Genomic DNA, 72,089 nt, shown 5'->3' with positions numbered 1-72,089 from the left:
GGAAGGACAGCGTAGCCTTCCTGGGCCACGTAATAACCAAAGAAGGAATTAAGGTGGACCCCGCCAAAGTCCATGCCGTTAAGGAATGGACCACATCGAGTTCACTTTCAGAGGTCCGAAGCTTCCTGGGCTTGGCTGGCTACTACAGGAGGGTTGTACCCGACTTTACCAAGATAGCTCAACCTCTCATCAGACTCATGAAAAAGGAGACCCCCTTCCGATGGGACAACAACTGCGCCACAGCCTTTCAGGAATTGAAGGATAATCTAACCACGACACCCGTACTGGCCATCCCCTCAGGGTGGAAGGGTTCGAGGTCTTCAGTGACGCGTCCAAAAAGGGGTTGGGGTGCGTACTAATGCAAGAAGGCAAGGTGATAGCGTACGCATCTAGGCAACTCAAAACCCACGAAGAAAATTACCCCACCCACGACCTCGAGCTAGCCGCTATCGTATTCGCACTGAAAATTTGGAGGCATTATCTATACGGAGTACAATGCAAGATTTACACAGACCATAAAAGCCTAAAGTACATCTTCACCCAGAAAGACCTAAACAAGAGGCAACGAAGGTGGCTAGAGCTCATAAAAGACTACGACCTAGACATCCAGTACCACGAGGGAAAACCTAACATCGTGGCATACGCCCTAAGCAGGAAGACTAACCACTCCCTCAACACCACCTGGATCCTACCAGACCAGCTGTACAGAGACTTCCAGAAGCTAAACTTGGAAATAATAGAGCAAGATCAAACCCACCCCGAGATCCACCTATTCAACACCCAAATCATACCCACACTCTTCGAAGAAATCAAAATGGGACAACAGCAGGATCCGGAACTAGATAAAATTCGTCTAGACCTAACCCAGGGAAAGGAAGGACCCTTCAAAATACACGAAGATGGCAGTCTCCGCTACCAAGGTAGGTGGTGCGTGCCCACAACGCATCCCCACTTAAAACAACAAATCTTGGAGGAGGGACACAACTCCCCATACTCAGTTCACCCATGGGGTGACAAACTATACCAAGATGTGAAAAACTCGTTTTGGTGGCCCAATATGAAAAAGGAAATTTCGAATTTCATGGCCAAATGCCTGAACTGTCAAAGGGTGAAGGCCGAACGATGCAAGCCCAAGGGACTCGTACAACCCCTTGAGATACCACAAGGAAAGTGGGATTCCATATCCATGGACTTCGTTGGGGGGTTACCCCCAACAAAAACCGGCAAGGATAAAATTTGGGTCACAGTAGACCGGCTAACCAAAACAGCACGATTCATTGCCATGAAGGAAACATGGACAATGACACAACTGGCCCAAGCCTACCTGAACCGGGTGGTGAAATACCACGGAATTCCCCGAAACATTGTGTCCTATAGAGACTCCAGGTTCCTCTCACAGTTTTGGAAAGTCTAGAGGGGGGGCGGGGGGTGAAAGTCTAGAGGTAAGGTGAAAGTCTAGAGGGGGGGGGGGGGGTGAATAGACTTTCAAAATTTTTCGCACAGCACAACAATTCCTAAGACAGAGATAAACCAAAACTCTTAACTAGATTGTTAGAGTATGGTGCACAGCGGAAATAAATAAACATAAAGTGTGTGTGAGATTGTGTGAGCAGTATATCTTCGTGAGAGCGAATATGTAAAGAGCGGTATGTAAAGAAAGCAGTAAAGAACACAAGACAATTATAGTGGTTCGCGAGGTGGTGTAATCCTCCTACTCCACTTGCTCTTTTCTCCAAGAGCCAATTCACTATATCTACCACTCCTTGGTTCCAAGATACAATGAATATCCGTGATCTAGTGCTTTGATCACAAAGCCCGCACTAATCACGCCCAGTGACACCACACTGCTGCTTCGGGTTTCATGTCGCCGCGCTACTATCCCAGGATTTCACGACTCCGCGTTACTTTCCCCCCGTCTTCCACACCCCGGTAGAAACGTATCCCGTGATCTGGTGCTTTGATCACCAAGCCCACACCAATCATGCCCAGTGCCTCTGACACTGCTGCTTCGGATCTCACAGCTCCGTGTGACAATCCAGGATTTCACAGCTCCGTGCTACTTTCCTCCCTTCTCTTGTTTTGCTCCAAAACAAGTGTTGTCTTGCTTCCAACTTCTGAGACTCTGTAGATGATCTTCAATGATGCGCAGGTCTCTTTGATGAAGATAAACACTCTGGAATGATTTCTCTTGATAGCTCTGAGTGTTTTCTCTCTTTGAATATATCAAGTAAAGCACTTGATATTTATGCTCTGTTTTGCTCTGTTTAAGAACTCTCAGAATATTTCTCTTTTGAAGCTCTCTGAGTTCTTTTTCTTTTCTCACTTCTCACTTGAAGATTTTTGGTATGCTCTGTACCAAATGAGATTTTTGCTCTATGCTCTTTCAAGCTTAATTGCTCTATTCGATCCCTTTGATGGATTCGAATTTTCTGCTCTCTTGTTCGTGAGTTCCCCTTTTTCCCTGATCTTCAAGTCTTCATATCTTCATCATTTTATAGCTGGTAATGAGAATCTGTCCGTTGGAAAGAGACGCTCTCATTTTTGAAATCTTGTATCTTTTTGTCAGAGATCTTATCTTATCTTCTGCAAAAATGTCAGAAAGAGATAAGCTAGCCGTTGATGGAGTTTTATCTCCATGTAAATGAGCTCCCAAACTTCATCTGATATTCCTCTGGTTTTACGTTGAGTGGGAATATCTGGGTCTCAGTTTTGGTGTAGAATGGCTTCTCTGATCAGCTTCGAAGTGGTCTTTGTATCTTTGGGATTTAAAAATATTCATCAATTTAATCCCATACTAGTTATACTAGTATTTTTCCTTGTGAGAATATTTTCACTGTAAGTTCATCCATCTTCATCTTCTTCATTCTCACGTCTGGGTGTTCTCAGACTTCAAACTGGCTTTGAACTTCCACCCAATTTGAATTTCTCCTTTGTAATTGACACCCAATTTCAATTGGCTTGTAATTGGCACCCAATTTGAATTTCTCCATTGTAATTGGCTCCCAATTGACTTTGACTTCCAATTGGCTCCCACCTGGTGCTTTCAATTGCTTCCCAATTTGAATTGTTGACTTTGACTTTGAAATTGGCTCCCAGACTTCTTCTAGTATTTGAATTTCATCTTAATTCAATCTCCATGTCTTCTTTGAATCGGTCCCCAACTTTGAAATTGCATCCCATATGGCTCCCAGACTTCTCCTAGTATTTGAATTTCATCTTAATTCAATCTCCATGTCTTCTTTGAATCGGTCCCCAACTTTGAAATTGCATCCCATATGGCTCCCAATTTCAATTGATTTCTCTGAAATTGGCTCCCAGACTTCTTCTAGTATTTGAATTTCATCTTAATTCAATTTGATCTCCATGTCTTCTTTGAATCGGTCCCCAACTTTGAAATTGCATCCCATACTACAACCTCAATTGGCTCTCCCAATTTCAATTGATTTTGATTTCTCTGAAACTGGCTCCCAATTTCAATTGGTTTTGATTTCTCTGAAACTGGCTCCCAATTTCAATTGGTTTTGATTTCTCTGAGCCCAACTCCATCAGATTAATTTAATTTGACTTCTCAAATTTTACCTTGTAAAATTGTTGATAGTGAGTTTTAAACTTGAGCCATTTCGAATAATATATCAAGCATCATCCACTTCGTCCGTACAACTTTTGATTAAATCTCCAATCACTTTTGATGTACTTCTTTCTTTCCATAGATGCTTGATCTCCAAGTCAATTTCATGCATTCTTCCAATATTAATTTTCTTCACGAAAATTCTTCTGGGATATCTTCTTTGAGTAGCATTGACGTGAATATTGTATCATTCATCTTCTTCTTCAATTTGTCATTTTCTCTAGACAAATTCTTGATTTTCGGCTTTATATCTTCTTCTTCTATTTTCATCCATCTTCCTCTGTTTTTCTCTTTTCATAATTAAATAATTTCCCGATCATGGTCTAAGACACTACTAGACCTATGAAATAAAATTGGGGGATCTACAAATACAAATTTGGCATATCAAAACCATTACACTTTATTCCTAACAATTTCCCCCCTTTTGATAATGCCAAAACCTATACTCAGTCATTGGCTTTAAGTCTTTGAAAAATAATCTTTTTGCTCAATTTTATTTGACAAAGCCAAGATGAGTTTAACAAATGGTTTTCTAGACACAATCAAAAGAAACTTGTGAATTAAATTTTTAGACAAGCTCCTAAACGCATCTTGAATTATTTTTATTTTGATCATCATCAATTTTTAATTTTGTCGTGCGTTTGACATATTTCTTGTCTTTTAATTCACGAAAGTCTAATTAAATTAAACAAAAAAAATTAAAGACTCAAAATAGACCATGGGAAATTATTATTGATATATTTCGAATTTATAGAGAAAAACGCAACAGAGGTTCGAAAATAGAAAATATCAGCTTAAGAGAATTTTCAGATTACCTTCTGGGTTTCTTCACACCAAAGTCTTTCTTCAAAATTTCTTTGGCATGTTCTCTGATCTTGAAGAAATCATCTTTGAACTTTGCATTCTGAAATTTCTTTGTAAGCTTTCCGACCATGTAATGTCCAAAAACTTCTTTGATATTGTTACCGGGAAGAACTCCGTTTTCCCACCATAAGACACATTCTTCGAAGCTTCTTTCTTCTCCAAGATTCATGCCCATATTTCCGGTGAAATCTCTTAGTTCATACCACATCTCGGTTGTTTTCCTTTTGCCTTCTTCTTCTTTATTCTTCTCCGAGATCCATTGGGCTTGATCGGCTGCAGGCCATTTCTTGATCATGCTTGGTAAATTTTCTTTGGTCCATATTGTTGTCTGAGTGGCGGTACCCTTAGAGCATTCAAACCAGCCACGTTGTTCAGCAACCTTCGATGTACTCGTACCAAGACTAGGATTCGCGAACTGAGCAAAACCAATCTGAGATGGTCCTTGTGAGGATTGTCCGCGGCTTCGGCCTCTACCTTGGGTAGACATTACTGGCTGTTGTTGACTTCCAAGAATAAATTCTTGTTGTTGCAAAGCCATGTGACTGAGGATTTCTTCCCCCCTTTTGGCGTTATCAACCAAAAATGCAAGGGTCTTAAAATCTCGGTCTTGGTTTGCCTTCACAGTTTCAACACTGTTGTGCGTTTCAATGGAAACGGTTTGCACGTTGTCCAGCTTGTTTGTTGTAACTGCGAGTTCAGCTTCAAGTTTGTTGATTCGGCTTTCTTGGTCTTGAATTGCTTTGATCTGTCTCAAGTGACGTTCGTTGTTAATCTTTTCAGCTGCTTCACGTTCCTTCTTCATGAGCTGAAGCACTTCAAGTAAGCCTTTTGTCAATTCTCCTTTCAGAATTCTTTCTGCTTTGTCAATCTGGGTCTTCAAAATATTTTGATGCTCCATTAACTCCTTCAGATTGACTCGTACATCCGTGTGTTGTTGATCTAGCTTTTGGTTTTGTTCAACCAATTTTTCTCCAATTGTTTGACAGACAACATCACTGGATTCGGCTACTTTGGCAAATAAGGATGAAAATATGTCATCTTCTTGTTCATCCATCTGCACAAAATTTTGAGGGGATCCGAATGGACTTTTATTCGGATATGTGAGAACAACTGTATCAATAAGTTGCATCCCTTCTTCTTCAGGTGATTCGGCTTCTTGATTTAGATCACCAATTTCTTCTTCTAAGACCTCTGTTCTCGTGTAGTTATCTGTAAATAAATCTTCATTTTCTAGAACAGGGTCCATGGTAAGCATGATAGACTCAATATGGTCTACCGGCAATACACTGGATAAATCCTCTGTGATTTGCAGTCTACTCTCAGTAGCAACTTCTACTGCAACTTCCACTGGTATATCTCTTCTTCTTTCTTCTGACACTTGTTCTTCATTGGCTCCCACAAGTTGTTCATTGCACTCCAGATTCACATTAATTGGTGTGGGGGTCAAATCAGATATCAATAAAGAAGCATCATGGACTTTCACAGGTATGTCCATATGATTTTCAGTGCTTATGATTGGTACATCAATGAGTGCCGTCCCATCAGTTCTTTCATCAAAAACTTCATTATCCACAAGAGATGTGTTACCTGGATAATGATGTGTGTCATACACTGACCTTTGTAGAGCTAACTGAAGTGAAATTTCATTCTGTCTCTCTTGTTCGGCTAAACGGTCTTGAGCCGTACTGCCTCCTTTTATTGGTGCTTTTCCTTTTTGTCTGGCTGCCTTCTCGTGTAGCTTCATGTGATACACTTGATTTAAATCCATGTTGAGTGCATCTAGCATCACGTTCGTTCCACACCATTCCAAGGAAAAATCTTCACTCCGTATCAAATCTGGGGTGATTTTTGACATGAAAGAATGATATCTTTCAAGTTTCCATTCTTTCCAAGTTTGCACCATTATCAATTCTTTCAACAGCTCCGGATCATCTTGAATGAGCGCTGAGTCAAAAACTATAGGTCCTGCACTTCCTTCGGCTGCAGATTGACTCGAGAGCCTTCTTTGTAGATCATTCGAAATTTGCACATCAACTCCTGCAAATTCCATTCTTGTTGTATCTCAACTCCTTCGGCCAACAAGTTTGGTTCGGCATATTTTGATTGGAACAACTGCCATAGCCGTACTGATGGCTTCTTGATCTCTTCCTGATCGATTGCTTGATCCCATTTGATTACTTGAGGTTGAGATTGCTTTGCTGTTTCTCGGTCTGGAACTCTGAGGTGTTTTTGAACTTGTAGAACTCCCACCTTTTTGTCCTCTTCTCTGGCTTGACCTTTTTCCAAAATTAGGACTGAATTTTCTGAAGAGAGCTCTGTAAATTCCAATATTTTTGTGTTTTCTCATTGGAATTGTCTTCTTCCTTAGCAGTTCTCCAATGATGAGACCATATCTAACATTTTGATAGAATCGGTCCACTACAGCAGGTTTCTTCATTGGTTTGGCAGCATGAACAAAAATAACCATCTTCCTGTAGATAAATTTTGCCCATTTGAATTTTATTCCTTTCATGATTCCGTCCATCAGGCACACTTCGCGGTCAAATCTTCAGTACTTCCCAGTTTGTGTTCAAGAATCTTGTAAATCATGTCCACCAACATCTCGTATTCAAACTTCAATACATTCTTATGAGCGAATACATCAGAGAAAATTGGAGCCGTAGGACCACGAATCTCATTCCAAAAATTTTGAACAACATAGCTGTGAGATTCTGGCATTATCTGAGATTCAGGAAAGTTGAAGCACTTGTGTATGTCATCTTCAGTGATCGAAACTTCTGATCCTCCAACTCTAGATTTTATCGAGTCCTTTTCAACGACTGCATGTAGATAAAATTCGGCTACATCTTCTTCAAAGGTTCCAAAGTAGTTGTAGGTGAAGAAATCAAACAGTCCACAGTCTTTTAAAGCTTGAAGAATTTTGTCGGCCGTGTCCTTGTTGGTAGAACCTAGTCTGAAAAACTCAGGATTGAGAACCATCCCATTCGTCACTTGTTGCGAGAGGGCAAAAATAGGATCAATTTGCTTTCTTCCAGATTGGGCCATGATGATCAGATCGATTGATCGAGGAGAGATAATTTGAGAGAGTTTTCTGATATTCTGAAGGTCTTGAAAGAGTTTTTGAGATATAGGAGAGGGGTTTATATGAGGAGGATGACTCGAAGGGGTTTTTCGAATTTAAGAGAGAGAGATGAGACTTCTCAATTGTACCCTTTGGTTGAGGTGTGTTGATTGGGTGAGTTTAGGGTAGATGAGTCATCTGATAGAGAGTGTTACGAGGAAAGAGAAAATGTCATCATGAGCAGACAAGAGCATTTAATGCTCACACCTCTTTAGAAATACCCAATGCACGTAAGGTGTAGAGGGTGGAGATTTGAAGAGACACTTAGGAAGGATTTGGGTTCTGATCTCCTTGAGATTTGTTTGTGAGGATCGATTAAGAGTGTAGATTTCTGACAGGCGAGATGGGGGTGTCGATTTGAGAAAGAGAGGGTAAATCTGTTTGGAAAGATTTGATTTAGAAGAGGATTATGGGGGGAGGTTTAGGTTGGGTGGAGTTTTAGAAAGTGTAGGAGTTTATGGGTGGAGGTTTGATGCCCAATTAAACTCTAATTTTCCTCCTTTATCTCCTGATTTCCTTCTCAAATTCGTGTACCACAAACACACTCAAACATCTCGTTAGTAGCAAAAATTTCTCCACAAATAATTAATCACACATACCAAAATATTAAACACATATACACGGCATTCCTAATTAAAATACATATAATTTGGAAATTAACTCAATTAACACACATATTCCTAATTTATAATTAGAAACAACTTTATATAAAATTTTACATCCTAAAAACAGATTTTAGAAACGAAAAATATTAACTTAAAGCATTTTAACACATTATATCATATATATGCACGAAACACATATAAAACACAGTAAATCACATTAGGCACATATATAATTCAATAAACATGGTAAATCATTTTTTAGAGCAAATTGTTCATGCAAACAAGTTAGTTAATTTACAGAAACATGAACACATACTCAAAAACTGATTAACACATTAAAACATGCAAATTTATACAAATTATCAAATAAATCACGAATTGCACATTTTATCAAATTAATTTGCATGGCATATGATCTCACGTTAAATAATACATGCAAATACACAAATAAATTCCTAACACATATTGCAATTTTATCACATAAATATTTCGAATAAAAACATGCATAGAAACACATAAAACAATTTATCCACGTAAAACAATTAATTTTGAGCACAAGTATCAATTTAAATAGAGAGATTAAGTCCAGTGATACTTAGCTCATTTCGATCATTCCCAACTCGTGCCTTAAGGTAGAAAATCTCGTTTCGCATAAAGGTTTCGTGAGAATATCAGCAACTTGGTTTTCCGTAGGGATATATTCGATCTTCAGAATTTTCTTTTCAACGTGATCCCTTATGAAGTGATGTCGAATGTCGATATGTTTGGTTCTTGAGTGAAGCACCGGATTGTGAGTGATAGCGATTGCATTAGTATTATCACAATAAATACTAACGTCATCACAATTAACTCCGTAATCCTTCAATTGTTGCTTCATCCACAAAATGTGCGCACAACAACTTCCTGCAGCAATATATTCGGCCTCGGCGGTACTAGTTGCGATGGAATTTTGCTTTTTGCTGAACCAAGAAACAAGCCTTCCCCCCAAGAACTGGCATGTCCCGGAAGTGCTTTTTCTGTCTATTTTGCAACCTGCAAAATCCGCATATGAAAAACCTGTTAGAGTAAAATCTGTACCTTTTGGATACCATAATCCAACATTGATTGTGCCTTTCAGATATCGTATGATCTTCTTTGTTGCGGTGAGGTAGCTTTCTTTTGGATTTGCTTGGAATCTTGCACACACTCCCACAGCATAAGAAATGTCCGGCCTGCTAGCAGTAAGATATAGAAGTGAACCAATCATTCCTCTATATTTTGTTTGATCGACATCCTTTCCATCTTCATCTTTGTCTAGCCTTATTGATGTGCTCATTGGAATTTTGATTGATGATTTTCCATCAAGGCCAAACTTCTTTATCAAGTCGCGGGTGTACTTTGCTTGATTGATGAATACTCCTTCTTTCAGTTGTTTGACTTGTAAGCCCAAGAAGTAATTCAATTCACCCATCATGCTCATTTCGAATTTATTCTGCATAAGCTTTGAAAATTTCTCACACAAAGAATTGTTAGTGCTTCCAAAAATAATATCATCAACATATATTTGCACTAATAAAATATGATCACCATCTTGAATTCTAAATAGAGTTTTGTCAACAAGGCCTTTGGTGAATCCACAGCTTATCAAGAACATTGACAAAGTATCATACCAAGCTCGAGGTGCTTGTTTCAACCCATACAATGCCTTTTTAAGTTTGTAGACTTTATCACCTTCGCCTTTTACCTCAAAACCTGGGGGTTGTTCGACATAAACTTCTTCTTCGAGTAGACCATTCAAGAATGCGCTTTTCACGTCCATTTGATAAATGGTGAAATCTTTGTGTGCGGCGTAGGCTAGGAAAATTCTGATTGCTTCAAGTCGAGCCACCGGTGCAAAAGTTTCATCAAAATCAATTCCTTCTTCTTGAGAGTATCCTTTTGCAACGAGCCTTGCTTTATTCCTAACAATCACGCCTTCTTCGTTTGCTTTGTTCCGGAAGACCCATTTGGTTCCTACAACATTGTGGTTCGGCGGTCTTGGAACAAGTTCCCAAACATCATTTCTTTTGAATTGATCGAGCTCCTCTTGCATAGCATTTATCCAATCCGGATCATTGAGAGCTTCGTCAATTTCTTTTGGTTCAATCTGAGATAGATAACACGTGAACAATGCTTCCATGGTAGATGATCTTGTTTTCACGCCTTCATGGATATTCCCAATAATTAATTCTGGAGGGTGATTTTTGAGCCATCTTAAATCTGGTTGAAATGGGTGTATGGTACTGGGTGGATCCATTTGTTGTGAATTTGCAGTGTTGGTTCGAATTTCATCAATTAAATTGTCTTGAAATTGATTACCAACATCACATGCAATTTGATCATTAATTGGATCACCAACTTGTACTGCATCTCCATTCTCACGTGAGACATCACTCCCAAAATTACTATTAAAAGAATTTCCAACTTCTTCTAGATGAGGGATGAGATTTTCTAGAGAATTAATTTCCAACTCATCCATTCCCTGCAAAACATCATCTTCACACGTATCATTAGTATCACAAAAATCAATATGACACTTGTTACCATTTTGAGCAATTTCTTCGTCCAGAGCGCCATTTTTGATTTGTGATTTTTCATCAAATACCACGTGTATGGATTCTTCAACCACCATTGATCTTTTATTCAGAACTCTGTACGCCTTGCTAGTAGCTGAATATCCTAGAAAAATTCCTTCATCTGCACGCTCATCAAAAGCTTTTAGATGCAATTTATCATTAATATGAATAAAGCATTTGCATCCAAAAATATGAAAATAACCAATATTTGGTTTTCTCCCTTTATATAGCTCATATGGCGTCTTCTTGTACTGCTTATGGATCATGCTTCGATTTTGCGTGTAACAAGCAGTGTTGATAGCTTCCGCCCAATATCGTTTCGGGAGACCGGCAGCACTAATCATCACTCGTGCGGCTTCTTTGAGCGTCCGGTTTCTTCTTTCGGCAACACCGTTTTGTTGCGGTGTTCTTGCGACAGATAATTGATGAGAAATTCCATGTGAATTGCAAAAAGCTTGTATAACTCCATTCACGAACTCGGTTCCGCGATCCGTTCGTATTTTTGATATTTGCAATTCTTTCTCATTTTGTAGTTGCTTCAACAGCTTCGGTAGAACTTGCTCAACTTCATTTTTCTTCTTGAAAAACACGGTCCAAGTGTACCTGGAAAAATCATCAACAACAACGAGAGTATATTTCTTACCACTTACAGTTATTGGATCAACCGGTCCAAATAAGTCCATATGTAGTAAGCTTAGCGGCCTTGACGTTGACTCGTGCGTCTTTGATTTGAATGATGATTTGATTTGCTTTCCGCGTTGGCATGCATCACACACTTGGTCCTTCTTGAAGATAATATCTGGCAAGCCTTCTACTAGATTCTTCTTTGCAAGCTGATTGATGGTCTTGAAGTTTAAGTGGTTGAGCTTTCTGTGCCATTCCCAATTAGCTTCATTCGAATTTCTGGCCATTAAGCACACTGAATCTTTGCTTGTGCTCCAATCCACAATATACATGTTCTTTCACCGTTTTCCAGATAAAACAATCTCATTTGTGAGCTCATTTTTTATTAGGAAATTATCTTTAGAAAATTCTACAAGATAGCCTTTATCACAAAATTGACTAGTGCTCAACAAATTAAATTTTAATCCTTCAACGAAAGAAACATCATCAATCTTCAAACCATTTTTCTTGATCGTGCCAACTCCTTTTGTAATTCCATAATTTTGATTTCATCCGAATATAACTTTTGGTCCATCGATTTCTTTGAAATTAACTAGATATGATTTATTTCTAGTCAGTTGGCGTGAGCAACCACTATCGATGTACCAAACATCCTGCAAAAAAGATTAATTAATTTTAGGTACCCATACTTGCTTGGGTCCTTTACTGTTAGTGATTTTTGGTAACCAAACCCACCTTGATCTTATTGAATTAAGATGAGGCGATTTGTAACCATTAGAGACACGATAATCATAACTCACATTAGAAAATATTTTTGGCACCGGGTTTTGAAAATTATTTTTATATTTTCGCACCTGGGAAGAGAATGGTTGCTTTGGTCTATAAAAAGTATTACATCTATTGCAGAACCAATCTTTTTGAGTGGGATAAAATCTCCCAACTTTATTTCTAGAAAAGCTTCCCTCTTTTCTATGAAATCTTTTTGCACTTGACTCTTTGGCATATCTTTGCTTGACGAATTTTTGTTGCTTAGCCGTATTATAAACTTGTTTCGGCCTTTCAACATTCAACTTTGCGTTTGATTGATAGCCAAGTCCTTGTCTCATTGTGTTATTCTAACTTTTAACAAATTTTACCACTTGAACTTTATTATTTAAAGTAGTAGTAGAATTAGTCAGATTTTGAGGGGTTTGAGAACATGTGGAGTCATAACCAATTCCGGTTCTATCTCCTGATGGCTTTTGCATGCTCACCATTTTATCTATAATTTTAGACGAATTAGTGAACGTAGCAATAGTAGCTCTAAGATTATGTTCTCTAACCTCTCTTGCTTTACACTCTTCTTGAAGATGAATATTTTCATTCTTCAATTTACTCACTTCAAGTAAAGCATCTTGCAATTTTTTATTCATTTCTTCTTTTTAAAGAATTAGAATATTATTGCGCTCCTTGAGTTGAGGATGAGTGAGCATAATCTCTTGACATTCTCGCATTAGATTGTCAATAGATTCACGAGAAAAAGAAGAATTAACAGAATTGAAAGATTTAGATGTTACCTCTTCTTCCTCTGCGTCAAGAGCCATAAGACAATCTTCACTTGTACTCAACTCAATTGACTTGCATATTAGCGCCGTATCATCATCCGAATATGAACTTTCATCGCTTGATGATGAATCATCCGAATCATCATTTTCGTTTGGTTCGTTGCCAACGAGAGCTTTTCTTTTGTCGCGCTTGAACCTTTTGCTTTCGGATTTGTTCGGTGTAGATTCAACATTTTTGCCTTGATACTTGCTAACGATCGGATATGGACAATTTATTTTAAAATGTCCGGGTTTGTGGCAATTGTAGCACAAATCCTTATTTTCTTCGACTTTTTCTTCTTGTGTTATGCGAGAGATGAATTTTCCACGAGCAGAATTTTTGTTGTCTCCTTTTCGCATAAACCTTCTAAACTTTTTGACAAAAAGAGCAAATTGTTCGTCAGTCATAAAATCAACATTATTTTCTACTGACCTGGAGGTTGACGGTTGTTCGGCCATTAGAGCAGCATTTCGAGCTTCATGAACATCATCATCTTTGGCCTTCATTTCGAACTCATATGCTTTTAGGTCACTAAATAATTTGTCTGTTGACAACATTCTTAGATCTCGGTGATCGCGCATAACCGTAACCTTCATATCCCATGCAGATGGTAAGCCTCGTAGGATTTTGAGATTAATTTCTTTTTGGCCAATATTTTTGCCAAGATCACTAATCTCTCCAAGAACTTTGATTATTCAAGCTTCCATGTCTGCAACACTTTCATTTGAGAGCATTTTGAAATCTTTGAACTTCTTCATGGCGATTGTGAGCTTATTGTCTTTTTCTTGTTCATCTCCTTCGCCAATCTTGATGAGAGTTTCCCATATTTCTTTTGCAGCGGCACACTTTCGGATCTTCGGAAATATTGTATCATCAACGGCTTTGAATAGAATATCCTTGGCAATATTGTCAAGATTATTCCGCGTTCTATCGTCCGATGTCCATTCCGGTTTTGGCTTTTGTACGTACTGTGGAGCATCCGGGGATATAACAAACGCCGTATTGACTTTTAATATTTCTATAGGGCCAGTGGAAATAACTTCCCACATTTCATCGTGTAAGGCCGATAAGTGTACCTGCATACGAACTTTCCAATCATCAAATTTATCAAGAGAGAATAATAGATTTTGAGCTAAATCTTTCTTCACCATCATCACGAGAGATATGAAAGATTAATCCAATTCACACACTTTGTAGAATGGATCAGCCTAGCAGTAAAAAACAATTAACCCAGTTAAGCAACGTGTTTTAATACCAAAGGTTGGTATAAACTGACTCAAATAGGCTACAGGCTCTGATACCAATTGTTGGTATCAGTTAGAGACAAATTCTGACTCGGATAGGCACCTGCTCTGATACCAATTGTTGGTCCCAAAAGAGGTAAGGTGAAAGTCTAGAGGGGGGGGGGGGGGGTGAATAGACTTTCAAACTTTTTCGCACAGCACAACAATTGCTAAGACAGAGATAAACCAAAACTCTTAACTAGATTGTTAGAGTATGGTGCACAGTGGAAATAAATAAACATAAAGTGTGTGTGAGATTGTGTGAGCAGTATATCTTCGTGAGAGCGAATATGTAAAGAGCGGTATGTAAAGAAAGCAGTAAAGAACACAAGACAATTATAGTGGTTCGCGAGGTGGTGTAATCCTCCTACTCCACTTGCTCTTTTCTCCAGGAGCCAATTCACTATATCTACCACTCCTTGGTTCCAAGATACAATGAATATCTGTGATCTAGTGCTTTGATCACAAAGCCCGCACTAATCACGCCCAGTGACACCACACTGTTGCTTCGGGTTTCACGTCGCCGCGCTACTATCCCAGGATTTCACGACTCCGTGTTACTTTCCCCCCGTCTTCCACACTCCGGTAGAAACGTATCCCGTGATCTGGTGCTTTGATCACCAAGCCCACACCAATCACGCCCAGTGCCTTCGACACTGCTGCTTCGGATCACACAGCTCCGTGTGACAATCCAGGATTTCACAGCTCCGTGCTACTTTCCTCCCTTCTCTTGTTTTGCTCCAAAACAAGTGTTGTCTTGCTTCCAACTTCTGAGACTCTGTAGATGATCTTCAATGATGCGCAGGTCTCTTTGATGAAGATAAACACTCTGGAATGATTTCTCTTGATAGCTCTGAGTGTTTTCTCTCTTTGAATATATCAAGTAAAGCACTTGATATTTATGCTCTGTTTTGCTCTGTTTAAGAACTCTCAGAATATTTCTCTTTTGAAGCTCTCTGAGTTCTTTTTCTTTTCTCACTTCTCACTTGAAGATTTTTGGTATGCTCTGTACCAAATGAGATTTTTGCTCTATGCTCTTTCAAGCTTAATTGCTCTATTCGATCCCTTTGATGGATTCGAATTTTCTGCTCTCTTGTTCGTGAGTTCCCCTTTTTCCCTGATCTTCAAGTCTTCATATCTTCATCATTTTATAGCTGGTAATGAGAATCTGTCCGTTGGAAAGAGACGCTCTCATTTTTGAAATCTTGTATCTTTTTGTCAGAGATCTTATCTTATCTTCTGCAAAAATGTCAGAAAGAGATAAGCTAGCCGTTGATGGAGTTTTATCTCCATGTAAATGAGCTCCCAAACTTCATCTGATATTCCTCTGGTTTTACGTTGAGTGGAAATATCTGGGTCTTAGTTTTGGTGTAGAATGGCTTCTCTGATCAGCTCTGAAGTGGTCTTTGTATCTTTGGGATTTAAAAATATTCATCAATTTAATCCCATACTAGTTAAACTAGTATTTTTCCTTATGAGAATATTTTCACTGTAAGTTCATCTTCATCTTCTTCATTCTCACGTCTGGGTGTTCTCAGACTTCAAACTAGCTTTGAACTTCCACCCAATTTGAATTTCTCCTTTGTAATTGACACCCAATTTCAATTGGCTTGTAATTGGCACCCAATTTGAATTTCTCCATTGTAATTGGCTCCCAATTGACTTTGACTTGCAATTGGCTCCCAACTGCTCCTAGTGCTTTCAATTGCTTCCCAATTTGAATTGTTGACTTTGACTTTGAAATTGGAGCTTCATGTCTTCTTTGAATCGGTCCCCAACTTTGAAATTTCATCCCATACTACAACCTCAATTGGCTCCCAACTTTGAAATTGCATCCCATACTACAACCTCAATTGGCTCCCAATTTCAATTCTACATTGGCTCCCATATTGAATTGATTTCCATGTGAAACTTGCTCCCAATTTCAACCTCAATTGGCTCCCAACTTTGAAATTGCATCCCATACTACAACCTCAATTGGTTCCCAATTTCAATTCTACATTGGCTCTCATATTGAATTCAATTTTACATTGGCTCCCATATTGAATTGATTTACATGTGAAACTTGCTCCCAATTTCAATTGATTTCTCTGAAACTGTACTACAACCTCAATTGGCTCCCAATTTCAATTCTACATTGGCTCCCATATTGAATTCAATTCTACATTGGCTCCCATATTGAATTGATTTCCATGTGAAACTTGCTCCCAATTTCAATTTATTTCTCTGAAACTGGTTCCCAGAAATTGCTTTGAAATCGGCTCCCAAGTGCAATTGCATCTCAATTGCCACCCAAGTATAATTGGGTCCCAATTTCCACTTGTAATTGGCGCCCAAAGCTTAAACTAGCGCCCAACTCCATCAGATTAATTTAATTTGACTTCTCAAATTTTACCTTGTAAAATTGTTGATGGTGAGTTTTGAACTTGAGCCATTTCAAATAATATATCAACCATCATCCACTTCATCCGTACAACTTTTGATTAAATCTCCAATCACTTTTGATGTACTTCTTTCTTTCCATAGATGATTGATCTCCAAGTCAATTTCATACATTCTTCCAATATTAATTTTCTTCACGAAAATTCTTCTGGGATATCTTCTTTGAGTAGCATTGACGTGAATATTGTATCATTCATCTTCTTCTTCAATTTGTCATTTTCTCCAGACAAATTCTTGATTTTCGGCTTTATATCTTCTTCTATTTTCATCCATCTTCCTCTGTTTTTCTCTTTTCATAATTAAATAATTTCCCGATCATGGTCTAAGACACTACTAGACCTATGAAATAAAATTGGGGGATCTACAAATATAAATTTGGCATATCAAAACCATTACACTTTATTCCTAACAGCTGCAATCAGCCTTGGGGACACAACTAAAACTAAGCACTGCCTTCCACCCCACCACTGACAGCCAAACCGAGAGAACCATTCAGACTCTCGAAGACATGCAGAGAGCCTGCGTGTTAGACCTCATTGAATTCTCGTACAACAACAGCTACCACACAAGCATTCGTATGGCACCCTACGAAGCTCTATACGGACAAAAGTGTAGAACCCCCTTATGTTGGGAAGACATGGTCGACCCAGTAACACTAGGGCCCCAATACCTACAAGACACCATCACCAAAGTCAAGCACATCCAAGAAAGAATGAAGGCTGCCCAGGACCGCCAGAAATCCTACACCGACCTAAGGAGAAAACAAGCCGAATTCAACCGCGGGGACAAGGTCTAGTTGAGAATCTCACCCACACGAGGGGTAATGAGATTCGGAAGAAAAGGAAAGCTCAGCCCTCGATTTATCGGCTCCTATGAAATCGTAGAAAGAGTCGGGAACCTAGCCTACCGCCTCGCTCTACCCATCGAACTAGAACGGGTACACAACGTATTCCACATATCCCAGCTAAAGAAATACGTGCACGACCCAAGCCACGTGCTACAACCCGAGGTCGTGGACCTCGACGAGTCACTAGCATATGACGAAAAACCCGCAAGAATCCTGGACACCAAGACAAGAACCACCCGTCGTCGAGCCATAGAAATGGTAAAAGTACTCTGGACCAATCATGGGACCGAGGAAGCAACATGGGAACTCAAGGACGCGATGAGGGAACGCTACCCCGAACTCTTCACACCAGGTAACCAGAAAGTCACTTGGCAAGGACCAAGCTTCGGGGACGAAGCTTCCCGTTAAGGGGGGGAGAGTGTAACACCCCGTGTTACGACCCCTAAAACAAATTAATCATTTAACCAATTACCCAAAAGAAAGAATTAAATTACAGTAATTAAAGGAAGAGGCCCATCATAGTCCGTGGGCCCTCACCTCTAAACCCAACCCCTAGTCCTAAAAGGAATAGAGTTAGCAAGCCCATAGTATTTGGACCCTAATTAGGACTCTTAGATATATAAATAGGGGACATAGGAGGCACCTAGAACCCACATCACAATAATCTCTCACCACACAAGGAGCTCCAAGAATTCCCCTAGGAGAAATCAAGAAAGAAGGAAGACTTAGAGAAAGACCCTTCATAGCCAAGGAAATTAATTAAGGCTAAGAGGTAACCCATGTCTCAACAAAACCTATTTTCTTAGCTATGATCTCCCTCTAGGCATCCATCTACATTCTTGTGTATTGATGATTCGTCTATAATATTGATGGTGTGATCTTGATAATTGATGTTATGATTTCTTGGGTAATCTTGATAATCTTGATGATGGAAAGAGATTCTTGATGATTGTGTGATATTCCTGACAAACCTAGATTCCTAATGATTGTGTGATATTCTTGATAAATTGGATTGGTTCTTGATGTTAAAGGATGAATTACGTTCCTGATGATTTAAATATAATTAGAGCCCTAGGATGTATCGTGAAACTCGTGTGGTGTTATTCTTGATATATTGGGTGGGAATTCGCATGTTTGGGTGTTAATTATGTTTAGAAAGCAAGATAGGATATGTGCCGTATGTTTCTTGCTTTTGATCCGTTAATTGTCTACGTGTTGTCATCAATTGCGTTTAAAGGTGTCTAAGCATGGTTTCAGGTTCCACAAAGGTTCCCGGGGCGTTATTTGTGAAAAAGAGTCAGTGGGGGGTAGGTGGGTGTAGGGGACCCGCCACCTACCCGCGGCCAGATTTGACGTCGTCGGCAGCGGGCAGGCGACTGCCCGTCGGGCACCCGCTGCCCAGAAACTCGTCACCGGCAGGTAGCTGGCGGGTGACCCTTCACCCACCGGCTACCCGCTGGAAATTGTCCCACCTCGGGATCCCGGCTTCCCCGTTTGATGTTCCCCCGACCCCCGTGGTGTCCCAACAGACTCCGTCTATCGTGCCTATGTCTAGTTTGATGTTCGGGTACCATTCGTAGGTTGAATGAGTCTTATATATTGCATGCTAGTTGAATCGGTATCCCGTTGGCCTAGGTGTAAGAAGTATGAACCCCTTAGGATTGATCTTAGTATGTGGATGATCACGCATAGGTTTCGTTATACGTTTTCTCCCCCTTCCCAATGTGTCAATGTGGGTTGCATGTGCTTGCTATGTGTTATGTGTGCATGATACCCCAATTTGGTTGCGATCAAATTGGTTATTCCTGAGCTGCGGTTCAAAAGCTGGCTGCGGTCAGATTTACACTCCCGGGCTGCGGTCCATCGTTTGGTTGCGATCAAACGTTTTACATGAGCTGCGGTTCATATTCCTGGCTGCGGTCAGATGACTACTCTTGGGCTGCGGTCCACTGTTTGGTTGCGATCTAACATTATGATGAGCTGCGGTTCATCGGTCGGTTGCGATCGACCCCTCCGTGTTGCGATACGGGGTAGGGTGCTGCGGGGCCGTGTCAGAGCTATATACGCTGACCCTCATGTATGGGCATGCGATTGGTCTTGTGGCGCCATCAAAGTGTGCTATGTGATGAGATATGGATGGTTTGGTGTTACGAATGTTATGAAAGCGTGACCATAGGATACATGCTAGTAAACCGTATATGCATGCTAGTAAACCGTATATGCTTGGTTATGACTATTGGCTGTGCTTATCTCTATCTGTCGAGTCTGTTCCCTATGCTTGTGAATTGTATGACTGTTGACTGTGCTTATCCCTATCTGTCGAGTCTATTCCCTGTTTAAAAGCTAGAGTCCCTTAGGATATATCTTCATTCTTCAAAATGGTTTTTCTTATATCTATATGTATGCCTATATGTATTGTATTTCAACGGGTTGGAGTGGGTTACCAGCATCTCTCGCTGAACAGATATATTTGACTTTCAGGCACAGAGAAGTAGACACTAGAGCGCGCTAGAGATTTGGAGCGTAGAGTAGATAGTTTACCCTTTGGGCCTTCGTGCCATGCTTATGTATTTACTTTATCGAGGATATTAGTTAGTTAGCCTGTGCACCTGGGTTCTCTAGCCCAGGTGTGGCATAGCACCCTGTACTCCATTATATTATGTTTTGGGATTTAATGAGAATTTACCTTCTTTATATAAGTTTCAAAAGTTTAAAAATTTTGGGGTGTTACACCGTCAGCGAATAATGCTGGTAACCCACTCCAACGCGTTAAGTACAATATAGGTAGATATAAGAAACTCATTTTGAAACTGGAATATATATATTTACGAGACTCTAGTTTAAATCCAGGATCAAGACTCAAGGCATATAACAGACTCAATATTACAGGATAAATATAACTAATAGACATCCAAACCATGCAATGCAAGACATAACATGCAGATAAGCATGCAAATAACTAAGGAATTTAATACAATCAATTAGCAAGTAGTCAACAAAGCACACAATCTCTCCTCCAACCTTATACCAATTTCCAACCGTATAACTCCCCTCCGTCCTTATATCAGTTCCAACCTATACCTCCAAGCCACCCTTATATCCCCACCCCTTATGCCTCCGGGCAACTACATGCCCCCACCGACGAACTCACCTTTCAACAACCAACATATCAAGATGGTGCCGCAGTGCCATTCAATGATCCGCACCTCTAGTGTCAATATCAAGGGGTTAGCGCATATAGCTCTAACATGACACCGCAGCACTTATAACCTGACCCAATACTCAACTGCAAGCTAGTCGAAGGTGGGTGTCTGCTTTTAGCATAGTAACCGCTATGGTCTGTACCTTTAGTACAATGACCAGGCACAAGTGGTGCTAACCGCCAACAGTTTATTTTCCACCAATCACAATCTCATCAATATCATTATCATCATCATCATTCATCAGTTACACTGGCCATTGCGCATAACCACAATACTCGTCATCATCAATCAATCAACACATAATCACATAACAAGCAAGACACAACGACAACGACAAGTATCACACATAGAATCCTAGAACGATGCCTAAAACACCAAACGAGACTCATACACGATAAACGGGGTACAACGGGACACGGGGAAACATCAAACGGGGAAAAACACTACGAACCACGCCGGGATTCCAGCGGGTAGGTGGCGGGTGGAGGACCACCCGCCGGCGGCGGGTTACTATTCCAGCGGGTTGTCGGTGGGCAGACCACCGCCCGCTGGAATAGTAAATGCGGGTAGCGGGTAGGTGGCGGGTGGTATGTCCCCCCACCTACCCCCCATTGATACACAAGCAACTTTATGGTCCCGGGATCCCTTGTGGAACCCGAAACCATGTCCAAACACATTCAAACACATAATGACAACACCACGTATTCAATTGACGGAATTAGACCAAGAATCACAACAAATACGTTTAAACACGATTTCTAAAGATGTCAGGACCTAACATCAATCATATAACGGTTCAGGAGCATCCGGAACCATAAGAACATCAAGAAATCTATATGCATGTCCTAAACACAAATCCTAGGCTAGAGTCAACACCCGATCGTGCATAATCCCACCCAAGCATACCAAGAATATCATAATACGAATTGCACGATATAACCATAGGGCTCTAGACACAATCAAAATACGAGATCATTCATATAATTAATCATAGTATCAAGAACATCAAGATTATCACATAAGCATCAAGATTATCACATAAAATCAAGATTATCATATAAACACAATATAAATCCTAGGCAAAGCTCTATCAAGACTCAAACACAGAATCATATATCAAAGGAGCAAATGAATAAGATGTAGCAAGGAAAATAGGTTTTGTCGAGACATGGGTTACCTCTTAGCCTTAATCAATATCCTTGGCTACTAAGGTTCTTTCTCTAAGATCTTCTTCCCGTGGGTTCTCCTACGTTTGGTGGCAGGGGGATTCCTGGGAATATCTTGTGTGGTAGAATTAACTGTGGTAGGGTTTCTAAATGCTTCTTAAGTCCATATATATATATATATATATATATATATATATATATATATATATATATATATATATATATATATATATATATATATATATATATATATATATATATATATATATATATATATATATTTAGGAGTCCCAACTAGGGTCTGAATAGTAAGGATCCACTTATCCTATTCCTTATAGGATTAAGGATTTGAGTCCTAAGGATAAGGTCCATGATCCATGGTGGGGCACATCAATTAATTAAAGGGAATCCTAACCCAATTAAATCCTTTCTAATTATTATTAACGGAATCAATTAAATAATTAGTCCAGGGTTAGAGGCCGTAACACGGGGTGTTACACCCTCCCCCCGTTACAAGGGTTTTCGTCCCCGAAGCTCGGGCATGGATTTACTCTTTCTCCCCTGGATGTCACGCATTTGGCCACCTTATTAAGGAAATGTGGCTCGAACGTGTCATTTGCTGAGGATAGAGTGGGGTTTGGTTAGGTCGGTGGCGAGTGGTGTTTGAGATTTTGGGCATATCTTGGCTTCCCACTCCCGAACTTGAAGCTCCACGCGTGCCCAACATGGTCTTGATTGCCGCCACTCTCCTATCCAATGAGCTTGTTGCAAGAATCAAGGATGGGAATCCCTCATCCATAATCCGATTCTGCCTCATGAGTTGCGTGAGGATGCGCTCATTGGTGGTTCTTTCGTCTTGGGCTTCCGCGTTTCCCCTTCCTTGTGTGGGTTCAGGCTGGCTGGGTTCTCTTTCTTCTTCCTATTCCTCCTCCCGTCCTTCGCTTTCTTGCATTGCTCGCCTCATTTTCTTGTTGGAGATCTCCAATTGATCCACTAGCACTCGTCGTTCGTCGGGGGATTTCAGGCAAACCTCCTTGAGGGTGATGTATTGTCCCTATCCGACATAGTAGATGTCGTTGCGGCGGAGGTTTTGGGCATTGAAAACCATTCCACCCATGGTTCTGGCTTCGGTTCGGCTTAGGTCTACTCCCTTTCTTTCCATGATCCAACTTAGGATCATCCCGTAGGGTAAGCTGAGCCGGTTGCTGGATTTACAGAACTCCATGTGTTTCAACATAAGGGCGGGTAAGTTGAACTTGACCTTATGCTTAAGAAAATAGGCAAAGGTGCATTCCAAGCTCCCCACATCCTTGCTCTTGTTGTTAGTGGGCAACAAGCTGTCGGACATAATCATAACTAGTAATTTCTGCTCGGCGGTTAGCAACTTCTTGTTTGGCCTTGTAGCCGAAGTGAAACCGTCTTCTCTTCCCAACAAGTATCCAAGGTAGTCTGTGTACCCCGTGTCCCGGGTACTGACCCAAGCCTTCTGGTCATAGTCTGATACACCCGTGGTGGTCAATTTTAGGAGCTTAGCCAAGCGGCCCTCGGAGAGCACTATCTCCTTGCCCTGGACCTTGGAGGTGATCTCCAACTTATCCCCTCGTTTGGTGGCTACCAAATGACAATAGAACTCCTTTACCAACTCGGGGTACGTATACCCTTTAATTGCGATATAGGTATCCTGGGGGCCTTGGAATCTAAGCATATCAACCAACTCCGGAGAGAATTGGTCGGGTTCGAGTGCTTTACCTCCGATCACCGTGTAGTCAGCGTCGTTCCATTCCGGGGCTCGGGTATCGATGGGATTTTTCGGCATCGTTTGGAGTGGTTTCGGTTTGGGGTGGCCTTCCCGGTGATTTTTCCGGCGAGAATTCCGGTGAGACTTCCGGCGACGGTGTGACATGGAGAGGGGCGTCGACGGCGGGGCCTGGGCGGTAGCGGCGTGGCGCGGCGGCGATGACGCTATTCTGCTCCGGTGGCCGGTGACTGGGGGGAGGCAGCGGGTTCGCGGCGGTGCTTGGCCGGTCGGTGGACAGGTGGTCGGCGGTGGTTGTGGGTGTCTCGGCTGGTGCGGCGGGGAGAGAGAGAAGGAGAGAGAGAGAGAGAGAGAGCAAAAAAAATAGGGGAGGAAGAAGGGTTTTTGATTTGAGGATTTTGGGTTTTAGGGACTTGGAGGGGGGCTAAGAAGGTTGTGTTCCCTTGAGGTTTTAAGAAACACTCTTGGTTTAGTGGTTAAGAACTTAGTCTTATAAGTGGGAGGTTTAGGGTTTAATCCCCATTGGCTGCATTAGTTCTTTTTGTGCACACTTCCATGCTTTGGGCTTTCTACCATTCTTTTGGTCCAATGTGGCAAGTGGTTTGATTGGATCCCCCTCATCGGACTTTTGCTTTCACCGTGTGTTGGGTTTGGGACTTGTAAATTATAAAAGGCGTGGATCTCAGTCCTCTTCTTACCCCGAGGGGTGGTAATCGGGGAAATTTAAGCTGATTGAATTAATTGATTTTGTCTTTTATTCAAGGTATGAGAGCTTCTAAGTAACCGAGCTAAATAAGCGATTCTACTAAAGGGGTTGTTTACAGGGGTTCACAGTTTTATCCTAAGTAGAATTCCTCTTCCGGATTTTCCTCCGGTTGATTCGTGGGATCCTCGTCTCCTAGGGCCACGTTTTCTGCGTCGATGTTGGCTTCGGTTTCAAGGTCGGCCAGGGTGCGGCTAATGACGAATACCTTCCCGGGAGCCCCGTAATTCCCTCGGTTATTCGCGCTCTCTTGTTGGCCCATGACCATAAGGTTTGTGCTCGGGGATCGAGTGCACTGGAAGGCCTTGTGTCCTTCTCCCCCGCAGTTGAAGCACCGCAAGGTGTTCCCAAGGCAGTCCTTGCCCCTATGATCCTTACCGCATCTTCGTGAAAGGAATGGTCTTGCGTTGGCCTCGTTGTTTCTTAGAGACGATCCTTGGTTAGGTAGGTTAACCGTCCTTGTGTTAGAGTTCCTTGCTCTTTTCACAGGCGGTCCCCCGCTTCCGATATTCCTTTTGCGGATCTGTTCCTGAACTCCTCGTTATAGGAGTTGGATCCGGTAGAGGTCGGCGGCGCTGGTGTAAGCCTCGTTAAGGGTTCGGGGTTTACTTACGATTAGAGCCTTTCGGGCCTCGAAGTTGAGGCCTGTCACAAATTTCTCTATCTTAGTCGTTTCTGTAGGCAACAACTCGGGCGCGAAACGAGCTAGCTCGAGAAATCGTTTGTGGTATTCCATAACCGTGGCCATCCCCTATTTCAGGTGGAGGAATTCTTCGTACATGGCTGCCCTTATGTGTGCGGGGTAGAACCTTCCCCGTAGTCGCACCTTTAGGGACTCCCAGTTGAATCCTGGTTCTTGCCTACAAGCAGGTCTTTCGTGGACCCACCAAAGATCGACTTCGTCTCCGAAGTAGAATGAGGTTATTTCTATCAAGCGTCCCTCCGGGCACTCCACTACCTCGAAGATCTTGTCGAAGGTTCGGATCCATTCTTCGAGGATTGTGGGGTCCTCTTCTCCTAAGAAGATAGGCGGGCGGTGTTTCGAGACTTGGTGAGCTACATCTGAGTTTCCGTTTGGTGGTGGTGTTGGTCGGTTGTTGTTATAGAGGACAGCATCGCTTAGCGTCTGGCGACCTGAGTTAGTTGCTGTAGATTTTGAACTAGTGATTCGTGAGCAGAGGGTTCAGGGGTCCTTGACTGACTTCTTGTCGGCGCCATTCTGGTGGTCTACAGGACCAATGTTGATTGTAATGGTAAGTTAGGGGTTCGCATCCTTACCTTGATGCTATAAGTATTGGGAATCTTTAAACTAAGCACATGATAGGGTGAGGAGAAGTTAGGCAGACAATGATAGATAAACTCACAGCCTCACCGCACGTCATAAAACTCCTAAGTCCTAAGTATTTAAACACCTAGAGTTACGGCTAAGCATCTTAAGGTCTCAAACCTAGAGTATTATCCTAGGTGTAGCTTTAGATTCTTAGAGTCTAACTCTTAACATCCCAGTATGAAGTTACATAGAGTTCAAGCTTAATGTCCCAAAGTCTTATCCTAAAGGCATTGTCCTAGGGTCAAACTTAAGCTCTAATACCAACTGTAACACCCCTAAATTTCAAGGTATTTAAAACTTATAAAATAAAGGCGAATCCATTGATTAAATCCCAAACAGGGCATACAGCTATCCGTAAGTGTCGGGGTGCTATGCCACACCTAGGTTTGAGAACCTAGGTGCACAGGCTAAACTAATCAGGCATAAGAAATCCTCAAATCGATATTCAATACAATCCCAAGGCACGCAGGCCAACTACTGAACTAAGACTAACTAAGCTATGTCCAAGGCTCTGACTAGCGCGCTCCGAAGCTAATGCTCATCACCTGAAAAACATTCGATATAACAACCGTCAGCGAATAATACTGGTAACCCACTCCAACGCGTTAAGTACAATATAGGTAGATATAAGAAACTCATTTTGAAACTGGAATATATATATATACTTACGAGACTCTAGTTTAAATCCAGGATCAAGACTCAAGGCATATAACAAACTCAATATTACAGGATAACATAAGAACTAATAGACATCCTAACCATGCAATGCAAGACATAACATGCAGATAAGCATGCAAATAACTAAGGAATTCAATACAATCAATTAGCAAGTAGTCAACAAAGCACACAATCCCTCCTCCAACCTTATACCAAGTTCCAACCGTATAACTCCCCTTCCATCCTTATATCAGTTACAACCTATACCTCCAAGCCACCCTTATATCCCCACCCCTTATGCCTCCGGGCAACTACATGCCCCCACCGACGAACCCACCTTTCAACCACCAACATATTAAGATGGTGCCGCAGTGCCATTCAATGATCCGCACCTCTAGTGCCAATATCAAGGGGTTAGCGCATATAGTTCTAACATGACACCGCAACACTTATAACCTGACCCAATACTCAACGGAAAGCTAGTCGAAGGTGGGTGTGTGCCTTTAGCACAATCACCGCTATGGTCTGTACCTTTAGTACAATGACTGGGCACAAGTGGTGCCAACCGCCAACAGTTTATTTTCCACCAATCACAATCTCATCAATATCATTATCATCATCATCATCATCAGTTACACTGGCCATTGCGCAATGACCACGAAACTCATCATCATCAATCAATCAACACATAATCACACAACAAGCAAGACACAACAACAACGACACGTATCACACATAGAATCCTAGAACGACGCCTAAAACACCAAACGAGAATCATACACGACAAAAGGGGTACAACGGGACACAACGGGAAACATCAAATGGGGAAAAACACCATCAACCACGCCGGGATTCCAGCGGGTAGGTGGCAGGTGGAGGACCACCTGCCAACCACCCGTCGGCGGCGGGTTACTATTCCAGCGTGTGGCCGGCGGGCAGACCACCGCCCGCTGGAACAGTAAATGCGGGCATCGGGTAGGTGGCGGGTGGTCTGTCTCCCCACCTACCCCCCACTGATACACATGCAACTTTATGGTCCCGGGATCCCTTGTGGAACCCGAAACCATGTCCAAACACATTCAAACACATAATGACAACACCACATATTCAATTAATGGAATTAAACCAAGAATCACAACAAATACGTTTAAACACGATTCCTAAACATGCCAGGACCTAACATCAGTCATATAACGGTTCAGGAGCATCCGGAACCATAAGAACATCAAGAAATCTATATGCAAGTCCTAAACACAAGTCCTAGGCTAGACTCAACACCCAATCATGCATAATCCCACCCAAGCTGTGACACCCCGTATTTTCCTAAAATAAATTATAGTCCCAATAATAAATATTTTTATTAAAATTATTCATATATCTGTTTATTTTAAAACGGGCTCGGGTCTATCTATTATTGTGAACCGATATTTTGTGCCTAAATGCCTTAAGCCCAAAAATGGTTTCAAATCCTAGAAGCCTAGTAATTATCTTTAAGCCTAAAATGTATGTAGTGGGTATACATATATATATATATATATATATATATATATATATATATATATATATATATATATATATATATATATATATATATATATATATATATATATATATATATATATATATATATAGGGTTGAGTTCAAATGAGGACAACAATATATAGAGGACTGTGAGGACAAATAATGGGCACAGAACAAATTACTATCAGGCACACAATTTAATACATAATGGCACACATGAATACATGTAAGCATCAGGTTTTGAACCCAGGCTCTATTAATTAACAAATGTATGCACGCGACATACAAACTGTGGCACACGACTACATTCGGCCATGCACACAACATACAGGCTAATGGCACACACTACATCTGTCCTCACCGTCCTCTATAATATACTTGTCCTCATTTGAACGAAAGTGTGTATATATATATATATATATAACCCAAATCAAATTCCCTATCCAATTTCTAATCCTAAGACCAAGTGTATCTAGAGTTGAACCATGTAAGCCCAACCCAACCCACAAATAGGAATCTACCCTACTCAAAATTGATGGTGTATACATGTGATTTGCATCTTCTTCTTCTGCCGTTTCCGCCTCAGCTTGTCTATCCAAAATGTCAGCTTAGTCACCCTCGTTCTCTTCCCTTCTTTGACTTACATGGTGAAGGTTTGATAGTAAGTAGCAATGGAGACCATCATCAATCCCGCTACCTTTCCTTTGGCAGATCGACATCAACAACGGCAGGTTCCAGCATAGTAGTTTCGGCGTCCATCACCCTCCCGTTCATCATCGGAAAAGCAGCGGCGATTTTCCCCTGTTCTCCGACGTGAGACTCTTTAGACCTACGAGCTCCGGTGAGAGTGGGGTTAGTTTTTCTCCTCCGACACCACCCATGTTCCAGCGAAGTTGAGCAGTTCGGCGATGGTGACGGGTGAGCTCCTTCTCCAGCGTGATGCGACGTCAACAGGTCGAAGCAGCAAGCTTGACGTCCCCTATCTCCGGCGAGCTCCTCTTCCGGCGGCGGTAGTTCGGAAGCTGGTGGCGGTGGTGATGCGTGACGACGGAGCCCGGGAGTGACGTCTTCCCTCCGTCTCCGGCGGCGTAGCATCTTCGGCAACTGGAGGAATAGCTTGGTGGCTTCGACACACCGGTGGGTGGTGGATGTACCCGGTGCTCCACCCGCGGGTGCAGCTGCATGAAGAAGAATAAGAAGATGGCAGTGGTGAGCTTTGTCTATCCTTGTTGTTTATTAGGTGTTAAGTAGTTTGTTGTTAATTAGTGTTACTAAAGTGTTGCTTAGTTTAGTGGTAAGATAATGGTTAGTGTTTAAGGGATGGCCAAGGTTTGAATCTCACTATTGCTTAAATAGTTAAACTTTGTTTATTAGTTTTAGTTACTAGTTTAACTTAAGCATGGTTATTAGTTAATTGTTAGTGTTTTAATGTTGGGATTAAGTTAACAATAGGATGCCTAGCCTAGATGGTTGAGCTTGTAGGTTATTAAGGGAGGAACTAGGGTTTAATTCCCCTCTTGAGTTCATTTAGTTTTAATTAGCTTATTTGTTAATTAGTGAAGATTCGGTTTAATCCACAGGTTTCGGTAGCTTGGCTTTTTGAATTGAGCTTAAGTTACGTTGTTTTTGGATGTTAAGCGAATGAGGTAACCGATGCTTTACAAAATCTATTTTCTTACTTATATGATGATTTCTTGGCTTCTACTTGTGATTCTTGTGTTGAAATGTGAGATTTGATGCATTGTCTTGTGGTGATGCATGTTTAGAGCTTGTTATTAGGGTTCTTGTATGTCATTGCTTGGTTATTTCTTGGGTTCAAGTCATATTGTTGTATTGTGTGAGATTTTGGGTGTTTTGGACTTGATGTTGAAAATCCCCGAAGTGAATTGTTGGTGTACAGAAGTGTACCCGCGGGCGGAACGGCGGGCAGGGCACCACCCGCTGCCCCGCCCGCGGGGAACGTGGCTCGTGGGTGTATGTACCCGTGGGTGGAACAGCGGGCGGAGGTCCACCCGTGACCCCACCCGCGGGGAACATGTGTGTTGGTTGACGAGGATTTGTTCCCCGTGATTCTTTTGACTCGGTATTGATGTTTTGACCTCCCGATGTTGTTTTGTTGGGCTATTTGTGAGTCTTCTTGATGTTTCGTATGTCTAGAACGGTATGTTAGGAATCCATGTAGGATTTGGTGTCTTGAATCGTGCTAAGTGTCTGACTTTGTGATTCGTTGGACTATTGTGAGTCTTGTATATTCTATGGAACTACTTTTGGTTTACCCGTTTGATAAGCATGCTAGTTTGATGTTGAAATGCTAGTGTGTGCGGTTTGTTCTTTCCTATTGAGATTGGCAACTTGTGTTGACCATCGTTTGGTGTCGGATTGTGATCCTTCGTTATCGAGTACGGTTTCATGTCTTTGTTGTGATCCATTGAGTGATTCCTATTATGTGAACGTATGTAATCGTTGTACCCTTTGATTGATCCTTGATTAAGGTATTATGGAACCTTAGTCTTCTTGGTAATGATGAGGTCCTCGTGTGGCCATGATTGAAATTGGTGGTGTGACCTGAGCGTAGGCTCATATGTAGGTGGTTGTGTGAATGAAATGAATAGTACCCTCGTGTACTCATATGTAGGTGGTTTTGTTGGAGGTTGTTGGAGGGGGGACAACGGTCCCTGGCGGTATAAGGTTGGACTCAGAAGTACAGGGTGACACTCGGAGGTAATGGTTGGAACTGAAATAAGGCCGGGGGTAGCCATAAGGTTGGAACATGGCATAAGGTTGGAACTATGATATTTGTGACATGTAGTTGCCAATGTGTGAATGTGTATTCTTCGCTAATGAGCATGTCTTGATGTATTCTACTTTGTGATCAGTAGAATACATCTCGAGTTGTATTGGTTATAGTTGGTATTCTTGTCTTGTTGTTGTCGTAAGGATGTTGATTTCCTTTTCCTTGAGAGTGTGAATGAGTCTTTGAAGTTGACTTCTCTCTATGGCTTTTGAAATGATATATACTGTATTCCGTTTCGAAAATGGTTTTGACTTATACTTATCTATATATGCTATTTAACGCGTATTGATGGGTTACCAACAATGTTCGCTGACCGGGTGTTATCCCCATGTTATTTTTCCTTTGTTCTACAGGTTTTGAGTAGAGACCCGAGAGCTCTAGACTGGAGCTTTAGATAGATTTATCCTTTGTCTAGACGATGTGTTTTGAACGGCCTGTGTGCCTAGACTCGTTAGATTTTGATGTATGCTTTAGTTTCCCGTCTGTGCATCTTTTGATGTGGCATAATGCCCCCGTATAGATATGCTTCCGCTATTGTTTAATGGTTTATTAGATTGCTTTCCCCATGCAATTAAGTTTTGAAAATATGGTAAAATCGGGGGTGTTACACAAGCTTACCAAGAATATCATTATACGAATTCCACGATATAACCCTAGGGCTCTAGACACAATCAAAATACGAGATCATTCATATAATTAATCATTGTATCAAGAACATCAAGATTATCACATAAGCATCAATATTATCACATAAACATCAAGATTATCATATAAACACAATATAAATCCTAGGCAAAGCTCTATCAAGACTCAAGAATAGAATCATATATCAAAGCGGCCAATGAATAAGATATAGCAAGGAAAATAGGTTTTGTCGAGACATGGGTTACCTCTTAGCCTTAATCAATATCCTTGGCTACTAAGGTTCTTTCTCTAAGATCTTCTTCCCGTGGGTTCTCCTACATTTGGTGGCAGGAGGATTCCTGGGAATATCTTGTGTGGTAGAATTAACTATGGTAGGGTTTCTAAATGCTTCTTATGTCCCTATATATATATATATATATATATATATATATATATATATATATATATGTATATATATATATATATATATGTATATATATATATATATATATATATATACATATATATATACATATATATATATATACATATACGTGTATATATATATATATACATATATATATATATATATATATATATATATGTATATATATATATATATATATATGTATATATATATATATATATATATATATATATATATGTATATATATATATATATATATATATATGTATATATATATATATATATATATATGTATATATATATATATATATATATATATAGGAGTCCCAACTAGGGTCTGAATAGTAAGGATCTACCTATCCTATTCCTTATAGGATTAAGGATTTGGGTCCTAAGGATAAGGGTCCATGATCCATGTTGGGCCACATCAATTAATTAAAGAGAATCCTAACCCAATTAAATCCTTTCTAATTATTATTAACGGAATCAATTAAATAATTAGTACGGGGTTAGAGGCCGTAACACGGGGTGTTACAATAACAATCAAGGTTTCCACACTTTAGGAGTGAAGCAAGGGGTGCAAGAAAAGACAATGTGAACAAGATATGTGCAAGCAAAAGTAAACCTCTTTTCCACACTTTAGGAATAAAAGTCCGGGAAAAATTAAAAAGATCAAGGGATAGAGAGAATAAACCCATTGTAGCACATTTCCCTTTGCAAGCAATGTAAATTCCATATGTCTTTTGCCCCAACAATTTCAAGCTTCAAAATCAACAAAGTTAGTGGCATATGGATAAACACAAAGAATAAAAGAAGTGCAATGGAGTAGCGGGATTTACTCCTAGGAAAAACAACATTAAAATGAAACCACCTAAAACAAAAGTAAATTGCAAGAAAGTAAAGGTATGAAAGTAAAATGCAGGCAAAATTAAGTGTGACCATGCCCAAATTGTCCAAATTGCTTGGCAACTCAAGTGTTCCTCTTTCCTTTCTCTTTGCGGGGGTTGAACCGGCAATGCCATGTCTAGCCTTCTTAGCAAACTCCTTGCATCTCACCATGCTTCCTACAACTACTCAAGAAGGTAATACACATTCTCTAGAACTATATACAAAGAAATCATTGCATTGTACCACACAACATTATCAATGACCAACCACACAATTCACCACACATCCCTCTTTATTTTGATCAATTTTCCTCCACAACTTACGACAAAGAAAACCAAACATTATAGCAATTCTAACAAGTCAAGACAATGCAATCAAGTAGTCAACTTCATCTTGTACAACTTAGCAAATGGAGAATCACAATGTGGGTGCGTGCATTTCCAAAGAACTAGTGTGGCATACAATGAATTTCACCAACAATCAATATTAAAGAACATGTAACATTGAAATCATCAATTTCACATCATCAAGGAGATATTTTCAACAATCAAACAACAAATTTTTCCACAATACAATGATCTTCAATTCTATGCAAAGCTATTTTATGTTCATCAATTTCAAGCACCAACAATCATATAGCAATGAGAAAGAAATCTTGAAGAACATATCCATGGAGTATTGTGGTTTGGAATGTTTAACTCTTGGATGATGATGATCCTTGGAGCTTTCAACAATGGAAGAAAATGTGAAGAATTGAGTACCTTGCGTGGGAAAAGGCTTTCTTACGTGGTGTGGGAGAGTAGAATGAGAGAATTAGGGGTTTAGAAGGGCTTGAATTCGAACTCCCCTGATCTGCTTCTGCAACGGACCGCACAACGCCCGTTGAGAATTGCGTTGGACTTCGCCAGTGTCACAACGAACGTTGCAACGTGAATTGCAACTTCGTTGAACTTTCTGGAAATTTCAGCATTTTCCTCCTTTCTGCAATGTTGGTTACAACGGTTTGTTGTGATTTCCCCTGAAATCGTTGAACTTTCCACCAATATCACAACGCACGTCACAACGTGCATTGTGGCGTTGTTGTGACCTCCCTTTTTACCTTTTTGGTTTTCGTTCTCCACTTCAATGTTGGCAACTTTTGGTCAATCTTTCATGCCGTTTCCAATCAAGATCCCCTGCAAAGTTAGTTCCCAAGGTACCTAACAAAGACAAAAGCAATAGAACACAAATAACAATGCAATTTATTCAATCACTCAATCAAGACAAAACAAACAAAGGTAAAGTAAAGTGCAACTAAAAGAAAAATCTCCTACTACTTGGGTTACCTCCCAAGAAGCGCCACATTTTATGTCTTTGGCTAGACAAAAACGTGGGTCTACATTTGAAAGCACACACGAAGGGGAACCGGACCATGTGTCCCGTTCACCTTGGAGTTGAGAAATGCCGTGAGATGGCGGGCATTCTCAAAGACAAGCATAAAGAAGAGGTGCACATAATCATTTAAGAGCAAATAGGGTAATATATAAGAAATTAAGCTCAAATCCCTAAGTATATAGTGCACTTCCTCGTATTTTCCACCCTTACCAAAGTTTATCCCCCTCGCACATATGTCTACAAACACCATCAATTTGTTCTTGTTTTACACACTTTGGTTTTTAATCTCACCACCAAATTGTTCTTTTTCTACATCCATTTCAATCATGCTACCCTCAACTACAGAATCAAAACTCTCCCCAACCCAATCAAAACTTTCACAATCATAATACTCACTCAAGGAATGGAAAGATATGTTGTCACAATCTCTTATTGAACCCATAGAATCGATGTCACTAGAATCTATGAACCCCCCCCCCCCCCCAAATCATCATTAATAGATATATCAAAGCAAAGATCAATAGAATCATCAAGGGGGTTATTCACACATGGGGCACAAGTAGAGTCTAGACATCTAAGTCTCCAAGTTCAATTACACAAGAAGGGTTAAAAGAATTACCACACATATTGTCATCACTTGGTTCCTTTTCTTCCCACACGATCTCAATGTTATCCTCCTCATCACTAGTTTCTTCCACTCTTCTTGGTTGTGTCCTTTCATGATGTGGAATCTCTTGAAGCACGAGAGAATCTTGAAGCAAAAGATTGTCCTCGGCCCTCTCTGGTTTGATACTCATTGTAGCATTCATTTCGGCCTCAATCTTAATGCTTGCAGTGAGATTTTCCATCAAGAGGTGAAGAGTGTTCTCAAATTGTTGCAATGGTTGCAACATAGCATCCTTCAAAAGAGCTAACTCTTCCCCTAGTTTCTTTTTTATTCCATCCTTCAGATGTAGCAATTGCTTTGTTTCTTCAAGTATAATCCCTTGCCACTTAATCTCAAGGTCACTAAGCTCATTGGATAGGTATGGTGGGTTTTCTTGAAGTAGTTCGTTCCTTTGAGTGGGTGTTTGAGGTGGGTAAAAATGTTGGGTTTCATTTGGATATGTAGATTATAAATTTTCATAGTGGTATGGTGGTGTGGATAGTGAGATGTAAATGGTGGATATGGTAAGTGATAATGTGGGTAGTAATGTGGATGGGGTGGGTGATAGTGGGGTGGAAAATGTGGTGGATAATGATATGTAGAAGGGGTGTAATGGGTGTGTTGACCACAAGTGCAAGGTGAAGGGTAGTTCATTGACATTTCTTTCCCAGATGGGCATTCATAAGGATATGAATCCTTATGCATTGGTGAGCTCATTTGCTATGTTGTTGAAGAATTTCCTGCACAAAAGCTTCACCAAACAAGTGTATTTTTGCAACTAGAAGTAGTTGCAAGGTGAAACAACAAGTAGAGATAGTATATACAGTGAAAGTAACCCTGTTCTTCAGTGTCATTTTGTACACACTGCAGTTTCAGTTCAACACAACTACAGTTTCATTTCGATATAACTATAGTTTCATTCAATATTTATAAACTCAAATATGTGAAAATGTTATTTAATTTTATTTTATATACACTATAGTTTCATTAAAACACAACTACATGATCATTTTGATATAATTACAGCTTCATTGTACAATATACACTCAAATATGTGAAATGTTATTCAGTTTCATTTTATATACATTGTAGTTTCATTTCACTATAACTACAGTATCATTTTGATATAACTGCAATGTCGGTTTAGATATACTGTAGTGGTCAGTTGGTGTTTAATACACCAAACAAGCGGACTCCGTTAACTATAACGGCAGGCCGTTTCTTTACTTAAAGAAACGGCGCCGTTTTTGACCGCGGTGCACATGCACCGCGGTCTATGATATAACGACTGCTGGCAGAATACACCTAGCTGCTTGATTTATTATCGCGTTGGCCACACGGCAGTCACATGTTTCCAGCAGTATTTCGATGCATCGACATTACGATCTCATTTAATAGTTTAGAATGGCTCCGATGATGCGTTGTTTGATTCTTTTCATGAGCTCCCAAACACTACAGCGACTACTCATGCCACCCTGGATATTTTGGCCCTTTCATCGTCTGATGAATATCTTGGCAATGACACTTTATGTGTTTGCAATGGTGCAGGTTTGCCTATCTCAAGTATTGGTCGTGCTTAATTTGCTACCCCCTCTAGGTCGTTCCGCATGTGTGATATGTTGCATGTTCTTGGTTTGTCTACCTCTTTATTATTTTTTCAGCTATTTGCTTCTGAAAATCGTGTCTTTTTTTTTTTTGACCCTTCTTTCTTTGTGTTGAAGGATCTCAAAACAATGGAGGTTCTACTTAAGGGTCCTAGTTAGAGTGGTCTAGACTTGTTGCCGGCGTCTTGTGCGGCTCCTACTTCTATTTTCTCTACTCGTGCTTCACCTTTAGTTTGGCACAAACGTTTTGGTCATCGCATCAAAGTTCTTAAAGATAAACTATCTTGTTAGTTTATCTTGTCGTGATCACTTGTTGTCTTTGTGCGGTATGTGTCAATTAAGGAAATCTTCCCATTTTTCTTTATCTATGGTCGAGTCTTCTAGTTCACATATTTTAAACTTGGCGTATATGGATATTTGGGGTGTTGCCCCTCATTTGTCTTCTAACGATTTTATTTCTTTCGTGCATTTTGTGGATAATTTTTTGTATTATACTTGTTTTTATCTCTTGCGCTTAAAATCAATTTGTATGTTGTATTTGACCATTTTCGAGTGATGGTTGAATGCTCATTCTCTTGTAAAATTATATTTGTTCAGTCTGACCTTGGGGCAGTATAAAAAGTTAAACGTTATCCGTGTTCGATTGGGTATTAGTCATCGTCAGTCCTGTGCCTATACTCTTGAGCAGAATGGGCGTATTGAGAGTCATCATAGGCATATTGTTGAGACAAGGCTGACTCTTATGACATAGGCCTCAGTTTCCCCACTGTTTTGGGACTATGTTTTTAAAACTACTATGTATCTAATTAATAAAATTCATTTGCCCACATTGGCAAATTCTAGTCCACACCATGTTTTACATCATTGTTCTCCTTCATACTCATTTCTCCTTGTGTTCGGGTGTCTATGTTATCCATTTCCTATCCCTATAACCATCACAAAATGGATTATCAATTTACTGTGTATCTTCCTATGTTATCCTACATTATTTCAGGAGTATAGATGCATAGACCTTAACACTATCATGATCTATGTCTGCAGGCATGTTCACTTTGACGTGTATGTTTTTCCATTTGCTAGACAGGATTCCTTGCGTTTGCTTGTGTCCCATAGGTCCTCATCTAGCCTGTGTGTGGCCGCTACATTGGATCAGTCTGCTCAACGGGTCTTTTCTCAATCCTCTACTACAACAGTCTTTGCACTTTTTTTTTTCGGCGACCAGCTCGTTAGGAATTGGCAAAACATGTGTCGAAAGATCGTTAGCATCCAATGGTGTTGTGACATATGATGCGGTCTGCTGGGTCAAGTACTACCTTTGTCTCTCTTGCTACTTATTCACGTGATGATGCTATGATGTGTTACTTTCAGGATGTCTAGTTTCTTGAGTGTCGTGCGGCTATGGACCTAGAGTTTAATGCTCTCCTACTCAACAATACGAGGTGGTTTGTGCCATATCATCTAGGTATGAATGTTGTTGGATGTAAGTGAGTGTTTTGAATTGATAGGAAGGCCAATGGTTCGATTTAGCACCACAAAGCTAAGTTGGTGGCGAAGGGGTTCAACTACGTAGTTGGTCAAGATTTCTCCGATACTTTTAGTCTAGTGGTCAAGTCGACCACTATATATCAGGTGGCTATTGGGGTTAATTTTCTCGTCTAGCTAAGTGGTTCAAAAGGTGGATGTCCAGAATGCTTTTTTGAATGATAATCTCTCTGAGATTGCATACATGTTTCAGCGTCCTAGTAGATGATGCATGTCCTAGTTCATGTGTGTCTTCTACAGTGCACTTTGTATGGTTCGATGTAAGTTCTCAAGACCTAGTTCACCAAGCTGCATGACTATTTTATGTCTATTGGCTTCCGTCACTCCAAAATGGATGTCTCTCTAATTATTTTTGCATATGGTGCCTTGCAGGTGTATCCTTTGGTATATGTGGATGATATTCTTGTCATGGGCAATGACCATTCTCTAGTTGATACACTCATAGTGTAGTTGTTTGCAGCATTCAAGATACGGGATCTGGGTGCTCCGAATTTCTTTCTTGGCATTGAGACTATGGTAACTGATGATGTTTTACTTATGTCCCAGTGGTTTCCGCTCCACAACTGATTTTACTTCCAGCTCAATACAGGAGTTTGGCTGGTGCTTTGCAGTAACTGATAGTGACTCAACCAGATCTTTCCTTTATAGTGAATCGATTGTGTTAACATTTGCATTCCCCCATTGTGACGCCCCAAAATATTTTCCTCCATAATAACTCGTATTTAATCTAATTCCAAAAAAAATTATTTACATAATTTTACTCCAACGATGGTTTTACCAAATGAATAAAATATTTTATTTTAACCTCTCTATCAAAAAATGATTTAATATAAAGTATTTATATATTTATTTAAGGGACTTAATACCGTTGATTTTGCCACGTTTAGTCTCAAACATTCAAATTGACCATTTGTGGTCCTTCGACTTTCAAATTTAACCATTCGTGGTCCAAGTTAACCACCCATGGTCCTTCAAGTTTCAAAATTTAACAAGTTGTGATCCTCTTGAAAGGACCATGGTTGGTTAAAGTTTAATAGTTGAAGGACCATGGGTGGTTAACTTGGACCATGAATGGTTAAATTTGAAAGTCGAAGGACCACATATGGTCAATTTGAAAGCTTAGGACTAAATGTGGCAAAACCACTATACTCGGAGGACCTCAGATAGTATTAACTCTTATTTAAGGTTTTCAAAGCCCTATTTTAATGATATATTTATTTATCAAAATCTTGACCCAAAAGTCCATCTGAGACGATCCTGAGAAACTGATAAACTAGTTCTAACTCAAAACTTGATTTCAAAACAAGCCCAACCTATTTCCAAAATTTTATATCATATTTTTATCCAAACCTGATTCAACTTTTGACCCAAATTTATAACCCAAGATTTTAATCCTTGAAATTCCCCTCCTACCCCTCCTAGCCGTTCATTTCAGCATCAAATCCCCTAGAAGCATATTAGAGTTACATTTTTGTATGCCCGAGTTTGTATTTTATGGGAAATGAGGAAAATGGGTGAAATTTACTAAGTTTTGAGTTGGCAAGTGGGGGCGAGCATATTGTGACATTTTGCAGGGATTTAGGGCGTAGACAAGTGAAGGAAAGGAGAAGAGAGCATGGAGCACTCGAAGGGGATATCCACGAGCACCACTCCACGTGCGTGTGCATCTCGTGGGTTCAAAATAGAAAGGTCAACGAGACCGATCCAAGTTCGTGGGTGTCTCCTAGGCAAGAAGCAGGAAGTCTCGGTGAAGCGGCCAGCACATAAGTTCCCAAACCACGAGCCCGATCCACGTTCGTGGGCGGCTTGTGGATTGGGAAGAATTCAGGGCGCGAAAAGAGGATTTTAAAAGGGGAAACTTCCATCATCAAAAGGGAGATCCGATACTTAGGTTTTGTTTTTACATCTGAAATTGTAGAGAGCTCTTGAAGAACCCTAGAGAGAGAAAGTGAGGAATTGCAATTAATTGAGAAAGGATTCTACATTTGAAGATTGGATCTGGCATCTAGTTTGCTATTGGTATTTATTTCTATATTTGCATTTCAATTCTTGCTTTACATTTACTTCATTTGCTCTTTTCTATTTGAATTCCACTAGAGATAGATTTGTATCTTCCATGATTATGAGTGGCTAAGCTCTCTAGATTGGATTGGAATTCCTAATGTTATTGCATTCTAGCTCTTAAGTATCTTTTATAGAAGAGATTGGTGTATGATTGGAATTGCTTCGTTGTGTACATAATTTTTATTGATCTTATCTTATTGATGGCCACAATAGGGTAGGAGTGTAAGATTGAGAGGTTGACAAGAGATTGTAATCTCTCAATAGTCTTGTTTGTGCATAATCCCCGTCCTACGATCCGAGAGGGGCAGGCCGGGAAGGAGTGGTTGACCAAGTGTTCGACAAAATGCCTTAGTCGGCTTAGGACCTAAAGAGTCTAAGTCCTACATCTTAGTGACGGTGCCTTTATACTCCCTTAGTAGCCGCTCATGTACCACATCAATTCATCCGTTAGAAAGTGAATGCAATGCCTAGGAATAACAATCCAATCCTCTATTCCTCATTGTTACTTCCTGTTTAAACTCGTATACATGCACTCTTGAATCAACAAACTAATGTTTCCGCGCCTAGTTAGTAATTGCCATTGTATTGCTTACACACTCTCTCTAATCTCTCCAATTTGTCATCGATGAGAGAACGATATAAATCCGGGGATCGAAGTGATCCCGCAAATCTATTTGACGTCGTGGTTAGTGTGGTTGTTGTTGCTTGTGTTGTTTGGTTAGAGTCTTAGAAGATGGTGAAGGAGAAGGTCTAGCTTGAGGATAGAGATGGAATGACTCTTGAGGTTGAAAAGCTTGAGGTATAACCCATGGAAAAGCCCAAAACTTATTATTTTTGCGCTAAAATCTGATATAGTTGCTTATGTGTTTATATCTTTATATTTGGCATCTAGAAATGATTCAATGTTTGTTGTTTGATGTCTATGATGCTCTTTTGTTGTTGCTTGAGGTTATATTGAAGTTGTGAAGTGTTTGGAAAATGTTTTGTGATTTGAGAATGCGAAGTGGTCCGTCGATAATTTTGCAAAGAAGCGTAGAGGCATTCTGCCTCGTCAAGCTGTTTTAACGTGCAGGACTAAGCCGTAGGACTACGGAGTCCTGCCGGCTAGTCCTTTACGAAGGAACATGTGCCGTGACTGCCGAAGGACGTAGCGGCAGGACTGCCCAGTCCTGCCGCATAATCATGCGCGGTCATAGACTTCTACGCGGGGTCCTTTTTGGCTCTACTATTGAGGTTCTGTTATAATCTAAGACTCATGGGCTCGTGTAGCTTGTGAGGTTCAGGAACTTGTTTTTGGGTATGTTTAAATGTCAATGTTTGTATAAAATTTATTTTCAAAATAAAGCATGATCTACTATTTTACTAAGTGTGACTTAGGTGTAACTTGTTATGGAAGTTGAGCATGTTTATGACCCCTTGGGTTTGATTTAATAATGACAAAGGTTCGTATAATTGCATGATTGAGATTACTTGTTTTGCAATGATGAATGAACTAGTATGAATATATGATTCTATATGCTTGAGTTTATACCCCTCTATCATCCATAGTCAAACATATGATTTATATACTTGAACTGTTTATCTAATTTTCAAAGGTCGATACTTATGCATTATGACTCTTTTGAAATCTATATATATATATATATATATATATATATATATATATATATATATATATATCATATTTGAAAAACATATGAGATATGTATGGCCCTATTTTGGAAAAGAATGTTTTTCAAAAGTGCATCGCACCATTATCTTTTATATGTGAGGAAAATCTATAATTTTGGAGGACCCGATTGGACTACAGTCCCTTCAGTGGAAATGATGAAAAGATATGATGATGAGAAGGTCCGGTAGAAAAATCCTGGACAAATATGAGATTGAAATAGCTTGGTCGAAAAATCCTAGGCTACTAGCCTGGGCATTACTCGCTGGGCTTGGAATCCCATTTAGGGGTGTGCACACTTAAGGTACCACACTTGCTTCCAAATATGAGATTAGTGGGAGAGCGGAGATTAGGCCAATAGAGAGTTGTTGAGCCTGGATGGGTTCTTTCACATTTGGTGAAGTTTCTAAGTCCCCACTGTTATGATGAGAACAGACGGGAATGATGATAACAGACGTGAATGATTGAGAATGACATGAGACGGCCTCCAGTATTATTATAAAACTTTATTTTTTTGAGGGTGAGAGTATTGAAATAAATGATATACATATCTATTTCATAAACCTCTTACTTTGATGCTTACATTTTCATATGAATACAAATGGAGTGCGGTGACTATTTAATCATTCAAATTTACTTATCATGGTGGTATATGTTCGCATTATATTTATCTCTTCCACTTATGCTATTTAGTATGAACTTCCCATATTTTCTCATTCTCACTTAATTGTATCTATACATATTTATTTACTTAGTGAGTATTTGATAATTGTATAAGCATGGGTGTGAGTTGTGTCTATATATGTTATATATACTTATATATATATATATGTATATATGTGGGCTTATCTATATCTATATTCTATTGATGATTAGAGTTACCTCTATATGATCCTATGTGTTATATGTTGATGTCAAACAAACTATTTTCCAAATCAATATATCTATACTTATGTTATAGGGTTGTGCGGTTTATGCTTAGCATTATATGCTAACGGGTTGTTTTCCTTGTTTTCTTAATAACCCCTTTTAGGTTTGGAGTGATGTTTGTTGAGAGTGCGCCTTGAACAGCTAGATAGATAGTATCTTTTATTTCTAGTTCCTTGTAAGTAGTCCTTTTCATTGCCATGCTTCCGATGTCAAGTATTTTGGATATTTGTGGGTTTAGTCTTGATGTAGCTTAGACTACTTATCTGTTTTGCTGGTGCTAGGACACCTGGGTCTTTGAACCCTTATTTTGTTGGATGTTGAGTATTGACTCTAGTAAGTTTAGCCCCTTGTAGTCATCCTAGTGTGGGTGGTTGCGACAGTAACATTCCCCTTTGATGTTTAGAGATTGGATGTGATTATATTAATCCAACATTTATGTCATAATTCATATCCTTAAATGTATGATTTATACTAGGCTCGTAAGTACGAAATTAGGGGTTTTACACCCATGGTGGATAACTAGGCTCAACTCAAGTGGGTTATGCGTTATGTTAAATGGACTATGGATTATGGCTTACAGTTGCGCAAGAGTGCCTTTCCCGAGTTGCATGCATATTCAAACTCTGACTGGGCTGGTTGTCCAAAGGATCATAACTCTCGAGTGGTTTTGCAGTGTTTTTGGGTATGAATCTGGTTTCCTAGGTCTGCAAGAAGCACCGCACCATTGCTAAGTTTTCCATTGAGGTTAAGTATAAGGCATTAACTAATTTCTCTACAAAAGTGACTTGGGTTGTGTCCTTGTTGGGTGAGTTATGCTTCTTTCCACTACCTACTCCAAAGTTGTGGTGTGATAATCTGGATGCGACATCCATGAGCACCAATCCTGTGTCTCATGGCTAGACTAAAAATGTTGAGATTGACGAGCCCTTCGTGACTGACAATTAAAGTTGGTTTTGGTGAGCTTCTTGTTAACATCATTTCAACCAAAGATCAGCTTGCTAATATCTTCACAAAATCGTTGCCAGCTCTAAGGTTTGCGTTTCTTTGAGACAAGCTTCAGGTTAGGACGGCCCTATATAGGCCCTGTTTGGTAAAAAAAAATTGGCCTATAGGCCAATTTTGGCTTATTTGACCACTATTAATTGTTTGATTTAGTTAAAATATCAATATAAGTGTTTGGTTAATTAGCTTTGTGCAACTCCAAAATGCTAAAATTCAAAAATCTACTCTAAACAACTTTTTCAATTAGCTTTTTCAAAAAAGAAATTATACCAAACAGCTATCAGCTAACAGCTAATTTACCAAACACTTTTCTACAACAACTAATGTTATCAACTAGTTATACCCTCTAATTAACGCAATCAGCTAACAGCTAACAGCTATTTACCAAACAGGGCCATAGTCCTAGGTGTAGTGTGAGTTATTAATAGTTATCTAATGTATATATTTCTCTTGTGTAATATGTTGATTGAGCAATATATATAGAATCTTGTTCTCATCCTAGTTGGGTTAATGACTGAAATGGGTAAAAAGAGTCATTATTGCATGGACCATGGTACGATATCCAGTGTGAGGATACCCTCTCACACACACTCCATTCCATCACCAGGCCACTTTTACACAATTTTCAAAGGTTATTAAAATTTAGAAGGTATTTTCCTGGAAGGATGTTGTAATGTATATATTCATCAACATGCGTTTCTCTTGGAAAATACAGTCAGAGATATCTTTGGTCGGGGAACCTCTCTTTTTTTTTTTTTTTTTTTTTTGATTTTGTCAAACGCAAGTATGGCTTAAATTTTTTATATATGTACGAGTAAAATACGATAAACGAGAAATGTAAGTACAACTTGCTTTTCTCACATTTTATGCGGAAAAAAATGATTTTTAGAAATTTGAAAAAGTCTTTTGGGACTTGGATTTTTTTATCACACACAAGTTAAAAGAGGTTTTCGTAAGTTTGTCCAATATTTTAAAAAGTGTTCATTTTTGTCCACCGTCCAAATTTTTTCCCCATTTCAATCGTTAATAACCGGGGACTGGTTTAAGCTCTGTATTCTTGAGGGCCATATGTAGACATCAATGCAGACTGCTCAGATTGATCAAGGAATAATATCAAAGTATGCTCCAAAACCATAGGAGAGAAAGTGAAATCCCCGCAGCAAGGAAAATCTTTGTGTGAATTTTTGGGAAAACAATATTATCCAATAGATTATCTGTTGCGCCCCTCTCATTGTCGCTGGTGAGACACAATCTCATGGGCCATGTCATTGTTTTCAAATTTCATTCGTATGACCAACTGAGCTACCCATGCGGATGCAATATTATCATCAATCGTTATATCCTACACCACGGTGCACATAGCACTGTGCGCCGCGCGCCTCCCAAAACGACGTCGTTTTGGGGTCGTGTTGGGAGGCGCGGTAGGAAGTTGCTGAGATTATGTGTATTCGTTCACAACGTTTTGTGTATTCGTTCACAACGTTGTGTGTATTGGTTCATACAGTTATGTGTATTTTTTATACAATTATGTACATTATTTTTATACAATTATGTACATCCGAATCAAAAAATTTGTGTGTATTATGTTAAGAGTTGATGTGTATTATGTTAAAAGTTTATGTTTATTATGTATTATGTTAGATTATGTGTATTATCTTTTAAAAAGAGTATGTATATTTTGTTATAACATTATGTGTATTCATGTATAACATTATGTGTATTCAAGTATAACATTATGTACATTCTTGAACAGCGGGTTTTTTTTTTAAAGAAAAGCCTACTGCCATTCACTGAGGCGGGAAATTTCAAAAAAAAAAATAATTAAAACGACGTCGTTTTGCATCTGGGCGCATAGTGCAATGTACGCCGTGGTGTAGGATATAAATTGCCTATTATCATATTTAATCCAGTCTAGTAATATAATGTTCACATTTATTTATTTACAACAAAAAAAATTATTCAAATCAGAATTACTGAATGTAAATTTGAAAAAACATATTAGTCATCAAGAAATAATTAATCTCATTTAATGGCCACTGTTACAGTCACTACTAACAAGCACAAACACATATCCCATCACTGCACTTATTTGTGCCGGGTGAGCATTTACAAAGTTTGTCACAATCCGCATCCGTGTCGCAATTTCCAGTAGAGTTGACAAAATCACCCCCACCATTTGAAATAGACTTTCCCATAACATTCACCACCGGTGAACCTGCAATATAATTTCATACAGAATTAGTAAACAAGAATCACATTGTTTTTTATTTCTACTTTTTTATTAGAATTATGGTGTTAATAATTTCTTATTGTTAGATCGAGATCGAGGGAGGACGAGATAAAATCATACCTAATAGAATGACCATCAAGAAGGCAAGCATGAAAACCATTTTGCTCGAAGCCATCTTTCACAGTGTGTTTCAAATTTCAATATGAGTTTTGAGTTGTTACGTTGCATTTGAAGTCTGATTCTTTGTATATATATGAATTCTGTTGAGGTTATTTATGGTTATTTTATTAAAGATATTGTAACCGCGATGTAAATCTATCCCAATTAAAGAAATCAACCTTTTTTTTTTTTTTTTGAAAATAATTAAAGAAATCAACCTAATATCCAAAATTGCAAAATAATTAATCATCATATTTATTGTTTTACTACACAAAGGAAAATAATTTATGGTTATTTTTTAAAAGATATTGTAACCAATGTATAAATCTAAATTAAAGAAGTCAACCTAAATATCCAAAATAGGAAAATACTTAGGCTCTGTTTAGTAAAATAGTTGTCAATTTGGCATATCAATCGTTATACCCTGTACCACGGTGCGCATAGCAATATGCGTCCCGCGCCTCCCAAAACGACATCGTTTTGGTAAGTTATGTAGGGAGTTGACATGATTATGTGTATTTGTTTATACAATTATGTGTATTTGTTTATACAATTATGTGTATTTTTTTATACAGTTATGTGTATTTGTTTATACAGTTATGTACATTTATGTATACAATTATGTGTATTCAAGTATAAATTTATGTACATTTTTTGTTGGAAAAGATAGCTTAAAATGGCATAAATGGCATGTTTAAGTGGCTACTTTGTGGTACAATTATCAGTGGGGTCCACTTCCGATTTGGGTCGGGTCAAAGTGGATTCGGATTCTTCGTAGTGAGATGAAGAGATCGATATATTTTACGCTCAAAACGGATAATGGGTGAATGAGATATTGATTCTCAAAGTAGACCCATTGAGTTGAAAAAATGAAGGGAAAAAGTGAGCTTTGTTCCACATTGGTTTAGAATGAGGATTTTCCCCCCTTATATACAAGAGCTCTTTTAAAGCTTGTAGAATTGTATAGCATAGAGGTTCTCTCGCGCGGGGGGAGGGGGGGTACAAATCAAATTCCAACGGAGATTAAAAAAGGCTTGATTCAAGCTCGAGCTCGTGTGCGCCGGCACCTGCGGGCCCGAAAGTTCGGCCTTTTCGTGGCTAAACTGAAGCTCCTTCTGTGACCGTTGGGGTTTTAATTCAGCTGTTACAGAGTTAATTCTTTGGAATTAATTCCAATTTTAATTTTGAATTAAAACTACTCAAGGTAGTGGTTGCTATTACAGGAGTTATGAGTTGTGGGGGTGCCTTTTAATGCCAAAATAAAAGCTATCTAACTCCTTGATACCTATATAAGAGAGGGTAGTGAGAAGCAGTTTTACACACAGAAAGAACAACAAGCACACTACACGAAACTTTGTTTTCCAGCTTCAAAATTCTGCTTCTACTCCTTCTCTTTAGCCTACTGTGTTCATAGCCGTGTCTTGCTCGCCGGATTCCTTGTTTGAGTGCTCAAACATTGAATCACTAGCAAGTTTTATCCTGGGAAGCCTAGGCCACAACGCTCCTAGCATCTTTGGGAGGTGGCAAATAAGGTTTTAAGGAAAGAGTGCTCACTTGACTCTTGCAAAAATCCAATATCAAACACTAGCCAATTTCTTCATCTTATCTTCCATTCTTTCCAGAAAATAATAATCATATTTTATTTGATTATTATTTGTTTTTCCTACCAACGAATCCAACATTTTTGAACATGAGATTTTTTTTAAAGAAAATTAACCGCCAACACTAGGTAGCGAAATTTAAAAAAAAAAATAAAATAAAAAAAAATAAAAAATCTGAAACGACGTCGTTTTGCATCAGGGTGCACAATGCAATGCGCGCCCTGGTGCACGATATAAATTGCCTTGGCATATAGGTCAATTTTGGCTTATTTAACTACTATTAATTAGTTGTTTGACTTGGTTTAAAAATTAATTTAAATGTTTGGTTAATTAGTTTTTTGTACTCTAAAATGCTAAAATTCAAAAAGCTAATCAAAGGAAATTTTTCAATTAACTTTTTGAAAAAAGAAATTGTATCAAACAGCTATCAGCTAATAGCTAATTTACCAAACATCAGCTAATGTTATCAACTAGTTATACCTTCACCTTTTTACAATCAACTAATGTTATCAACTAGTTATGCACTCTAATTAACACAATCAACTAACAACTAATAACTAACAATCATTTATCAAATAGGGCCTTAATTTATTATAAATAATAATAAATGTTGACATTATGATTGATATTGTAACGGACATAACGGACATGTATTGCACTGGAATGTGGCTTAATGAAATTCTGATTACCTATGGTATTGTTAATTCTCTTTCTTTATCTTTACATTATAGATATTCAATCCATCAATAGTGATGCTGTGCAACCGAATGTACCATGCGCATGGTGCATACGGTTCAAAACGACGTCGTTTTGATTAAAAACGCGCGTCCCACTTAAAAAAAAAAAATCAGGTTCGACTCTCAGTAATAGCATTATTGTGGATATATAGTTATGAAATTGTGGATATATAGTTATGAAATTGTGGTTATATAGTTATGAAATTATGGATATTTAGTTCATTCATTGTGGATATTTAGTTCAATCATATATTGTTGATATTTAGTTCATTCATTGTGGATTTTTACTTCATTCATTCATTCATTGTGGATTTTTACTTCATTCATTCATTCATTGTGGATTTTTACTTCATTCATTCACTGTAGATATATAGTTATGAAATTATGGATATATAGTTATGAAATTATGGATATTTAGTTCATTCATTGTGGATATTTAGTTCAATCATATATTGTGGATATTTAGTTCATTCATTGTGGATTTTTACTTCATTCATTCATTCATTGTGGATTTTTACTTCATTCGTTCATTCATTGTGGATTTTTACTTCATTCATTCACTGTGGATATATAGTTATGAAATTGTGGATATATAGTTATGAAATTGTGGATATATAGTTATGAATTTCTGGATATATAAAAATGTTATTGCCGGGAATCGAACCTGATTTCTTCTTTAAGTGGGACGCGCGTTTTTTTAACCAAAACGGCGCCGTTTTGCAACCGTATGCACCTTGCAAGGTGCATTCGGTTGCACAGCATAATTTGCGTCAATCCATTGCACCGGGGAGAACGTTGAAGAGCCATAGTGAGTCACAACACATTATCACTACAATCAGTGAACGCCTCTATACAATATTATACATGTTATTAAAATCCCTACACATGTATTTGATAACCTCTATGAACATTCATATTTTTTTTGAATTGTCTACATAACGTAGAATTTTTTTTATTCGTATATCATAATATATTTTTTTTATCAGCATATCAGTACAATTTACGTATATATATTTTTTTAAATACACATATTTTCAAAAAAAATTCCAAAACAATTTTTTTTTTCAAAATACAGATCAGAATTTTTTTTAAAAAAAATACCTTAGGGATTTCTTATTGTTGTCAAAAAAAAATGTCTCCTAAATCCCTCCCCTATTTTTTTTTTTTTTTTTTAGTTATCGCCGGTTGCCGGACATCTTCTGGAACGGTGGTAGTTGGCACTTGGACGCTGTGGCCATCGCGTCGGAGGGAGGACGGAGACGTCGCTGCTTCTGCGAAGAGGATGCCCAGTGGCCAGCGATTGGGCGCGGCAGCGACCGGCGGATCGTAGCTGTGAAGACGGCTGCCCAGAAGATGGATCATTGCGGTAGACTGCATTTTTGTTGAAGAAGATTTCGTTGAGGGTGCGTCTTTTCTTTAGTTAAAAGCCTGAAGCATTCTTCATAATCTATATATATATATATATATATATATATATATATATATATATATATATATATATATATATATATATATATATATATATATATATATATATATATATATACTTGCACTTGGGTGCGAACGGCTCGCCCAGGCGCGAAATAGGAATGGATTCTGTTCATCCACGTGTCCAGATCTAATGGATGAGAAACACTGATTTTTTAAAAAATCGCGGTGGCATTTTCGTAAATAATTGAACATCGAAGTTCAAGTAAAATGTATTACAAGTGCATGTAAAATGTATTATAGGTGCAAGTAAAAATTTACACTGAGCATCAATACTTAGTTGCACTTATAGTTCTAAGTAGTTGCACCTATAGTTCTAAGTAGTTGCACATATAGGTATAAGTAGTTGCATCTAGGTGTATGAATGTTTGCGAGTGGTTTTCAGGAGTATTACTACCCGCTGAACTCAGATCAATGAATGTTAACAAGGCAAAATTACATGCACTCATAGGTGAAAGTAATTGCACCTATAGTTATAAGTAGTTGCACCTATAGTTATAAATAGTTGCACATATAGTTATAAGCACACCCAGGTGCATGAATGGTTGCGGAAAGTGAATGCTAACAAGGCAAAATTACATGCACTTATAGGTGAAAATAGGTGCACTTATAAGAGATTTTACTTGCACTTCGATGTTCAATTATTTACGAAAATGCCACCGCGTTTTTTTTTAAGTTATTAGACCTGGACACGTGTCGCGCGCTGATTCGTTCGCATTTCCTTCCTGGGCACTTATTCGCACCTGAGTGCGTCCCTATATATATATATATATATATATATATATATATATATATATATATATATATATATATATATATATATATATATATATTTATTCTACAAATCTAATAAGAGCCAATAATGTTAGGCCTCTAACTGAAACAAAAAATGTTTGTACAATTGTTTCTTAAAATGAATGGTTAATATTATTTTGAATTTAGAATTATTTAATTATTTAATGATTTTCCTTATTTACCCTCTATTATATTATTTTCTTCCCTTAAATAATAATAAATTTCGTTAGTATAAATTTTAGTAACGGAATATTCCGTTAACTATTTATTATTCTTAAACATACTCATTTATTTCTATAAAAAGGACTTAGGTTCGAACTTCATCCCAATTAGAGTTAGCCTAATTGTTAAACATATACTATGAATATGTTAATTAAAACGTATTAAAAATATATATATAATATAATATTTAACATAAACTTTGGTCAAATAATTAGCTCGACTAAATACATAGCATTCAAAGTTGAGCATCAATGATTATAAATCAGGAACTTTAAAAATCATTTGATTTTCTTGCATTTTAAAAAAAATTAGGTTAAGTTTTTTTTTTTTTTTCAATTATGTTTTTCCATTATTGGAATGATTTAGGTCATTATGGTATTAATATTTTTTGTATGTATTTTTATAATGGTACAATTGTACGTTACTTTACAAATATTATACTATTATTTTTTTTATCAGACAAAATTGTTCTTACATCATTGTCAGACCTGCGCGACCTGACCTAACTACAAAGTTGTTGATCATAAATACAATTACACCTGGACTCTAAAACGGTACGACCATTTTTCAAAGAATTGACAATGTTGACATCACACCGGTCCCAATTCAATAAGTTTACAGATCAAAATATTATCAATGCATGAAAACTTCTAAAGAAATTTGTAAGTTAATTTAATTTTTACTATATCATTATAACAAAATCTATTGTGACCATATATTTTGAATTATTTATTAGCAATTGAAGCAATTGTCATTGACACACTCTCAAAACAATTTGTCTCAACAACGAATGGAAATTAAAAAAAAAAAAAAAATCAATGATTTCATTAGTGTTGAACAAAATTAGTAACTACAACAACAAAAATAATACATATGCATTTAATTAATTTAGAATTAGATGTCTATAATGTCTTTATTTTAAAAAAATATTCATTAAAAAAAAATTTAAAAAGAGATATAATTTCATTAGTTATATTATCTATACTAGTAATTCACCCGCGCGATGCACGGGAAAAAATTATGTTATTATAAATATAAATAAAAAATAGAAAAACTAAAATATTTTAAATTATTTAATATAATAATATTTTTGAGCTTCCATTGGTCAAGTATTTATTATTTTTATAGAATACAAAATTACAATTACAATTAAAATTAAAATTAAAATTTTGTATGGTTAATATAATCTCTAATTATGTGCATATTCGAATAAACTTATAGAGAGAATTTACATAATTACATTAATTTATTCTTAATTGTATTTCATCTATATTATAATTTTCACAATACGAATAATAACTAAGATAATTACATTTGGAAAGCAAATTTCAAATTTTGTATGAGTAAATTTAAACTCTAATTGAACATATTTTTTTATATGATTATATAATATATAGCTATTTTATTTTTCAAAAGTACATTTTTTATATGATTATATAATATATAGCTATTTTATTTTTCAAATGTTGTACTTTTTTTTTTATAATAAAGGATGTTTTGACATTAATTGTAACATTAATTACTTCACAAACCATATAGCTTTATTATAGTTAAGATTTCCTACAATTCAAAGATTACTTATCTTTAAATTAATTAATTTATTATATTCACTACATTGTCTATTGTCTTCTTTTTACATTATCTTGTAATTAAATATCAAAGTAATAATACAAAATATGTTATATATATTTATTTACTAAGTATTTTATACAAATATAATAAATATTAATATTTTGTTCAATACTTTCACATGATAACCTACGATACACATCTCACAACACATGAAACATTTAGGGGAAAAACTACCACTACCAAATATCAATAGGTTCTTGTAAGATAAAGAGCTCATAGTACAACTAAAATCACAGTCATATACACCCTACACTATAATCTCATTGCACGTTGTATATGTTGTGCAAATTATGTTGTGGAACCGTGTCCACCTTGCAAGGTGAACACGGTTCCAAAACTGTTTATAATTATGAATATATAGTTCAAAAATTATGAACATATAGTTCTATAATTATGAACATATGGTTCTGTAATTATGAATATAGAGATTGAATAATTGTGAATATGAAGTTCAAAAATTATGAATATATAACTTTATAATTATGAACATATAATTAGTAATTATGAACATAGAGTTCTGTAATTGTAAATATAGAGTCCAATAATTATAAATATGCAGTTCAAAAATTATGAATAAATAACTTTATAATTATGAACATAGAACCGTGTCCACATTGCAAGGTGGACATGGTTCCACATCATAACGATTGTTTGTGCTACCACCAGTAACCCAATTGCACATTATACACTACCAATAAATAAAAACAAAAACAAAAAATGGGACATGTATTGAAGATGAAGATAATGATAATGTTACCCAGGACTATATGGTCTAATGGTACCCGGTTAGACTTCCATTTGGAAGATTATGAGTTTGAGCCTCAGTGGATGCGTTATTGGTTTTTTGTGTTTCAGTAGGTTGAGAAAGTATATATGAACAGATACTACAATGTAATAGAGTCAGTAGCTTTCAAAAATAGCCCTCCGTATTTATTTAGACTAGCGTTATTACAAAGTTGAAAACATTTATTTTAGTGACAATTATAATCAATCTCTCATATATTATCTTGCATTTATATACTTTAAATTACCGATTTAAATAAACAAATTCAACATTTATTTACCTATGCATGAAATCTCATATATAATATTGCATTGATATACTTTGAAATACTTATTTAAAAATAATTATTGTGCATTATCCCATTCGCGCAAAACGCGTAAAAAAACTAGTATATATATATATATATATATATATATATATATATATATATATATATATATATATATAAAAGTAAAATCCTCCTAGCCAAGTTTTCCCCCAAAAATTAGGGGCATTTTTGTAATATCATTCCTTTAATAATAATAATAATAATAATAATAATAATAATAATAATAATAATAATAATAATAATAATAATAATAATAATAATGTTATTACCTTAATTACAAATTATTATACTTTCCTTTTGAATTAGTATTTTACACCTATAAATACAAACTATATTTTCATTTGCACTCTATATTGTTCTCTGGTTCATGATTTCACTTGATTTCTAAGTTTTATATGGTTGTTTCTGAATGCAGCTTGCAAAGCTAGGGGCTCAAATCTCATAGTTCATTTCAAGGTAATATTATGATTCCGATAGGTGTAAACTATGTTCATGTTTTCATCTTTATTTCGATTTGTTAGGGGTTTGTATATCAGGATATGTTGTTACTCTGTGTCCAAATGTATGTTTAGTTACTGGTGCATGTAAATGTATGTATATTTGGGGTATATGTTATTTGATTTCGACATTTTTTCTTTAAATACCCCGAGATCAAAGTGTTGCATTCTGCATTTTGAATTGATTGTTTTCATCAATTTATTGTGATTTTTTGTGATGTGGTTACCTGATGAAAAAGCAGGACCTCTAGCCTACTGTGAATGGGTTTCAACAAAAAGAAATTGAGGAGGAAGAGGCTTGGTAACGGAACCCTAATGGTTTAGTTTTTATGGAAGAGCGTAGAGATGCGATCGAGGATGATAACGACGGTGATTTTGATAATTTTGTAAGATTTTATGAAACTTAGAGTTAGTATGTTGACTTCGAGATTTGTACATGTCATTCAAGTTTCTATATTTCTTTTTAACAAGCAGCGCTAAGTGTTTATGTGGTTCGTTGGGCAAAACAACAATCAAGCAAAAACTAAATCGAATTGAGGGGTGAAGACGCCGTAGATAGAGGTCATTTCTCATCCTAGTTTGCTTTTTTCTAAAGAGAGTGGGAATGTGAGTGTGAGGAAAGAGAAAAAGGAAATGGAGAGATTTTTTTTTTTACCAGAGGTTTCTATGTTTTCATTATACAAATTTATAATTGTAAATTTATATTAATAAATGATTATTGTAAATTTATATTAATACAATGTAATAGAGTCAGTGTTAGGAATATATTGTAATAGATTTTGATATGCCAAATTGTATTTTAGAATCCCCAATTTTATTTGTTAAGTCTAGGCGTGTCATAGACCATGAAAGGAAAATTAAAAAATATAGAAAAAGGGAAAAATACGAAGAAGAAGAAGAAGAAGAAGAAGAAGAAGTAGATGTATGCATATGATACTCAAATAAAGCCCACACGCCCAAACTCAAAGAAGAAGTCATACTGATAATCTTATACTAAAAAAACGAGAAGCAAACGAGATTACATGAAGTTATCTTGAAGATTAAGCATCTATGGAAATAAAGAAGTACATCAAGGAGAATGCTATAATGATTAATAATTTGTACAGGTGAGATGGATAAAATCATGATATATAAATTGCAAGATTTTAGGTTCGAAACTCACTCTCTACAATTTTATAAGGCAAAATTAAAGAAGCCAAAATTAGCTCTATGAGATGAAGTAGGAGCTGAGGTAACTAAGAGGGATATGAAGTAAAAAAGTAAAATCAAAAGTGGGAGCTGAAACTAAGAGGGAGATGAAGTAGGAGCTGAAGTGAGAGCTGAGAGGTTCGAGATGAAGTAGGGAAAGTTTCAATCAAAAGTGGGAGCTGAAACTAAGAGGGAAAGTTTCAATCAAAAAGTTTCAATCAAAAGTGGGAGCTGAAACTAAGAGGGAAAGTTTCAATCAAAAGTGGGAGCTGAAACTAAGAGGGAGCTGAAGTGAGCTGAGAGGTTCGAGATGAAGTAGGGAAAGTTTCAAAAGAGGTTCGAGATGAAGTAGGGAAACAAAGACGGAGATGAAGTAGGAGAGGTTCGAGATGAAGTAGGGAAACAAAGACGGAGATGAAGTAGGAGCTGAAGTTTCAAAAGAGGTTCGAGATGATGTAGGAGCTGAAGTTTCAAAATCAAAAGTGGGATGAAGTAAGAGGGAGATGAAGTAGGAGCTGAAGTTTCAAAAGAGGTTCGTAAGAGGGAGATGAAGTAGGAGCTGAAGTTTCAAAAGAGGTTCGTAAGAGGGAGATGAAGTAGGAGCTGAAGTTTCAAAAGAGGTTCGAGATGAAGTAGGAGCTGAAGTTTCAAAATCAAAAGTGGGATGAAGTAGGAAACTAAGAGGGAGATGAAGTAGGAGCTGAAGTTTCAAAAGAGGTTTCGAAATCAATTCAAGAGAAGTAGGATCTAAAGTTTCACTGAAGTTTCAAAAGTGGGATGAAGTAGGAGCTGAAGTTGGGATGAAGTAGGAAACTAAGAGGGAGATGAAGTAGGAGCTGAAGTTTCAAAAGAGGTTTCGAAATCAATTCAAGAGAAGTAGGAGCTAAAGTTTCACTGAAGTTTCAAAAGTGGGATGAAGTAGGAGCTGAAGTTTCAAAAGAGGTTTCGAAATCAATTCAAGAGAACAAAAGTGAGATGAAGTAGGAGCTGAAGTTTCAAAAGAGGTTTCGAAATCACTTCAAGAGAAGTAGGAGCTAAAGTTTCAAAAGTGGAGGTTTCGAAATCAATTCAAGAGAAGTAGGAGCTGAAGTTTCAAAAGTGGTTTCGAAATCAATTAAATAATAGAACTTGGAGACGAAGTAAGAGATGCGGTTGGAGCTAAAGTGGTTTTGAAATCAATTAAATAATAGAACTTGGAGACGAAGTAAGAGAACTTGGAGACGAAGTAAGAGATGCGGTTGGAGCTGAAGTAAGAGATGCAGTTTGCAAGTCAAAGTCTTCATAAGTCAAGATGAAGTATGAGATGAAGTTTCATCAAACTATATATAGTAAGAGCTATAGTAAGAGCAAGTTTCATCAAACTATATATAGGTTTCAAAGGCTATATATAGTAAGAGCTGAAGTTAGAGAAGAAGTTTCAATCAAGGATTGAATTCTCACTAGTATGAGACCCAAATCAAGGGATCTCATTGGCCGAAACAACTTCATCAGTAGCCCATACAGAGAGATTAAAATACACAGAAGATGAAAGTCCCAGAAGACATGATCTACATCAGAATTATTTTAAGGAGCACCTTCACGTGAAGACATGATATGCATTAGAAATACTTTAAGAGTCTCTTCACATGGACCAAGAACTATGCAACGGCCGAAATATCTCAAATGTCAGAGATATTATTTTTAATATGATATTCTGAGAAAGCTACAGATCCTTTGCAAAGGCTACAAGAATTCAAATTTGAGATTGTCTTTTTCCAACAGACAACTTCTCAAAATCAGCTATAAAAGGATGAAGATTGAAGCAGATCAAAGCACTTCCAACACAAGAAACGAACAGTACATACGAACAAGTGCTATACTCAAAAGTGAGAAAATATTTAAGTGAGATAAACACTCAGAGCTCAAAGAGAAAATATTCAAGAGTGTTTAAAATCTTCATCATTGAGAGACTTGCTGCATATTGAAGATCCATTCAAGAAGTCCCAAAGTTGGAAGCCAGTGAAACTTGTTTTTCTACAAACAAGTGATACAGCAGTGTCGGAGGCACTGGGCGTGATTAGTGCGGGCTTTGTGATCAAAGCACTAGATCACGGGATACGTCGAAGACGGGGGGAAAGTAACACGGAGTTGTGAAATCCTGGATTGTCACACGGAGCTGTGAGATCCGAAGCAGTGTCAGAGGTACTGGGCGTGATTGGTGTGGGCTTGGTGATCAAAGCACCAGATCACGGGATACGTCGACTGGATCGTGGAAGACGGGGGGAAAGTAGCACGGAGCTGTGAAATCCTGGAAAGTAGCACGGAGCTGTGAAATCCGAAGCAGCAGTGTTGGAGGCACTGGGCGTGATTAGTGTGGGCTTAGTGATCAAAGCACTAGATCACAGAAATTCATTGTATCTAGGAACCAAGAAGTGGTGGATATAGTGAATTGCTCTTGGACGATAAGAGAAAGTGGAGTAAGGGGATTACATCACCTCCGAACCACTATAAATTGCCTTGTGTCATTTACTTCTTTATTTACCTACTGTTTATCACGTGGATATACTTGACACAATCACACAACTCGTATTTATTTATTCCGTTGCGTAAAATACTCTAACAATCTAGTTAAGAGTTTTGGTTTCTCTATCGCCTCAACAATTGGGCCTCAGCAATTGTTGTATTTGCGAAAATGGTTTAAAAGTCTATTTACCCCCCCCCCCCCCCCTCTAGACTTTTACCACACCCCCTTTGGGACCAATAATTGGTATCAGAGCAGGTTGTCTATTTGTGTCAATTTGTTTCAAAGCAAGTTGCCTATTTGGGTCAACCTTGTTTCTGACTGCTAGACAGATCCATTTTACCAGTGTATGATTGGATTATATTATTCTTTTCTCACGAGAAGATGAATAAAGATTTGGCACAGAATTTATTTTTCTCACTTGACAAATTTGATGATTTGAAAGTTCGTATGCAGGTTCATTTATCGGCCTTACACGATGAAATGTGGGAAGTCATTTCTAATGGACCGATTGAAATATTGAAAGTCAACACGACTTTTCTTCTATCATCCGATGCTCAACAATATGTACCAAAGCAGAAACCGGAATGGTCATCAGACGATAGAAAAAGAAATAATCTTGACAACATTGCCAAAGATATTCTATTCAAAACCGTTGATGATACAATGTTCCCAAAAATTCGTAAATGCATAACCGCGAAAGAAATTTGGGATACTCTCATCAAGATCGGTGAAGGCGATGAACAAGAGAAGGACAACAAGCTCACGATAGCCATGAAGAAGTTCGAAGACTTCAAGACGCTATCAAAAGAAAGCATTGTGGATATGGAAGCAAGAATGATTAAAATTCTTGGAGAGATTAATGATCTTGGCAAATAAATTAGCCAAAAAGAAATTAATCTCAAAATCCTACGAGGCTTGCCATCTGCATGGGACATGAAGGTTACGGCTATGCGAGATCACCGAGATCTAAGAACGTTGTCAACTGACAAATTGTTTAGTGATCTTAAAGCATATGAGTTCGAAATGAAGGCCAAAAATGATGAAGATTATGAAGTTCAAAATCCAGCTCTATTGGCCGAATAACCGTCAACCTCCAGGTCAGTAGATAATGTTGATTTTATGACTGATGAACAATTTGCTCTTTTTGTTAAAAAGTTCAGGAAATTCATGCGAAAAGGAAACAACAAATATTCATCATGAAGAAATCAAAATTTCCCTTGTGGAAACCAAAATGGCGTATGGAAGCCGAATGAAGAAAAAGTTGAAGAAATGAACGATCTATGCTACAACTGCCGCAAACCCAGACATTTTAAAATAAATTGTCCGCATCCGATCGTTAGCAAATATCAAGGCAAAAACGTTGAATCTACACCGAATAAATTCGACAACAAAGATCAAAGATTCAAACGTGAAAAAAGAAAGGCGCTAGTTAGCAATGAGCCGAATGAAGATGATGAATCGGATGAATCATCAAGCGATGAAAGCTCAAGCTCGGATAATGATTCGGCGCTAGTATGCAAATCAATTGAGTTGAGTTCAAGCGAAGATTGTCTTATGGCTCTTGGAGCAGAGGAAGAAGAGGTAACATCTAATTCTTTTAGTTCAATTAGTACTTTCTTTTCTCGTGAATCTATTGGCAATCTAATCCGAGATTGGCAAGAGATCTTAGCCACTCATTCTCAACTCAAGGAGCGCAATAATATTCTAATTCTTAAAAAAGAAGAGATGAATAAAAAATTGCAAGATGCTCTACTTGAAGTGAGTAACTTGAAGAGTGAAAATATTAGGCTTCAAGAAGAGTGTAAAGCTAGAGAGGTTAGAGAACATAATCTAAGAGCTACCATCGCTACGTTTACAAATTCATCTAAAATAATAGATAAAATGGTAAGCATGCAAAAGCCATCAGGAGACACGATCGGACTTGGTTATGACTCCACATGTTCTCAAACCCCTCAAAAACTAATTAATCTTACTGCTACTTTAAATAATAAAGTGCAAGTGGTAAAATTTGTGAAAAGTCAGGATAGCACAATGAAACGGGGACTTGGCTATCAATCAAATGCAAAGATGAATATTGCTAGGCCGAACCATTATAATATCACGGCTAAGCAACAAAAATTCATTAAGAAAAATAGATATACCAATGAGTTAAGTGCAAGGAGATTTCATAGAAAAGAGGGAAGCTTTTCTAGAAATAAAGTGGGAGATTTTATCCCACCCAAAAGGATTGGTTGTATGATAGATTTAATGTTTTTTATAGACCAAAACAACAATCCTCTTCCCAAGTGCCAAAGTACAAAAATATTTTTCAAAACCGAGCACCAAAAATATTTTCTAGAGTTAATTTTGATTATCAAGTCTCAAATGGTTACAAACCACCTTATCTTAATTCAATAAGATCTAAGTGGGCTTGGCTACCAAAAATCACTAACAACAAAAGACCCAAGCAAGAATGGGTACAAAAAAATAATTAATCCTTTTTGTAGGATGTTTGGTACATCGATAGTGGCTGCTCCCGCCACATGACGAGAAATAAATCATATCTGTTGAATTTGAAGAAAATCGATGGACCAAAAGTTATTTTTAGAGGAAATCAAAATTATGGAATTACCAAAGGAGTTTGTACGATTGAAAGAAATGGAATAAAAATTGAAGATGTATCGTACTTGGAAGGATTGAAGTTCAACTTGTTGAGTACTAGTCAATTTTGTGATAAAGGCTATCTTGTGGAATTTTCCAAAGATAAGTGCCTAATCAAAAATGAGACAACAAAGGAAGTAGTATTCACTGGAGCAAGGAAGAAAAATATGTACGTGGTTAATTGGAGCACAAGCAAAGAGTCTGTATGCTTAATGGCCAGAAATTCGAATAAAGATAATTGGGAATGGCATAGGAAGCTCAACCATCTAAACCTCAAGACAATCAATCAACTTGCAAAGAAAAATCTTGTTGAAGGTTTACCAAATATTGTCTACAAGAAGGACCAAGTGTGCGACGCATGTCAACGTGGAAAAAAAATTAAATCTTCGTTCAAATCAAAGACGCAAGAGTCAACGTCAAGACCGCTAAGCTTACTACACATTGACTTATTTGGACCAGTTGATCCAGTAAGTGTAAGTGGTAAGAAATATACTCTTGTTATTGTTGATGATTTTTCCAGGTACACTTGGACCGTGTTTATCAAGAAGAAAACCGAAGTTGAGCAAGTTCTACCAAAACTATTGAAGCAACTCCAAAATGAGAAGAATATGAAAATATCAAAAATCCGAACCGATTGTGGAACCGAGTTCGTGAATAGCATGATTCAATCATTTTGCGATGCACAAGGAATTTCACATCAACTATCTGACGCGAGAACGCCACAACAAAATGGCGTAGCTGAAAGAAGAAACCGGACGCTTAAAGAAGCCGCACGAGTGATGATCAGTGCAGCCGGTCTCCCGAAAAGATATTGGGCGGAAGCTATCAACACGGCTTGCAACACACAAAATAGAAGCATGATTCACAAGCAGTACAAGAAGACGCCATATGAATTAACCAAGCCAAGTACACCCGCGACTTGATCAAGAAGTTTGGCCTTGATGAGAAATCATCGATCAAAATTCCTATGAGTACATCATTAAGGCTAAACAAGGACGAAGATGGAAAAGATGTCGATCAAACGAAATTTTCATTTATTTCTACATTTTATTTAGAACTATGATGTTAATAATTTCTTATTGTTAGATCGAGGGAGGACGAGATAAAATCAAACCTAAGAGAATGACCATCAAGAAGGCAAGAATGAAAACCATTTTGCTCGAAGCCATCTTTCTCTGTGTGTTTCAATATGAGTTTTGAGTTGTTACGTTGCATTTGAAGTCTGATTCTTTGTATATATATGAATTCTGTTGAGGTTATTTATGGTTATTTTATTAAAGATATTGTAACCGCGGTGTAAATCTATCCCAATAAAAGAAATCAACCTGAATATCCAAAATTGCAAAATAATTAATCTTCACATTTATTGTTTTACTACACAAAGGAAAATAATTTATGGTTATTTTTTAAAAGATAATGTAACCGATGTATAAATCTAAAATAAAGAAGTCAACCTAAATATCCAAAATAGGAAAATACTTAGGCCCTATTTAGTAAAATAGTTGACAATTTGACATATATGTCAATTTTGACTCATTTAACTACTATTAATTAGTTATTTGACTTGGTTTAAAAATTAATTTAAATGTTTGGTTAATTAGCTTTTTGTGCTCTAAAATGCTAAAATTCAAAAAGCTACTCAAAGGAACTTTTTCAATTAACTTTGAAAATAGAAATTATATCAAACAACTATAAGCTAATAGCGAATTTATCAACACATTTCTACAATCAGCTAATGTTATCAACTAGTTATACCATCATCTTTTTACAATCAGATAATGTTATCAACTAGTTATACCATCACCTTTTTACAATCAGCTAATGTTATCAACTAGTTATATCCTATAATTAACACAATCATCTAACAACTAATAGCTAACAACCATTTACCAAACAGGGCTTTAATTTGTTATAAATATTAATAAATGTTGACTTTATGATTGATATTGTAACGGACATAACGAATATGTATTGTACTGGAATGTGTCTTAATGAAATTCTTATTACCTATACTATTGTTAATTCTCTTTCTTTATCTTTACATTATTGATATTCAATATAATCCACTGCACCGGGGAGAACGTTGAAGAGCCAAAGTAGATCACAACACATTATCATTACATTATCACTACAATCAGTGAACGCCTCTATGCAATATTATACATGTCATTAAAATCCCTACACATGTATTTGATAACCTCTATCAACATTCATATTTTTTTTGAATTGTCTACATAACATAGAATTTTTTTTATTCGTATATCATAATATATTTTTTTATCAGCATATCAGTACAATTTTCGTATATGTATTTTTTTTTTTAAATACACATACTTTCAAAAAAAAAATCCAAAACAATTTTTTTTTTTCAAAATACAGATCAATTTTTTTTTTTTTTTTTTTTTTTTAAAATACCTTACGGATTTCTTATATATTGTTGTCAAAAAAAAAAATTTCTCCTAAATCCCTCCCCTATTGTTTTTTTTTTTTTTTTTTTTTTTTTTTTTTTTAAGTTATCGCCAGTTGAAGAAATATGACAATGAACTCCTAGGGTTTCATGGAAAGAAGAAGGAGTGGAGAGCAAGAGAGAAGGGGAAGATGTTTAGGTTTTAGTCTTGCTAGGGTAAGAAGCTAAAATGCTGAAAATATACATCATACAAGGGTAAGGTGTTATATGGGTCATGGGCTTTTATTTAATTCCAAGGGAATTCAAAGTGGCCCTTTGGAGTTGTAAGGAACATGGTTAAAACAATGTTTACAAGGGCTTGGGCTAGAAAGACTAAATAGATTTATGCAAGGGATAGGTCATGAAGTCCATACCAAGTAACCAATTTTATATATATATATATATATATATATATATATATATATATAAGACTTAGAATATTTGGGCTTGGAATAAATATTAGGTTAGAATTATTTACAATAGGGAGATTGGGTTCATTAAATAAGGGAATTAATTCTCAATTAAGAAATACTCGAAGGGATTGGTTAGGAAATTAAGTAAGGATTTTCGGGGTGTCACACTAGGTGTCTGAGGGGTATGTAGTAGATACCGGAGCAAACAAACTAAGGGAATTGGCCTGGAGGCTGCTGGAGACTGTCCAATAGCTAGCAGCCTCAGGTGTTACGGTTGTGTTAACAGCTAGGAATGAGAAGAGCGGAACGATAGTTGTGCCGTTGCTGCATAACCTGGGGCGGTCGAATGTTGTTTTTCACCGCGACTCGATGTTGTAGACAAGCACAACATAGAATGCTTGGCGGAGCGTCTCAAAACATAATATGGAAGGCTTGATATTTTGGTAAACAATGCTGGAGCTTCTGGAGTAATTGTTGATGAAGATGCCCTAAGGGCCTTGAATTTAGATTAGACCCAGCAAACTGGCTCGTGGGGAAGGTTACCAATTTGATTCAGAGTTCAATTAAGACAACCTATGAGAAGGCAAAAGAATGTTTGGATACTAACTACTGTGGTGTAAAGAACATAATTGAAGCACTCATTCCCTATTTCCCTTACTGCAACTGTCCACTTCAGGGGCCAGGATAGTAAATGTCTCTTCTCTCAAGAGTGAATTAAGGCGAATCCCAAATGAGCAGACGAGGGAGTTGCTCGGGAACATTGAGAATCTGATAGAAGAGAAAATCGATGAAACTCAACAATTATCATGTCAGCTTGCAGCAGAATGTAATACTCTGTTATGTTCTCATGTCACGGGCAAGAAAGCGTAAGGGAAAATGAATAGAGAATAACAGTTGGAAAAGAAAGAGAAGAAAATACTGGGTTTGCTTGAGACCCAAAACTTCCTTAGACCCTTTTTGGGATTCAATTTCTACTTGCATTAATCTCAATAATACTCCCTTTTTATAGGGTAAAATACAACTCATAGAATGGTTAAATAAGCTAAGTAATCTACTGAAATCTTCTAGTTTATTTCTAAATAATTAAACTACCTAAATTAATTCAAAGACTAAGAATAATATGTTAAGTAACTATTTAGTAATTTCTAAATAACTATTTAGTAATTTTTTTTATTTTTATTTTTTGAAAATAACGTCATAACTTTATTAAATCATAAATTCAATACAAGAAGGAATAGAATTAGCCAGACAGAAGGACCAGTAGATGAATGAACAGCTCTAGCTAGAACATGAGCCAGCTTATTCACCGATCTAGAAATATAATGAATGGACACTACTTCAAAGTGTCGTTTGAGATCACGACATTGGCTAAGAACGCAACCCGTACAAGAATAATCCATGGCCGAGCTATTGAAAAGGTGACAAATCATTTGACAATCACTGAAAAGCACGATCTTCTGTAACCCTTGTTCAATCATATCGCCCAAGACAACGCTTCCTTTATAGCCATTGCCTCCGCCAAATGCACGTCATTAAGGCATCGAACCGGGGCATTCTTCGCAGCAAAATATTTTCCATGGCTATCCATAATAACCGCCCCAACGCTTGCATAATCCTGCTCATAAAACACCGCTGCGTCAACATACACTGCAAATCCGTCAGCTGGAACCAACCGTAGATGATTCAAATTAGGGGGTTGCCTACTTTCACGTGCATGGCTAACATCCAACGCCTGCCACTCGTTCAGAAGCCTCATCACCTCCAAGCACACTGCTGAGTCACTCCAGGCTTTTTGCCTCCAAACTATTTAGTAATTTATTAATATATCTAAACTATGTAATATAATAAAATAAGGCTTCTTAAAATGCTAGTCCCAAGCATTGTACCACAAAATAGCCACTTAACAGGTCATTTTAAGCTATTTTTTCCAACAGGTAATTAATATACAAACAAAAACGCCCTCCGTTAGTGTTAACAGTGTACGGTTTCTTTACTTAAAAGAAATGGCCTCGTTTTTACCGCGATGCACATGCACAGGTTTTTTTAAATTTGTCCGATATTTTAAAAAGTGTTCATTTTTACCCACCGCCCAAATTTTTTCCCCATTTCAATCGTTAATAACCGGGGACTGGTTTAAGCTCTGCATATATACTTAGGACCATATGTAGACATCAATGCAGACCGCTCAGATTGATCAAGGAATGATATCAAAGTATGCTCCAAAATCATACGAGAGAAAGTGAAATCCAACGACACCAAATGAAATCATGAAATCAAAGATACTTTGCAGACAGTTCTTTACACTTGCTTGGGAGCCATAACCTCGCGCAATATCAACATTTCCTCGCACAAATTGCTTGGTTGACCTTCTCGCAGAACTCGACATTACCGGCTTTATATTCTTGCAAAAACAAAATTTGTATATACACAGAAACAGAGAGAGAAGTGTCGGTATGTGTTTAGGAGTGAGTTTCTCAAAATCCATCCAATATAGTAATATAATGTTCACATTATTTATTTACAACAAAAAATTTATTCAAATCAGAATTATTGGAAGTAAATTTGAAAATGCATATTAGTCATCAAGAAATAATCTCATTTAATGGCCACTGTTACAATCACTACTTACAACCACAAATACATATCCCATCACTGCACTCATTTGTGCCCGGTGAGCATTTACAAGTTTTGTCACAATCCGCATCCGTGTCGCAATTTCAAGTGGAGTTGACAAAATCACCCCCACCATTCGAAATAGACTTTCCCATAACGTTCACCACCGGTGAACCTGCAATGAAATTTCATATATATTGAATTAGTAAACTAGAATCACATTATTTTTTATTTGTACTTTTAATTAGAATTATGGTGTTAATAAATTCTTATTGGGACGAGATAAAATCATACCTAATAGAATGACCATCAAGAAGACAAGCATGAAAACCATTTTGCTCGAAGCCATCTTTCTCTGTGTGTTTCAATATGAGTTTTGAGTTGTTACGTTGCATTTGAAGTCTGATTCTTTGTATATATATGAATTCTGTTGAGGTTATTTATGGTTATTTTATTAAAGATATTGTAACCGCGGTGTAAATCAACCTGAATATCCAAAATTGGAAAATAATTAATCACCATATTTATTGTTTTACTACACAAAGGAATATAATTTATGGTTATTTTTTAAAAGATATTGTAACCAATGTATAAATCTAAATTAAAGAAATGAGTTAATTCCAGCAAGACTATAGTGATTTTCCACATTTAGTCCCCGTCTTTTAATTTGGACGAATTAAACCATTGACTATCATAATCTTTTCATCATTTGTCCTTCCGTCAAGTCACTGTTATTTTTCCGTTAAATTAAGGGTTAAAATGGTCCTTCCATATACTGAGTTTCTTCTTCCACACGGTTGGTCCAAATCTGTTGCACTGCACTCCCTTTTCTTTGCCTTTACCAGAAGCTCCTTCTAAAGGCAAAATGGCACTAGAAATGTACATCTTCTTCGTCTCTATGACCCCAACAAGCTGCAGTGTTTCATCTTTGTCATAGAAGGAGAACTCTGTCAGTCTTCTATTTACTGGAAAGTTATTTCGGCCTCTTCTTGTCAACGCCACTGCATCTGGTTCAGTCTGGACTACCCGAGGCCTTCCAGTCCCAACTATCTCGGGTTGGAAGGCCTCGGGTAGTCTACACTGAACCAGATGCAGTGGCGCTGACAAGAAGAGGCCGAAATAACTTTCCAGTAAATAGAAGACTGACAGAGTTCTCCTTCTATGACGAAGATGAAACACTGCAGCTTGTTGAGGTCATAGAGACGAAGAAGATGTACATTTTTGGTGCCATTTTGCCTTTAGAAGGAGCTTCTGGTAAAGGCAAAGAAAAGGGAATGCAGTGCAACAGATTTGGACCAACAGTGAGGAAGAAGACACTCAGTATATGGAAGGACCATTTTATCCCTTAATTTAACGGCAAAATAACAGTGAGTTGACGGAAGGACCAATGATGGAAAGATTATGATAGTCAAGGGTTTAATTCGTCCAAATTAAAGGACGGGGACGAAATGTGGAAAATCACTATAGTCAGAGGATCTTTGCTAGAATTAACTCTTAAAGAAATCAACCTAAATATCCAAAAGATGAAAATACTTAGGCCCTATTTAGTAAAATAGTTGACATATTGGTTAATTTTGGATTATTTAACTACTATTAATTAGTTGTTTGACTTGGTTTAAAAATTAATTTATGTGTTTGGTTAATTAGCTTTTTATACTCTAAAATGCTAAAATTCAAAAAGCTACTCAAAGCAACTTTTTCAATTAGCTTTTTGAAAAAAGAAATTATAACAAACAGCTATCAGCTAACAGCTAATTTACGAACACCTTTCTACAATCAGCTAATGTTATCAACTAGTTATACCCTCTAATTAACTCAATCAGCTAACAACTAACAGCTAACCGTCATTTACCAAATAGGACCTTAATCTGTTATAAATAAATAATAATAAATGTTGACATTATGATTGATATTGTAACGGACATGCATTGTATTGGAATGCATTGTATTGGAATGTGGCTTAATGAAATTCTGATTACATATAGTCCTATAGTCCTATACTATTATTGATTCTCTTTCTTTCTCTTTACATTATTGATATTCAATCCATTGCATCAGGGAGAACGTTTAAGGGTCAAAGTGGATCACAACACATTATGCACGTGTATTTGATAATCTCTATGAACATTCATATATATATTTTTTTAATTGTCTACATAACATATAATTTTTTTATTCGTATATCATAATATATTTTTTATCAACATACTAGTACAATTTTCGTATATATATATATATATATATATATATATATATATATATATATATTTTAAATACACATATTTTCAAAGAGTTAATACTGCCAATGGTCCTCCGAGTATTAGTCATTTATCAGCGGTGGTCATCTGACTTTTAAACGACCACGAGACGTCCTCCATCATTTAAAAAATAACCACCCGTGGTCCTCGGTTAAGTTTTCTGTTAAAGAGACGCTAAATCTGATGGCAAAACTGTCTTTTCACCTATATTTCTTCCACCTTGGTTCACAACAATGGTAAGCCTGCAATATTTTCCCCCAGCAAGTACACGAGTCAATATGTGAATCCATGATTTATTAAGAGAAGGAAAATTAAAGAGTAAATATACACATACATAAGTGAAAAAGAAACAGAAAGTACTTTTATATTTCTCATCCCCTCAAATAATTCATTCACTTCAAGAACAACACAAGGAATCATTAGGTGATTTAAGGCATAACATGAGTTCGTCCGTCTCCTCTTTCCAGTGAACTACGAATTGATTTTTCGTTCAGTCTATTGGAATTTGATTTTTGCATGTTCTTTGTTTTTTCTTTATTTGCCGGAAAAAGGGAAGACGACTGCTCCTAGCCAGTCGGTGGAACCGTCTGTTTCCCGAACTCTTGATTCACAAGATTCATTCTCGGATGTTGATGTCTCTCATGGGGAAGATGCTTTTGGTGTGAGTTGTTGGAAAATTTCAAAGGGAAATGAAGGGGTGGATAGCGCATCATGCGCTATTAATGTGAAACAGCGCATATTGCGCTTATTTGTGGATGATATGCGTCCTTCCTTTTGTGGAAGGGATGGGGGGCTGCTTACTATAAATAGCAGCTCCCAACATCGTTTCAAAACACACCTTGAATTCGAGTCATTTATTCGATTCTCCTTCTCCCTCCCGTCGTCTGAGCAATAGTGAGGTTCGCCTACGCGATTGCTAGTGCAAGCTATCCGTAGTAGGTCTGTGTAGCCGGTCGAAAGCGTGCCAGGGTTCTAACTGCACCGTTACCGGGCAAATAACGCTTTTAAGGTAGTGTTATTATAACACGGCACAGATTTTCTTTCTACCATACATCCGTAGTGTCCGTGCGTCTTAAAAGGCTTCCAGATCGCGCGTTGGCGTTGCAATTTTTCCCAACAGTTAAAAGCGTTAATTTGCAACAGTCAACCTTTAGCATTATGACACCTTCTGTCATACCGGATCTATCAAAGATCACCGCGCTTGATGGGAGAAATTACAACAGATGGGCTCAAAGAATGCTTATTCTTTTTGAACAATTAAAGTTGGTTTACGTGCTATTTTCAATTGCACCTGAACCTACTCCAACAGTGTTCTCTCCGTTTGGTGCTACAAAATGTAATCATGAACCTGATTACACTCCGTGTAAAGAATCGAGAGAAAGCAGTCCTGAAATAGATTACATTCCGGGTCAAGAACCAGGTGTAACTCTGACTCAATTCAGAAATGACAATGCGGCAGCCAGAGGATACCTACTGTCACAAATGAATGACGAATTGTTCGACATCTATGTCAAACGAGATTCGGCAAAAGTCATTTGGGAATCACTGTCAGAAAAGTACAGTGCCAATGGAAATGAAAATCAAAGTGTCAGAACCGTCTACAACGAAAGGAGTAGAAAAATCAAGAAGTTTAAAGGAAGGTGTTTTGCGTGCAGAAAGCAAGGACACCGAGCACACCAGTGCTACCATCACAAGGGCAAAATCAGCAAAAGTCAATCTGACAGAACAAGATGAGTATTGAGTCTCTTTAAATAAATAGTTATTTTGAGTAACTATTTTTGCTCTGGTTCTAAGGGTTCGCATGAAGTATGGTTATCTTAGTACTGAATTCTAGTTGAGCAGTCTAGATTTTGATTACTTAGTAGTACTTATTTCTTTAGTGTTTTGAATACTAATGACATTGATTGAAATAATTCGTGCATAGATATTGCTCAAATCTTTTACCAAAATTATTTGTATAAAAATAAGAGCATATATCATAGGCTTCAATTGTAATTTAGTGAGAACATAGAAAAGTCATCATTCTTGAACACTCTGTCTAGGAAGATGGTTTTTAAGTAAACTTCGGTTTCACCACTCGACCTGGAAGTTTTTAAGAAGTAGGGTGTTGATCATGCAGGCTAGTTAGAGCGCCACTTGATCTTTACCTGAAATGAGGTTGACTTTCATATGTTGCTAATACAATCAAAGCCTTGCAATAGAAGTTGTTGAAGTACTGCAATAGTAATATTGATCTGCATCCTATGAATGCTTTATATGAGTTTTAAAATTCCTTAAGGGAAGGAAAATTGTGCTAGTGGCAACTCTGAAGTCTCATTGTTGAGAGATATTCCGAATAAATATGAACTTAAACATATTCTTTTTGTATGAGATTAATTTCTTATAAGAATATGATGTGAATTTTGTGATTATGTTGTTCAACTTGATGTAGCATGTGGACAACATTATTTCTATAGCTTACTAACAATGAGCACTTGTATATATATTATTTAAACTCTTGGTTGAGTCATATTGACATACCTATAATTCCTAGTTAAAGGGTAATTGTGATCAATTGAGATAACCAAGTTTGTTGAAATATATTCAACTGTTGAGCATGTATCAGGCAGAGTGCAAAACTGCTATAATGGTTCACAAAGTAAGTCGGCAAAACTCAGTCTACAAAGGAGCTAAAGTTGGGCACCAAATATCAGTCTGGGTAAGAGATCAAATACGTTTGACAAAATTATTTGTAAGTGTTGCTTGTGGGGGTAATAAACTCCTTATATTTTCATCAAAAGTTTCTCTGTGGTATTGAGAATAATGATGAAAGAGAATGTTTCATGTTAAACATGAAAATCTCAAGGGATTATTTACGAGTAAACGAAGTACTCGTCAAAATGCATGTAAGTTTGGTCAAAAGAATCAACTTACTTGAGGGCTAATTATGAGGATTAGTCGTTGACTCATTGGAAGGACTTGAAGTCCAAGTGATAATGAATTCGTGGTGAATCCCACTTCTGTGGTCAAACGAAGCCATGAAAAGAGTTACAAAATAGTACACTAGTTGGTCATTCCGACAGTGTGTGTACTTGTGAGGTTGAGCTACAGCTCTTAATGAATTCATAACTCTTTGAGAAAGGGTGGTTTTGTTGAGACAAACCTAATGAATTCACCGCATAATGACATGAGTACAAAGTGCTCTTGGTGCCTTATACTCAATTGGGATGGTCTATGTTGAGATAGACCTAAAGAGATCCCTAACTTGAGTGGAAAAGGGCTACCATGGTCTATGTTGAGATAGACCTAAAGAGATCCCTAACTTGAGTAGAAAAGGGCTAACCGCCTCTTATGAAAGATAATGGGGTTATCCTAAGAAGCTGAGTGGCTAAGAAACATGGTGATAACCGTGTAGTTGTGGGAGTGTCCAACACCTTCACCACATTGTGATTCACAAACTGTCATTTGTGTTGCGCAAAACGATGTCTACAATGGGAAACGTAGACACATAAGAGTCAGACATGAGTCTGTACGGCAGCTAATAATAAATGGGGTAATCACAATGGTTTTTGTGAGATCTGAAAGGAAAATTGCAGATCATTTCTCAAAGGGCCTAAACAGAAAGGCCGTCCTTGACACATCAAGGGAAATGGTTTTGGGACCCATAAATACTTTGTAGCCGATCATGGTGGTCTGCGATGAGGTAGACTTGACAGAGTTGAAGGTCTATCCTAGAATAGACCTAACAGGGGATATCTCAGGGTCGTGAGTATGACCTCATGAGATTCAAGGCGACCAAAGCAAATTAAGTGCGTTGAGTTCAAACTTTGTCTATTCGATGAGTTCAAGATCAAATTCACTCCCGTCTAGAGAAGTACTTAATGTCACTATATGACAGTTCAAGTTTTATACACTGGCATGAAAATTTGTTTTGATCTATATCAGGCAATGACAGCGTCAGCCTAAATCCCTTCAATGGTGGGGGGATTGTTGGGAGCGTTTAAAAGTCTGTTTTGTGATAGAC

The 72,089-nt window shown here is 37.6% G+C and overlaps 1 pseudogene; it reads left to right on the top strand.

Moving 5' to 3' along the window:
* The first annotated feature begins 35,253 nt into the window (after positions 1 to 35,253).
* Positions 35,254 to 64,085, top strand: LOC109163517 (annotated as a pseudogene).
* Positions 64,086 to 72,089: the final 8,004 nt, after the last annotated feature.

This window comes from Ipomoea nil, unplaced genomic scaffold (assembly GCF_001879475.1).
Source record: "Ipomoea nil cultivar Tokyo-kokei standard unplaced genomic scaffold, Asagao_1.1 scaffold3030, whole genome shotgun sequence".
Taxonomy (NCBI): Eukaryota; Viridiplantae; Streptophyta; class Magnoliopsida; order Solanales; family Convolvulaceae; genus Ipomoea; species Ipomoea nil.
The sequence above is the reverse complement of the archived record's forward strand: the minus strand, read 5'-3'. Positions and strand labels throughout refer to the sequence as shown.